This window comes from Eumetopias jubatus, unplaced genomic scaffold, assembly GCF_037043125.1.
Source record: "Eumetopias jubatus isolate StellerSeaLion01/CBP00866 unplaced genomic scaffold, mEumJub1_p1.0 scaffold_15, whole genome shotgun sequence".
In the NCBI taxonomy this organism is placed as follows: Eukaryota; Metazoa; Chordata; class Mammalia; order Carnivora; family Otariidae; genus Eumetopias; species Eumetopias jubatus.
In genome coordinates, this window is record NW_028274821.1 from 37,776,792 (window position 1) to 37,848,880 (window position 72,089).

Here is a 72,089-nt window from a genome sequence, read left to right on the forward strand (position 1 = left end):
TTGCTTAACTCTGCAATTTCCCAGGTACATGTATGATTTTCTTTGTTTTTGGACATCTCTGTTTTAACCAGTGGTCTTTCCAGGAACAGGGCGGTTCTCAAAGACTTGTGAAGCTGAAAAATAAGCATGCTGGGTGCAGTTTATTTGTTTTAATTCTTCAGTGTGTTCTCTGATGAACTTATCCTTAAGTAACAAAATGCCTCTGCTAAGTTTTCTACTTTCTGTCTTTTTGACAGTGACATGATTCTATGTAACAAGAATTTGTACTATTAAAACCAATTATTTTTGTCACCTCAGATTAAAATAAATCAAAATAGAAAACAACAAAAGTAGTTTAAACTGAAACCCTATACAAATCTAAGGAAATAGATTTGCTCCCGATCAACCCTCTACAAATCTAAGGAAACATATATTATCCTGATTGTGTTGTTCACATACTGCTCAGTTACTATCCATGCCAGCACTTATTAATGAGGAGAAAACATAGGGTCAAGAACATATTTTCCAGTTCCAGGAAAGCACACTTGATTTTAGATGCCTAAGTTTTCAGAGAAAAATCAATTCTACCAACAAATTATAAACCACTTGACTTTAATTATACTTAATGTTTTTTCCGGTACCATATTGATGGGATACTACTGTTGAAAAGTTGAAACAGTAATTTTGAGAAGAGATTAAATACATGACAATACAGAGTAAATGAATGAGGAATGTATTTTTTTCATGGGAAAATAATTTACTCCACCTAACATAGATTTTACATTTGAATATATGGGGATATTAGAAAAGTGCAAGACAACAAAACTACAACAAATAAGTTTTTATGATTTTACTAATGATTTTCTTTAAGATTATAATATTGAAAATATATAAAAATAAATGTAAATTTAGATAAAATACTTAGTATTGAACCACACAAACTATATTCTCAGAATGAAAACCAATGCTCATAACATTCTTTTATAAAGAAAACATAAATAGCATAGAATAATAAAATAGTAATGGCCATTTGATGTAAAAATTTCTAAATTTTTAAAGGATAGTAGATCTACCTATCAAACAAATAACATAGTTACAAACTATTTTAGAACTTCATACTGCATAACAGTTTTTTAGGTTTTTGCTAAGTCATCTCTTTTTCATCATTCACATTTCAGTTTAAGTATCTTATGCCCAGAAAGTCCTTTCCTAGTGACCCCTGACCCCATGCAGTGTTCATCTAAGGGCTCTAATTTACAGTATTTAAGCATTTGTTTATCCTCAGTACCCCCACACTTTAATAAAAGAAGTTTTGCATATCCTTTTCAACATTGTACTTCAAGTGCTTATTATCATCCCTGGCACACAGGAAATACTCCACAGTATTCACTGGAAGAATGAATAGGTGATGCTTGACTCACTTAGAAAACTCAAAGCCAGCTTTCATGGATGCTTGGTCTAATAGAGAGATTTATAGTAGTGTTATGGGAAGCTTAGAATAACAGCCTAAGAAGTGTGCTACAACTGGAAATAGTATTTATTCTTGTAGAAGCAAGATGATATTAGAAACTCTAAAACACTTTCTAGAAAGAGACTGAAATCTGTATATGAAAATGTCATTTATTTACTTGGGTGATAGTATCAGTTAAACCTTAATATATGAATGGCAGTATAGCCACGATACCACAAGAGGCTCTTCCTATGCCTACCACAGAAATTTGCATAATGTTTCCTTGGGCCTGCAGGGCTACACAATGATCAGAATGCACCTTGGCCAGACATATTGGAGGAAATTAAAGGAACATACATGGTCTCTTAAACTCAAAAATAATGTATTGACAGGGGAAGAAATGGGAAATTTAACTTGTTAATTCCTACTGTGATCTCAGCATCTCACCAGGGAATTAGTTTTCACACCATCTTGTGAAACAAAATTAAATCACTATTTTACAGATGAGGACACTGTAAGTCTTTCAGTAGTTTCCCCAAGGCTATAGTTAGAAAATTAAAAATTAGGCTATGAACCCAGGATTTTTAAGCTAGTCTATTCCGTTTCTACTACAGAGTGTTAAGAAATTTTCTTGAAAATTGAGAATTTAGAGTTACATTGGTTGATTCAGTGCTGAAGAAAGAAATTTCGGGTATTATCATCTTACCTAGCATCAAATAATTTTGTGCCAAATTAAAAAAAATAGTAAAATAGAAGTTTTAACACAGTACAAGTCTACCTTAATTTATGGCTTAAAAAGTATTTAACCTGGTGAGAAAACATTCTTGAGTATCAAGATAAACACGGACAGATTTGTAAATGACCATTGGCAACAGTGATGTGCAGAGGGTTGACAGCATCAGAAGCTACAGTGTAAGAGAAAGATACAAAGACTGCTTGAGGATGCATGTGTTACCAAAAGGTAGAGGCTTAAACCGGTAGGTGAGAGTGAGAAAAAGAGGGCAAGAGAGAGAAACATGTGCTTTTTTTCCTTTCAAAGGTTTTAGCTAACTTGGTTACATTTTCTCTGGCACAACTCCCTTATGGTCACAAATGCTATTTTTTGATATAAGTAAGAGTATGACTTGGGCTTTACTTAGGGAAGTACAAACTATTAAAGTGGACCTACAGTTAATTTGTCTCCAGAATTTTCTAATAGTGTGAAGAATACACTTTTGCCATGAAGAGCAAGTGTTTTCAGTGACATTTCAGTAAAACATCGACTGGAAGAGTAAACTAAGACAATGGTTCTCAATCCTTTTTAAATATACCATTTTTCAAACATAATTACTTTTTATCCTCAAATAGATGGATATTTTGATATACACGACATGTAACAATAGATATTCTTTACTGGTATTGTCAGTGTTGGGGATGTGAGGCCTGCACGTGCCCTTCACCTGACATTCTATACTTCCTAAAGTCCCATAAACATAAAGTGAAGACATCTGGTCTAATTCCATCTTCCAGTTTACACATGGTAAAGCCAAGGCCTAGAGAGATGTAACTCCTTGTCTAGGGTTACACAGGTGGTTAATGTATAACTGGAGTCCTGGTCTCATGCTTTCATTAACAATAGGCTACCTACGCTCACCTCCAGATTCCCTTGTCATGCCTTTCTCCTGCAGACCTAGTTTCCAATCCCATTCCCACCAAATGTAACAGTAACTCTGAAGTTCTGAGTTAGCTCAGTGCTTTGAGGACATGCAGAGGCCTTTATGTTAATCCTAACATCCCGGGCGCCTGGGTGGCTCAGTTGGTTAAGCGACTGCGTTTGGCTCAGGTCATGATCCTGGAGTCCCGGGATCGAGTCCCGCATCGGGCTCCCTGCTCAGCAGGGAGTCTGCTTCTCCCTCTGACCTTCTTCCCTCTCGTGCTCTCTATCTCTCATTCTCTCTCTCTCTCTAATAAATAAATGAATTCTTTAAAAAAAAATCCTAACATCCATAAATGTGTCATATTTATCACCCAACATGTTGAAACCCTGTCTGTGGTGAAGATCTAGAGAGGAGGGAGCACTGAGAGAAAGACACAAAAATGGCAAAGGAGTACAATAATCCCTAAGAGACAGAAAACAAATAGAGGGGCTCTGTACTTGAGAAAACTTCCATCCCATAACAGAGGGAGAGACAACCCAGGCAGAACCCAGCTTACTATCTGATTTGAGAAGGAACTAAGAACTTGGAAAGATAAAAGTGGCTAGTTTGTAGAGCAGAGTGTAAGAAAGCCATATTGAGAAGAAACTACAGAGATCTACAGAGATTCCCACTAGAGTATTCAACAGAATACGCATGAGTGCGCTCACAAAAAGTAGCTACTTGACAATGAGAAAGGGGTCACCTGAGGTGTTAAAAGGGAATGATATCTGTCACTTAGAGACAGGAACAGTGTCTGTTCTCACCAGACAGATTGGAAAACTCACAGTTCATGGAGCATGGGATAGAGTAAGCAGGGTTTTGCCTCAGAAATGGGGAACACAGGCATACCTAGTTTTATCATGCTTCACTTTATTGTGCTTCACAGATATTGCATCTTTTTTTTTCTTTTTTTTTTAAATTGAAGGTTTTTTAGCAATCCTGCATAGAACAAGTCTGTTACTACCATTTTTCCAATAGCATTTGCTCACTTTGTGTATTTCTATCACATTTTGGTAATTCTTACAATACTTTAAGTTTTTAATTATTATATGTATGTTGATCTGTAATCACTGATTATGACTCACTGAAAGCTCAGGCAATGGTTAACATTTTTTAGCAATAAAATATTTTTTAGTTAAGGTATATACATTGTTTTTTGACATAATGCTATTGCTCACTTAATAGACTACAGTATAGTGTAAACATAACTTTTATATACACTAGGAAACCACAAATTCATTTGATTCACATTAGGGTGATACTTGCTTTATCATGGTAGTTCAGAACCAAACCCACAATACCTCTGAAGTATGCAAGTACTTAGCCCTAGATTCAACACTACTCTGATACTTACTAAAAATTTTAAACACAAGACTTGAAAGATCAAACTTTTTTTCATGTAACTTAACTCTATCTCAGAGCAAATCTCAAAAGGAATTTATAAGGATACAAAAATTGCCACTCACTAAGGTAAAATTCACAGAGTGTGGACCTAATAAAAAATTTTCAGGTATGCACAGTAGCCAAGAAATATTACGTACATTGAAATGAAAAGTCAGTATCAACCCAGACTAAAGCAGATGTTTAAATTAACCATATAAAGACTTTAAAACAGTAAAAATAACTGTATTCAATATGTTAAAAAAAGTTTTTTACGTTAATTCAACATACAGTGTAATATTAGTTTTAGGTGTACAATACAGTGATTCAACACCTCCATACATCTCCCAGTGCTCATCATGACAAGTACATTCCGGAATCCCCATCACCTATTTAATCAATACCCCCACCCATATCCCTCCTGGTAACTATCAGTTTTTTCTCTATATTAAGAGTCTGTTTCTTGGTTTGCCTCTCCATCTCTATTTTTCCCTTTGCTTGTTTCTTAAATTTCACATTTGAGTGAAATAATATGGTATTTATCTTTCTCTGACTGACTTATTTCACTTAGCATAATACTCTAACTTCATCCATGTCACTGCAAATGGCAAAATGTCTTTCTTTTTTATGGCTGAGTACTGTTCCATTGTATGTATATACCACATCTTCATTATTCATTCATCAGCCAATGGACACTTGGGCTGTTTCCATGATTTTGCTTTGTAAATAATGCTGCTATAAACATAGGGGTGCATGTATCCTTTTGAATTAGTAGTTTTGTATTCTTTGGGTAAATACCTAGTAGAGCAATTGCAGATCAGAGGGTCATTCTATTTTTCACTTTCTGAGGAACCTGCATATTTTTTTCCAGAGTGGCTGCCCCAGTTTGCGTTCCCACCAACTGTGCAAGATGATTCCATTTCTCCACATTCTCACCAACACCTGGTGTCTCTTGTGTTTTTGATTTTAGCCACTCTGATAGGTGTGAGGTGATATCTCACTGTACTCTTAGTTTGCATTACCCTAATCATCAGTGATGTTGAGCATCTCTTCATGTGTCTATTGACCATATATATATTTTACTTGGAAAAATGTCTATTCATGTCTTCTGCCCATTTTTTAATTGGATTAATCATTTTATTTTATGAGTGGTGAGTTTTATAAGTTCTTTATATATTTTGGATATAACCCTTTATCAGATATGTCATTTACAAATATTTTCTCCCATTCAGTAGGTTGCCTTTTAGTTTTATTGATTGTTTCCTTCACTGTGCAAAAGCTTTTTATCTTGATGAAGTCCTAATAGTTTATTTTTGCTTTTGTTTCCCTTGCCTCAGGAGACATACCTAGAAAAAGTCACTATGGCCGATGTCAAATAGGTTATTACCTGTGTTCTTCTCTAGGATTTGTATGGTTTCAGGTCTCATATTATGGTCTTGACTCCATTTTGAGTTTATTTTTGTGTACGGTGTAAGAAAGAGGTTCAGTTTTATTCTTTTGCATGTTGCTATCCAGTTTTCCCAACACCATTTGTTGAAGAGACATTCTTTTTCCCAGTGAATATTCTTCCCTGCTTTGTTGAAGATTAATTGACCTTACAGTTGTGGGTTCATTTCTGGGTTTTCTATTCTGTTCCATTGGTCTATGTGTCTATTTTTGTGCCTCTACCATACAGTTTTGGTCACTACAGCTTGGTAATATAAAACTGAAGTGTGGAATTGTGATGCTTCCAGCTTTGCTTTTCTTCAAGATTTCATTGGCTGTTTGCGGTTGTTTGTGATTCCATACAAATTTTAAGATTGTTCTAGTTCTGTGATAATGATGTTGGTATTTTGATAGGGATTGCATTAAATATGTAGCTTGCTTTGGATAGTATAGGCATTTTAACAATATTTGTTCTTCCAATCCATGGGTATGGAAAGTTTTTCCATTTCTTTGTATCATCTTCAGTTTCTTTCATCAGGGTTTTATAGTTTTAAGAGTAGAGATCTCTTAACTCTGGTTACCTCTTTGGTTACCCCTAGGTATCTTGTTTGTGGTACAAATGCAAACAGGATTTATTCCTTAACTTCTCTTTCTGCTGCATCAATATTGGTGTATAGAAGTGCAACAGATTTCTGTACAATGATTTAGTATCCTGTGACTTTACTGAACTTGTGTGTCAGTTCTAGAAGTTTTTGGGTGGAGTCTTTAGGTTTTTCTAAATATAGTATCACATCATATGCAAGTAATGGAAGTTTGATTTTTCCATGCCAATTTAGATGCCTTTTATTTCTTTTCGTTGTCTGATTGCTGAGGCTAGGACTTCTAGTACTATGTTAAATAACAGTGGCATGAGTGGATATCCCCACCTTGTTCCTCAACATAGAGGAAAAGCTCTCAGTTTTTCCCCATTGAGGATGATATTAGCTATGGGATTTTCATAAATGGCCTTTTTTAAGTTGAGGTATGTTCCCTCTAAACCTACTTTATTGAAGGTTTCTATCATGAATGGGTGTTGTACTTTGTCAATATGCTTTTTCTGCATCTATTGAAAGGATCATATGGTTCTTTTTTTTATGCCACTTTATATATTTTGTCAAATTGCCTTTTAGAGAAATTCTAACAACTTAAACACTCTTGGTGGTGAAAGAACATGAAGGATCATATGGTTCTTATCCTTGTATTAATGTGATGTATCATATTGATTGTTTTGAAAATGTTGGATTACCCTCTTAACCCAGGAATGAATCCCACTTGATCATGGTGAATGATTTTTTTAAATGTATTGTTGGATTTGGTTTGCCAGTGTTTTATCTGAGGATTTTTGCATTTATGCTCATGAGGGATATTGGCCTGTAGTTCTTTTTTAGTGGTGTCTTTATCTGGTTTGGTATAAGGGTAAGATGGCCTCAAATAATGAATTTGAAAGTTTTCTTTCCTTTTCTATTATTTGGAATAGTTTGAGAATAGGCATTAACTCCTCTTTAAAGGTTTGGTAGAATTTGCCTGTGAAGTCATCTGGTCCTGGACTTTTGTTTGTTGGGGGTTTTTTGATTACTGATCCAATTTCTTGGCTCATTATAGATGTTCAAGTTTTTTTATTTCTTCCTATTTCAGTTTTGGTAATTTATATGTTTCTGAGAATTTATTTATTTTCTCCAGGTTGTCCAATTTGTGGGAATATAGGTTTTCAAAATATTCTCTCAATAATTGTATTTCTGTGGTGTTGGCTGTTATTTCTCCTTTCTCATTTGTGATTTATTAATTTGGGTCTTTCTGCTCTCTCTCTCTCTTCTTTTTTCTTTTCTTTTTTTTTTTCCGATAAGTCTGACTAGAGGCTTATGAAGTTTATTAATTTTTTTGAAGACACAATTCCTGATTTCATTGATCTGTTCATTTTTTTTTTAGTTTCTATATCATTTATTTCTGCCCTATTCTTTATTATTTCCTTTCTTCTGCTGGCATTAGGCTTCATTTTTTTGTTCTTTTCCTAACTCCTTTAGGTATAAAGTTAAGTTGTTTATTTGAGATTTTTCTTGCTTCTCAAGGTAGGCCAGTATTGCTATATATTTCCCTCTTAGGATCACTTTTCCTGCATCCCAGAACTTTTGGACCATTGTGTTTTCATTTTCATTAGTTTCCATGTATTTTTTTAAAGATTTTATTTGTTTATTTATTTGTGAGAAAGAGAGAAAGCGAGTGCACAAGCGGGGGAGTGGCAGGCAGAAGGAGAAGCAGCCTCGCTGTTGAGCAAGAAGCCCAATGTGAGACTCAGTCCCAGGACCCTGGGATCATGACCTGAGCCAAAGACAAACACTTTAACTGACTGAGCCACCCAGGCTTCCCTCCATGTATTTTTTTTTTAATTCCTTTGATTTTCTGGTTGACATATTTATTTGTTAGTAGCAAGTTGTTTAACTTCCACGTATTTGTGGTATTTCCAGATTTTTTCTTGTTGTTGACCTCTAGTTTCATAGCACTGTGGTTAGAAAGGGTGCATGCTATGATTTCAGTCTTTCTGTATTTGTCGAGGCTTGATTTGTAACCTAGTATGTGATCTGTTCTGGAGAATGTCCCATGTAGACTTGAAAAGAATGTGTATTCTGCTTTTTATGATGGAATGTTTGAATATATCTCTTTTTTTAAAATAATACAATATGTAATTTAATTTAATTTAATTTTTTCATTATATTAATCACCATACATCACATCATTAGTTTTTGATGTAGTGTTCCATGATTCATTGTTTGTATATAATACCCAGTGCTCCATGCAGAATATTCCCTCTTTAAAACCCATCACTAGGCTAACCCATCCTCCCACCCCCCTCCCCTCTAGAACCCTCAGTTTGTTTTTCAGTGTCCATCGTCTCTCATGGTTCATCTCCCCCTCCAATTTCCCCACCTTCATTCTTCCCCTCCTGCTATCTTTTTCTTCCCTTTTTTTTTTTTTAACATATAATATATTATTTGTTTCAGAGGTCCAGGTCTGTGATTCAACAGACCATCTGGTCAAATATGGCATGCAAAGCAATTGTTTCCTTGTTTATTTTCTGTGTAGATGATCTCTCCATTGATGTAAATGGGGTGCAAAGTCCTCTACTACTCTTGTATTATTATCAATTAGTTCCTTCTTGTTTGTTATTAATTGTCATATATTTGGGTGCTCCCATTTTGGGATCAAAAATATTTACAATTGTTATATCTTCTTGTTGGATTGTCCACTTTATTATATATTGCCCTTCTTATTCTCTTGTTACAATCTTTGTTTTAATGTCTATTTCATCCAATATAAGTATTGATACCCCGGGTTTATTTAATGATTTTATTTCATTTTATTTTTTTGGACCCCAGCTTTCACTGACATCCATTTGCATGATAAATATTTCTCCATCCCCTCACTCACAATCTGTAGGTGTCAGTAGATCCAAAATGAGTCTCTTGTAGGCAGCATATAGATTTTTTTTTAAGCCACTCTGTCACCCTATGTCTTTTGATTGGAGCATTTAGTCCATTTGCATTCAAAATAATTATTGATAGATATGTATTTATCGCTATTTTATTACTTGTGTTACCTTGTTTCTGGAAATATTCCCCAATCCTTTTTTGTCTTGGCCACTTTGGGTCCCATTTATTATTTCTTGCAGGGCTAGTTTAGTGGTCATGAACTCTAGGTTTTGTTTGTCTGGGAAACTCTTTATATCTCCTTCTCTTCTGAATGACAGCCTTGCTGGATAGAATATTCTTGTCTGCAGATTTTTCCCATTCAACACTTTGAATGTATCATGCCATTCCTTTCTGTCTTGACAAGTTTCTCTTGAGAAATCTCCTGCCAGCCTTCTGGATTTTCCTTTATAAGTTACTGTCTTCTGTTCTCTTTCTGTTTTTCATTTTTTTATCACTATATTTTGTAAATTTAATTACAATGTGTCTTGGTGTTGGCCTGTTTCTGTTGGTTTTAATGATACTTCACTGTGCCTCCTGGATCTGGATGTCTGTTTCTTTCCCCAGATTAAGGAATGTGCTCCTGTCTCTTGCCCTTCTCTGCGATCATGTTTCTTTCCCCTCTGTAGAACCTGGGATCTCTTTCTCTCCTAAAAAATTTCTTCATGCTTCCTACTTTCTTGAGTGTGGCCAGTTCTCTCCCTTTAGTTTTGAGTTTGTTCTGTCAGTCTTCAGATCTATTTCTGGCATATTTAGGATGATTTGATACTTATCTAGTTGTGTTCATGGGATGAACCAAGCCTAGGGCCCTCCTACTCTGCTGCCATCTTACTCTACTCTGAAAATGTTAAAAAAAAATTTAAGTAGATATTATAAAAAAGAAGGAATTCTCAGTTCCAAAAAATATTCAGGCATAAATTCTTCAAAGATTTGTTCTCTAATCCCATCTCTTCTCTTTCCTAGGATTCCAATTACACATAGATCATACCATCTGATATAGTCATACACCTCAGTGATGCCCTGTACATCCTCTTTAATATATTTTCACTCTGGGGATTCATTTTGGATACTTTCTATTATTATCTTATAAAGTTTACTAATTTTTCCCTGCAATACCTAGTTCATTATTAATCTCAAGTATACATATATATTTTTAGTTTTATTTCATTTTTTTAAATTTTTTTATTGTTATGTTAATCACCATACATTACATCATTAGTTCTTGATGTAGTGTTCCATGATTCATTGTTTGTGCATAACACCCAGTGCTCCACGCAGAATGTGCCCTCTTTAATACCCATCACCAGACTAACCCATCCCCCCACCCTCCTCCCCTCTAGAACTCTCAGTTTGTTTTTCAGAGTCCATCGTCTCTCACGGTTCGTCTCCCCCTCCGACTTACTCCCCTTCATTCTTCCCCTCCTGCTATCTCCTTCTTTTTCTTTTTTCTTAACATATGTTGCATTATTTGTTTCAGAAGTACAGATCTGTGATTCAACAGTCTTGCACAATTCACAGCACTAACCATAGCACATACCCTACTCAAAGTCTATCACCCAGCCACCCCATCCCTCCCACCCCTCACCACTCCAGCAACACTCAGTTTGTTTCCTGAGATTAAGAATTCCTCACCTCAGTGAGGTCATATGATACATGTCTTTCTCTGATTGACTTATTTCACTCAGGATAACACCCTCCAGTTCCAACCACGTCGTTGCAAATGGCAAGATCTCATTCCTTTTGATGGCTGCATAATATTCCATTGTGTACATATACCACATCTTCTTTATCCATTCATCTCTCGATGGACCTCTTGGCTCTTTCCAGAGTTTGGCTGTTGTGGACATTGCTGCTATAAACATCGGGGTGCAAGTACCCCTTCAGATCCCTACATTTGTATCTTTGGGGTAAATACCCAGTAGTGCAATTGCTGGATCATATGGTAGCTCTATTTTCAAATTTTTGAGGAACCTCCATACTGTTTTCCAGAGTGGTTGCACCAGCTTGCATTCCCACCAAGAGTGTAGGAGGGTTCCGCTTTCTCCGCGTCACTGACAACATCTCTCGTTTCCAGACATGTGAATTTTAGCCCTTCTGACTGGTGTGAGGTGGTAACTCATTGAGGTTTGATTTGGAAAAAAGTGGATGGTATTTTGATGGAGATTCTATTGAATGTGTAGATTGCTCTGGGTAGCATTGACATCTTCACAATATTTGTTCTTCCAATCCATGAGAATGGAACGTTTTTCCATTTCTTTGTGCCTTCTTCAATTTCTTTCATGAGTATTTAACAGTTTTCTTTTTTTTAAAAGATTTTATTTATTTATTTGAGAGAGAGAGAATGGTAGAGAGAGAGCACGAGAGGGAAGAGGGTCAGAGGGAGAAGCAGACTCCCTGCTGAGCAGGGAGCCCAATGCGGGACTCGATCCCGGGACTCCAGGATCATGACCTGAGCCGAAGGCAGTTGCTTAACCAACTGAGCCACCCAGGCGCCCTAACAGATTTCTGAGTACAGATCTTTTGCCTCTTTGGTTAGATTTATCCCTAGGTATCTTATGGTGTTGGGTGCAATTGTAAATGGGATCAACTCCTTAATTTCTCTCTCTTCTGTCTTGTTGTATGTGTATAGGAATGCCACTGATTCCTATGCATTGGTTTTTATCCTGCTACTTGACCGAGTTCCTGTACGAGTTCTAGCAGTTTTGGGGTGGAGTGTTTTGGGTTTTCCACATAAAGTATCATATTATTTGCAAACTGAGCGTTTGACTTCTTCTTTGCCGATATGGATGTCTTTGATTTCTTCTTGTTGTCTGATTGCTGTGGCTAGGACTTCTAATACTATGCTGAATAGCAGTGGTGATAGTGGACATCCCTGCCACATTCCTGGCCTCAGGGGGAAAGATCTCAGCTTTTCCCCATTGAGAATGATATTCGCAGTAGGTTTTTCATAGACGGCTTTTATGATATTGAGGTATGTACACTTTATCCTTATACTCTGAAGAGTTTTGCTGTACTATGTCAAATGCATTTTCTGCATCTATTGAGAGGATCACATGGTTCTCATTCCTTATTTTGTTAATGTATTGTATCACATTGATTGATTTGTGGATGTTGAACCAATCTTGCAGCCCAGGGATAAATCCCACTTGGTCGTGGTGAATAGTCCTTTTAATGTACTGTTGGATCCTATTGGCTAGTATTTTTCTGAGAATTATTGCATCCATGTTCATCAAGGATATTGGTCTGTAATTCTCCTGATTGATGGGGTCTTTGTTTGGGGATCAAGGTAATGGTGGCCTCATAAAACAAGTTGGGAAGTTTTCCCTCCATTTCTATTTTTTGGAACAGTTTCAGGAGAAAAGGTATTAATTCTTCTTTAAATCTTTGATAGAATTCCCCTGGGAAGCCATCTGGCCCTGGGCTTTTGTTTCTTGGGAGATTTTTGATGACTGCTTCAATTTCCTTAGTGGTTATACGTCTGTTCAGGTTTTCTATTTCTTCCTGGTTCACTTTTGGTAGTTGATACATCTCTAGGAATGCATCCATTTCTTCCAGGTTATCTAATTTGTTGGCATAGAGTTGCTCATAATATGTTCTTATAATTGTTTGTATTTCTTTGGTGTTGGTTGTGATCTCTCCTCTTTCATTCATGATTTTGTTGATTTGGGTCATTTCTCTTTTCTTTTTGATAAGTCTGGCCAGGGGTTTATCAATCTTGTTAATTCTTTCAAAGAACCAGCTCCTAGTTTCTTTGATCTGTTTTACTGTTCTTTTGGTTTGTATTTCATTGATTTCTGCTCTGATCTTTATTATTTCTCTTCTCCTGCTGGGTATAGACTTTATTTGCTGTTTTTTCTGTAGCTCCTTTAGGTGTAGGGTTAGGTTTTATATTTGAGACCTTTCTTGTTTTTTGAGAAAGCCTTGTATTGCTATATACTTCCCTCTTAGGACTGCATTCTCTGGATCCCAAAGATTTTGAACAGTTGTGTTTTCATTTTCTTTGGTTTCCATGATTTTTTTTTTATTTCTTCTTTAATTTCCTGGTTGACCCATTCATTCTTTAGTAGGATGCTCTTTAGCCTCCATGTATTTGAGTTCTTTCTGACTTTCCTCTTGTGATTGAGTTCTAGTTTCAAAACATTGTGGTCTGAAATATGAGGGAATAATCCCAATCATTTGGTACCAGTTGAGACCTGATTTGTGACCTAGGATGTGATCTATTCTGGAGAATATTCCATGGGCACTAGAGAAGAATGTGTATTCCGTTCCTTTGGGATGAAATGTTCTGAATATATCTGTGAAGTCCATTGGGTCCAGTGTGTCATTTAAAGTCTTTATTTCCTTGTTGATCTTTTGCTTAGATGATCTGTCTATTTCAGTTTGGTGGGTGTTAAAGTCCCCCAATATTATTGTATTGTTGTCAATGTGTTTCTTTGCTTTTGTTATTAATTGCCTTATATAATTGGCTGTTCCCAAGTTAGGGGCATAGATATTTACACCTGTTAGATCTTCTTGTTGGATAGCCCCTTTAAGTAGGATATAATGTCCTTCCTCATCTCTTATTACAGTCTTTAGTTTAAAATCTAATTTGTCTGATATAAGGATTGCCACCCCAGCTTTCTTTTGATGTCCATTAGCATGGTAAATTGTTTTCCACAATCTCACTTTCAATCATGTTGTATCTTTGGGTCTAAAATGAGTCTCTTGCAGACAGCATATTGATGGGTCTTGTTTTTAATCCAATCTGATAGCCTGTGTCTTTTGATTGGTGCATATAGCCCATTTACATTCAGGGTAACCATTGAAAGCTATGAATTTAGTGCCATTTTATTGCCTGTAAGGTGACTGTTACTGTATATTGTCTGTGTTCCTTTCTGGTCTATGATGCTCTTAGGCTCTCTCTTTGCTTAGAGGACCCCTTTCAATATTTCTTTTAGGGCTGGTTTCGTGTTTGCAAATTCCTTTAGTTTTTGTTTGTCCTGGAAGCTTTTTATCTCTCCTTCTATTTCCAATGACAGCCTAGCTGGATATAGTATTGTCGCCTGCATATTTTTCTCCTTTACTCCTCTGAATATATCATGCCAGTCCTTTCTGGCCTGATACATCTCTGTGGATAGGTCTGTTGCCAATCTAATGTTTCTACCATTGTAGTTTACAGATCTCTTCTGCTAAGCTGATTTCAGGATTTTCTGTCTCTGAGACTCGTAAGTTTTACTATTAGATGTTGGGGTGTTGACCTATTTTTATTGATTTGGAACGGTGTTCTCTGTGCTTCCTGGAATTTGATGCCTTTTTCCTTTCCTACATTAGGGAAGTTCCCTGTTATAATTTGCTCCGATACACCTTCTGCTCCTCTCTATCTTTCTTCTTCTTCTGGGATCCCAATTGTTCTAATGTTGTTTTTTCTTAGGGTATTGCTTATCCCACGAATTCTGCCCTCATGATCCAGTAGTTATCTCTTTTTTTCTCAGCTTCTTTATTTTCCATAATTTGGTCTTCTATATCGCTGATTCTCTCTTCTGCCTCATTTATCCTGGCAGTTAGTGCCCCTATTTTTGATTGCACCTCATTAATATCCTTTTTGATTTAGACTTGGGTATATTTAATTCTTTTATTTCTCCAGAAAGGGTTTCTCTAATAACTTCTATGTTTTTTTCAAGCCTGGGTATTATCTTTAAAATCATGGTTCTGAACTCTAGGTCCAACATCGTACTAATGTCCATATTGAGTAGGTCCCTGGCAGACAGAACTCTTGTTCTTTTTGTTGAGGTGATTTTTTTTATGTCTTGTCATTTTGTCCAGAGGAGAATAGATGAATAAGAGAACAGAATGCAAACAGGTTAACAATGACGCCAGAAAATATACTTTATACAAATCAGAAAAGCCCTGAAACCAGGGGAAAAGAAACGGAAAGAAAGATAAAGGAAAGAGAAAAAAAAAAGAAAAAGAAAAAGGTAAAAACAAACAAAAACAGAGCAAAACAAAAAAAACAGAATATGATCAAATATGATCAGGCTGGTGCATAGATCATTACCACACACTAGATTTTGGGTGTATTTTGGTTTGTTAGAAGAAATTGCCTCCCAAAATTTTAAAGAAAGAAAGACTTATATATGTACAAAATACGGGTTGATACAATGAAGGGTGGAATATGACTGTAAAGATGAAAATTATAAAAAATTTTATAAAAGGAATTGATAAGAAGTTATTTGAAAAAATAAAGAAGATTAAAAAAAAAGGAAAAGCAAGAAAGAAAAAAAAAGTGGGAGAGAAAGTGATCAGGCAGGAGACTAGAACAAAGCCATACACTAGAGATTTAGGGTATATTTTGATCTGTTAGAAGAAACTGTATCTCAAAATTTTAAAGAGAGAACATTTTATATATATATGCCAAAAAGAAGGGTAACTGCTATGAAGGTATAAAATGACTCTAATAATGAAAAATAAAAATGTTTTTTTAAAAAACGGATTGATAAGTTGGTGGTTGAAAGAGGGGAAAAGAAAAATTTAAAAAAATAGTTAAAAAATTTAACTTTGAAAGACTAAAGAATCATGGTAAAAAAGCCAGGAATTCTATGTGTAGTATTCCCCTAGCCCTGGAGTTCTGCAGTTCTCATTAATTGGTAAATTTGGGCTTGCCTGGCTGTTCTTGTTGATCTTCTGGGGGAGGGGCCCGTTGCTGTGCTTCCCAAATGTGTTTGAGGGAGGTGGAATTGCCCCGCCCTTGTAGGTCTGGGCTAAGTAATCTACTCGGTTTGCTCTTGGGAGCTTTTGTTCCCTGCAAGCTTTCTGTACAGCTTTGGAGGAGAGAGTGAAAATGGCAGCCTCCCAATCTCCACCCTGGAGGAGCCAAGTACTCAGGTCCCAGCTACCCAGTGTGCCCCCAGAGAAAAGCAATCACTCCTGTCTCCCCGGTTTCCGGCCACACTCTGCACTCACCCAGCCTGTGACTGAGCGCTTCTATCTCTGGCACCCGACTCGGTGTGGAGTCTCCAAACCCAGCAGATCTCTGTGGTTTGCTCCAGGATCTGCCGCTTGTTGCGTCCCTGCTGAAGGTGCAGTGGCCGACTGGGTTGCGGATCACAGTTTATGGCAACCCCTGAGCTGAGAGCCCACACCTCGGCTCTGTCTCTGCAGCTGGCTTCCCCACTCCAATACTCGGGAGCTCTGCCACATTCAGGCACCCCCGGCCTTTCTGTGACCCCGAGGGTCCTGAGACCACACTGTCCCACGAGGGTTCTGCCCCCCACTTAGCCACTGGAGCGACGTCCCTCAGCGGAGCCGACTTCAAAAATTTCCGATTTTGTGCTCTGCCTCTCTGTCACTTGCCAGAAGTGGCTGACGGAGGCCCCCTACCCCACCGTCTAGCCCCCCGAGTATCGCCTCAGATTCACTTCTTCACACGTCCTACCTTCCAGAAAGTGGTCACTTTTCTGTTCAGAGTTGTTGCTATTCTTTTCTTCAATCTCCTGTTGAGTTCATAGGTTCAGATTGGTTTGATCCCTATCCAGCTGAATTCCTTGGACCAGACGAAATCCAGGTCTCCTACTCCTCCGCTTTCTTGCTCCACCCCCCCATTTTATATTTTTTAATTAAAGATTTTAGTTATTTGCTTTTGATGTAAATCCCTATGGTTTTAGTTTGTGATAATGAATGTTACTTTCTAAAAAGGAAAAAAAAAACTTGATATTATTATAGCTCCCACATAATATAATTTAGAAAATATTAATATATTACTTCAGATACAACAAAAAATATTCATTTTTCATTCAATAGTCACATTTCTAAATTTATCTATAGCTATACACCATTTGTTATTAAAAATAAGGCTGACTGGGGCGCCTGGGTGGCTCAGTTGGTTAAGCGACTGCCTTCGGCTCAGGTCATGATCCTGGAGTCCTGGGATCGAGTCCCACATCGGGTTCCCTGCTCAGCGGGGAGTCTGCTTCTCCCTCTGGCCCTCTTCCCTCTCGTGCTCTCTCTCTCTCATTCTCTCTCTCTCAAATAAATAAATAAAATCTTTTAAAAAAAGAGAGAAAGACAAGTGGCAAAATAATTAAAAAAAAAATAAGGCTGACTAACTCCTTGCAATAAGTTGACTTTGAATTATTTGGTGTTAAATTTGAACTGAATTTGGGAAGGTGCCAGATGAAATAGGATGGCCATCTGCACCATATGGTCTTGGAAAGGTTGCTAGTATCTACGTACTAAGGAAGGAGTTCAGAAAGTTCCATCTCTTTTTGGAAGAATTAGCCTCTACTGCAAAAAAGTCAACATTGAAGTGTGTGTCTTAAGTAGTAGGACAAAAATCGGGCCCTAAGACATTTTAGAAAGACTTAACACCTAAGGCTAAGGGAATGATGATGTGTTTATGGCAACTAAGATTAAAGAAAATGTATAATTATCTCTTTGTGGCAAATCAGAGAAACAAAAAGGATAAATTTCCATAATAAGAGGTGTCAAACTAAGATAAGCAAAATAAATCATACATATCATATTATAGACAAAGATCATAGAAATGAATTGATATCAAAAGTTCTGGAATAGTTACTAGTTAAAAAACAAGAAGAATATAAAAAAAAAATGATTCAATGCTTGTCCCAAGTGTAATTATGTGAAGACTAGCAATTTGTTTTATTCTAATGTAGCATAAATAGGAAAATTTCACATATTGCTGAAAACAAAGGACATTGTGGCTTATGCCCAAGAGAATGTTTGTCTTTTTGTGTTGGCAATTAGAATGTAAAAATTCGAATAGTTTACTTTTCTTTTTGCCTTTGGCGATTTTAGGTTTGTTGCTTTGTTACTTATATGTGGTTTGGTCGCTATATAAAGAGAAATCACACTTAATGATACCTTAATTTTTTTTGCATGGATTTATTTATAGACTATACCTTATTGGTGTTAATTTCCTTTCCCCGGGACACTAAAATATACAAATGGCTTTGGTACAATACAGATAAAAGAAAACACACACTTGTTAACTGTCGCTCAATAATGTAAGAGACACTGTGTCAGAAACCAGTCTAGTGCAAGCAAATTCCCCCAGTATATGGACTACAAATCAACTATCCTTACACACCAAACAATGTAAAGTTAGCCACATAGGTTTCTCTTCCTCATGTCCCACGCCGTAGCCCCTCCCACACTTAATTATCTAGATTGATGAGGGTCCTTTTCTGTCATAAGAATTAAAAGGCAAATCAGGCCTAAAAACAAAATAATCTGAAAATGATCTAATATTTGAACCTTTAGCCTATCCTCCAGAATTTATCCATTGGGAATTATATGTGGCTAAGTGTTCTGATGAGGGAAAAATTAAAGTTTTAAGTTTCATTTATTTATTGAAAAATGCTCTGCTTTTGGATTGCCACCAACTTTTAACTATGTCTTACATATAGAGGTATAGACATTCAGCCAGCTTCTTTGGAGTGGGACCAATTATGAGCCCCTGTAAGTTAGGTCCATGTAAGACGAGGAATATACACTGTTTTATAAGAAGGGAAAGATGTTGCAGCATGCTTTCTGTGCCCTTTCAAAGACAGTCTTTTATCAAAACTCTTATCCAAACAGTTACTGGTATGTAACTTAGTGGAAAAAAATAGGGAGCTTCCTGGGAGAAAGGAGATTGACCAGATCCCTTTGGGGATTCATTACTATTAGAAGATTTCAAAAGTATGAAAATGATGTTAACTGAGGATGTTGGACAGTAAGAGACAGAAAGTGGCTGCAAACTTGAACAGTTATCTAGGCACCCAAATATATTTGAACTTTATATGGGTGAATTATGAGGAAATGGGTTCAAATGAATTACTGAAACTGTGTTCCTTTATTTAATTTATTTACTTTTATATTTGGAGGTCATAACTATGGGACCTAAATCTAACTACAGGGTACATTAAAGGTATATGTTATCCTAGCATAACCTGTAGAGTTGTTGAATCACTATGTTGTGTAGGGGCCAAAAGCAAGGCTGCCCCAAAATGTGCCACTTTAGCACACGGATTATTTTAAATAAAAGTTACTTAAGCGATATAGCTTATGTGGGAAAGACACTCAAACTTTGCTCTATCCACCTGAAAACAAGAAATAAAACTCCCATGTGAAATGTACCCTCCCTATACCAGTTGGTATAGAGGCATCCTTAGCACCAGATATGGGAAATTTAGAGCTGAGGAGGCTGTACAAAAAACCCTCATTACTTTTTACTAATTTACTACCCCAGCCCAAATTCTGTTTAGAATTCCTTATGAAGTGAAGCTTCCGAAGTTGTTTCCCATGCCCTGTCAATTATTCACAGAATTATTGTTTCTTTTTCTAAACAGTATAAAAACTGCATGCCTCGGTCATTTCTTTAAGTTTCAATTTCATAGCTGGGTCTCTGTGCACACATCATAAAACTTTTTTTTTTCCTCCTGTTAATCTGTCTCATGTAAATTTAATTCTTAGTCCACCTGGAAGATCTTGAGGCTACAGCAGAATTTTTCCTTCCCTTCAGTTGTATACCTGGAATTAAAATAACATTGTGTGTCAACTATACTTAAATAAAAAAAATAAAGCAAAATAAAATAAAAAATAAAGGCATTTGTGATCTAAACTAGATTTATGGTATAATGAAATTAGCTGACATGACAGTCTGAATAAAAATGGCATTGAAGATACCACACACACACGCACACACCATTCACAGTAATAGAATCTCCATTTCATTAAACCTGGCATAATTCTATATAAACTATCTTAATATGTAAGACCATATAAAAGCCAGGAATAAAACATCCTGTATAAACAATGAACCTAAAGAGTTATAACTATAATTCAAACTATTGCTACCATTTTCATCATATCTCTTTTATAAATTTATTATATCTATTTTTTAATTAATTAGTTTATTTATTTTAGTGTGCAATTTATTATATCTATTTTTTAATTAATTAATTTATTTATTTTAGTGTGCACATGCGAGAGAGAGTGCATGAGTTGGGGAAGGGACAGAGGGAGAGAATCTCCAAGTAGAACCCCCACCAAGTGCAAAGCCCATCACAAGGCTCTATCTCAGGACCCTGAGATCATGGCCTAAGCTGAAATCAAGAGTCAGAGGCTTGACCAACTGAGCAACCCAGGTGGCGTTCCTTTCATTTCTATTTTTTTTTCTAAAAATATTATTTATTTATTTGAGAGAAAGAGAGATTCAGAGGGAGAAGCAGACTCCTGGCTGAGCAGGGAGTCCCATATGGAGCGTGATCCCAGGACCTTGTGATCATGACCTGAGCCGAAGGCAGACACTTAACAGATGGAGCCACCCAGATGCCCTCTTGTCTCTATTTTTTAATGAACATTTATTTATATCTCAAAATATCTATGTCATCTATGAATGAAATCATCCAATAATAAAGTCCTTTTTGAAAATAGCTGGAATCACACATATTTCTTCTTATCCCAATCAAGTCACTAATTTGTCAGTCTGTATTAAAAGATGTAGAAAAAATAATGCAATTGTTTCTGACCTTCAAGGTAACCACTGAAAAATTTTACTTAGATGACCCTTAGCTTTAAACCTGAAAATATCGTCAAATAAGTTGATTGATAAAGACTACTTATATAATAGTAATCATCTCATATTCTGATACTGTACTGGAATAGTTGCATTAATTTAGATTTTGAGATATCTCTTTGTTATGAACTTAATTATCTTTGGAATTTATGTATGCTAAACATCTACTAACAGACTATAGGAACGACCATCACTTTGTTGGTAAATGCATTGGTTGTGTTTATTTTAAAAAATTGGTTTGGTTAGACAAAAATTATGTTCCTAAAATTTTTGCTAGCTTTTATAATTATTGGTAAGTCATTATCAATAGAAGAAAATAAAAACTAAAATTGACATTTCTGTACAGTCACTTCCATCCATTTTTTCCCTCAGACATAAAACAATATTTTTCTTTCTGTAACTATTCCTTTTGTACTACAATTAATAATAATATAACTATTATTTTTCTTTCTTTAAAAATGATATGCAGGTTATAAGTATCTCATAAAATATGTACTCATTTTTTTCCTGCAAAAACTCTGTAAGGGCAAAGTTTCACATTTTAAGAATACTAAATATATTATTGAGATTATGGTCTTACATATACATGTAAGATTTATTCATTTTATTTTATTGAAGACCTGTGACTCTTAAGGAGTCACAAAGTTCATTATATTCTAGAGGAAAATCCTTTGTATTATTTGATTTGTTTAACAATAATGCAATACACCTTGAGAAAATGGGTCCAGGCCTATTGATATATTTTTTTTATTAATAATATCTCTCAAGTCTTATTTCCACTCTTTCTACTCCACTATCAACTTGAACCAGGTTCTCATCTCCAACCTTAAATACTAATCTTTGCATTAGTTTTGTTTTTGTCTTCAGGCATCCTTCACTTTGCACTACAATGATTCTCTTAAACTCTGCTGTCTCAAATCTTTCCCTTGGCTAAAATTCTTTAGTTATCCTCCAACAGGTATAGACCTGATCTTATCAATACACTTACAGTGATATCCTAAGATGCTAGGCTGTGGGTTAAAGACACTTTGAATAATAACAAAGATTTTTTTTTTTAATTTTTCAATCTATGGCAGACAAATAAGTTCATAAAGTATAATACAAAGGAATATTAGGAAACAAATCAGAAAAACACATAATACAAGGTAATTTTGTATTTTCACACTCCACAGATAAGAATAGTTTCAACAAATTTCTATTAAAATTTATTTTTAAAAACACTCACAATGTCTGTACTTACCGTGTGACAGAATAGCAGCTAATAGTTTTCAGATTGTCTCTGATTGGCAGACCACATTTTGAGTAGCAATGTATTGGAAGACATGCAAAACCATAGCCATATCTCCTTGAATAATGATTATCAATGAAAAAATTTTTGGAAAACCATTATTAATTTTTAGACTTAAAAGTTCTTGCACATATGCATCTAAACTATATAATAAAAAATCTTTATAGTTTTTATTTGTATGCATATAATAAACTAGAAAGGCAGAATCTTCTTTTTAGTGAATAAATAGAAATGTTTTATTTTATTTACTAAGGAAACTAATATCACATACAGTGAGGTAAAATGTGCTGTGATGTAATCTCATTCCATTCCAAGGTACATACTGGTCCGTATAAGAAAAAAACTAGCCAGCTATAGGAGTAGGACAGTTAGTCAAAATGTGTCAGAAAAATGAACACATATAGAATCATAGAACCATGGACACCCATTGAGCAAAATATGTATGTGTTTCAGTCTCATTGTAAAAAATAAAGGTGAAGTCTGTGGATTCTTAAATCATGGTGTTCTGGCAGTTTAAATGGCAGAGACAGAGCTTTCTCCCTCATTACCTGATAAAATATCAGAAGTTCCCTCAGAGTCTAGGTTTGAGAAAAGAGACAAGGTATGGTTTTTAGAGGTCTATAACTACAGGGATCATTGTGGGAATTAGTGAGTTGGGGAGCACTCTGATTTCAACAAAAGAAAAAAGCTATATATGTAGGTAGAGTCTTACCCCACCTCTGAAAGACAGAGTGCCCAGTGAGCAAAGAACTTTCTCCTCAACAGCTTCCACAGTAAACCTGCCTTCTCATGCCAAGTCCAGAAAAGTAAAAAACCTCCTAGCTTCTTCCCCCCCCGTGGATTACTAACTTTTAAAATACTTCCAAAACCCAGATCCCTGGTAGCTAATTGCAGTTTGAACGCAACAAAACTTTTCATTATAACAACAGAAATAAACTAGCATGCTTCTAAGGCATATCACAGAGTACAGAGTCTCTGTAATACTAATATCCAGAATACAGTCCAAAGTAAGTCTATATATAGAAAATAAAAAAAATGTGATTAATTTTCAAAAGCAAATATTTGAGATGACATAGATGTTGGAGCTATCAGTCAGTAATCTTAAGGCAACAATTACAAGCAGGCTAAAAATGTATAATAAAACATGCTCATAATGAAAAAAAGTCAGAAAATCTTCACAGGACATATAAAATATGAACAAAAAAACAAAGTGGAAGATATTTAACTTGAGTGTTACAATATCTGAAATTAAAAACTCATTAGTTGTGCTAAAAAGCAGAATAGAAAAGGCAGAGGAAAGTATCAATTAACCTGGAGATAAATTAATTGAAATTATCCTTTGAAAAATATAGAGAAAAATAATTGTGAAAAAAATGGTCTAGGGGACTGTGGAGCAGTATCAAAAATTCTAATATTCAGGGGGGCAGAGCAAGATGGCGGAGGAGTAGGAGACCTGGATTTCGTCTGGTCTCAGGAATTCAGCCGAATAGGGATCAAACCATTCTGAACACCTACGAACTCAACAGGAGATCGAAGATAAGAATAGTAACAACACTCTGAACAGAAAAGGGACCACTTTCTGGAAGGTAGGACTTGCAAAGAAGTGAATCCGAGGTGATATTTGGGAGGATAGATGGCGGGGGAGGGGGCCTCCTTGGCTGCTTCTGGCAAGTGATAGAGCTGAGGAGCACAAAATCAGAACTTTAAGAACTCGGCTCTGCTGAGGGACGTTGCTCCAGTGGCTAAGCGGGGGGTGGAAACCTCGCGGGACAGTGTGGTCTCAGAACCCTCGGGGTCACAGAAAGACCAGGGGTGCCTGAGTGCAGCAGAGCTCCCAGGTATTAGAGCGGGGAAGCCAGCGGCAGAGATGGAGCCAAGCCGTGGGCTCTCAGCTAGGGGTTGCCATAAACTGTGATCCGCGGCCCCATCGGGCCACTGCTCCTCCAGCAAGGACCCAACAAGCAGCAGGGCTGGGGAGACTCCCCGTCCTACCCCAGGAGGAGCGGCGCAGAAGCGCACCGCAGGGATCTGCTGGGTTTGGAGACTCCACATGGGGTCGGGTGTCAGAGATAGAAACGCTCAGTCACAGGCTGGGTGAGCACGGAGTGTGGCCAGAGACCGGGGACAAGGGAGTGACTGCTTTTCTCTGGGGGCGCACTGAGGAGCGAGGACCCGAGTTCTCAGCTCCTCTGTGCAGACATTGGGAGGCCACCATTTTCACCCTGGTCCTCCACAGCTGTACCGAGAGCTTGCAGGGAACAAAAGCTCCTGAGAGCAAACCCGAGCAGCTTGCTTAGCCCGGACTCACAAGGGTGGGGCAATTCCGCCTCCCGCAAAGACATTTGGAAACCACGGCAACAGGCCCCTCCCCCAGAAGATCAGCACAAACAGCCAGCAAGCCAAGACCAAGTTACCAATCAAGGAGAACGGGAGAACTCCAGCGCTAGGGGAATACTGCACATAGAATTCATGGGTTTTTAAACATGATTCATTAGTTTTTCAAAGTTAATTTTTTTAACTGTTTTTTATTTTATTTTTTTCTTTTTCCCTTTTTCAACCAACATCTTATCAATCCCTTTTTTAAAAAAATATTTTTTATTTTTCATTTTAAGAGTCATTTTTTTATCCTTTCATAGTAGTTACCATTATTTTTGGCATATATATATAAGTTGTTCTCTCTTTAAAATTTTGAGATACACTTTCCTCTAACAGATCAAAATATACCCTAAATCACTAGTGTATGGCTTTGTTCTAGTCTCCTGCCTGATCACATTCTCTCCCTTTTTTTCTTTTTTTTTCTTAAATCTTCTTTCTTTTTTTCAAACTTCTTATCTGATCAGTTCCTTTTATAAAATCTTTTATGATTTTCATCTTTACAGTCATCTTCCATCCCTTCATTGTATCAAACCTTATTTTGTACATATATGTCTTTCTTCCTTTAAAATTTTAGCAGGCACTTTCTTCTAACAGACCAAAATATGCCAAAAATCTAGTGTGTGGTACTGATTTATGCACTAGCCAGATCATATTTGATCATATTCTGATTTTTTGTTTGGTTCTGTTTTTATTTGTTTTATCTTTATCTTTTTCCTATTTTTTTCTCTTTCTTTTTTCTTTCTTTCCCTTTCTTGTCCCCTGGTTTCAGGTCTTTTCTGGTTTGATTAGAGTATATTTGCTGGAGAAGTTGTTAACCTGTTGGCATTCTGTTCTCTCATTCATCTATTCTCCTCTGGACAAAATGACAAGATGAAAAAAATCACCTCAGCAAAAAGAACAAGAGGTAGTACCATCTGCCAGGGACCGACTTAATATGGACATTAGTATGATGATGGACATAGAGTTCAGATTCATGATTTAAAGATACTAGCTAGACTTGAAAAAAGCATGGAAGTTAGTAGAGACACCCTTTCTGGAGAAATAAAAGAATTAAATATACCCAAGTCTAAATCAAAAAGGCTATTAATGAGGTGCAATAAAAAATGGGGGCACTAACTGCTAGGAACAATGAGGCAGAAGAGAGAATCAGCGATATAGAAGACCAAATGATGTAAAACAAAGAGGCTGAGAAAAAGAGAGATAAACAACTACAGGATCACGAGGGCAGAATTCGAGAGATAAGCAATACGATAAGATGAAACAACATTAGAATAATTGGGATCTCTGAAGAAGAAGAAAGAGAGAAAGGGGCAGAAGGTATATTGGAGCAAATAATAGCAGAGAACTTCCCTAATGTAGGGAAGGAAAGAGGCCTCAAAATCCAAGAAGCACAGAGAACCCCTCTCAAAATCAATAAAAATAGGTTAACGCCCCGAAATCTAACAGTAAAACTTACGAGTCTCAGAGACAAAGAGAAAATCCTGAAAGTAGCTCGGGAGAAGAGATATGTAACCTACAATGGTAGAAACATTAGATTGGCAACAGACCTATCCACAGAGACCTGGCAGGTCAGAAAGGACTGGCATGATATCTTCAGAGCACTAAACGAGAAAAATATGCAGCCAGGAATACTATATCCAGCTAGGATCTCATTGAAAATAGAAGAGAAGATAAAAAGCTTCCAGGAAAAAGAAAAACTAAAGGAATTTGCAAACACGAAACCAGCCCTACAAGAAATATTGAAAGGGGTCCTCTAAGCAAAGAGAGAACCTAAAAGTAGCATAGATCAGAGAGGAACACAGACAATATACAGTACCAGTCACCTTACAAGCAATACAATGGCACTAAATTCATAGCTTTCAATAGTTACCCTGAATGTAAATGAGCTAAATGCCCCAATCAAAAGACACAGGCTATCAGATTGGATTAAAAAACAAGACCCATCAATATGCTGTCTGCAAGAGACTCATTTTAGACCCAAAGACACCCCCAGATTTAAGGTGAGGGGGTGGAAAACCATATACCATGCTAATGGAAACTAAGAGAAAGCTGGGGTGGCAATCCTTATATCAGACAAATTAGATTTTAAAACAAAGACTGTAATAAGAGATGAGGAAGGACACTATATCCTACTTAAAGGGTCTATCCAACAAGAAGATCTAACAGTTGTAAATATCTATGCCCAAAAAATGGGAGCAGCCAATTATATAAGGCATTTAATAACAAAAGCAAAGAAACACATTGACAATACCATAATAGTGAGGGACTTTAATACCCCCCAAACTGAAATGGACAGATCATCTAAGCAAAAGATCAACAAGGAAATAAAGACTTTAAATGAAACACTGGACCAAATGGACTTCACAGACATACTCAGAACACTCCATCCCAAAGCAACGGAATACAAATTCTTCTGTACTGCCCATGTAACATTCCCCAGAATTGATCATATCCTAGGTCACATATCAGGTCTCAACTGGTACCAAAAGATTGGGATTATTCCCTCATATTTTCAGACCACGATGCTTTGAAACTAGAACTCAATCACAAGAGGAAAGTCGGAAAGAACTCAAATACATGGAGGCTAAAGAGCATCCTACTAAAGAATGAATGAGACAACCAGGAAATTAAAGAATTTAAAAAAATCATGGAAACCAAACAAAATGAAAACACAACTGTTCAAAATTTTGGGATGCAGCAAAGGCAGGCCTGAGAGGAAAGTATATAGCAATACAAGCCTTTCTCACGAAACAAGAAAGGTGTCAAATACACAACCTAACCCTACACCTAAAGGAGCTAGAGAAAGAACAGCAAATAAAGCCTAAACCAAGCAGGAGAAGAGAAATAAAGATCAGAACAGAAATCAATGAAATAGAAACCAAAGGAACAGTAGAACAGATCAACAAAACTAGGAGCTGGTTCTTTAAAGGAATTAACAAGATTGGTAAACCCCTTGCCAGATGTATCAAAAAGAAAAGATAAATGACCCAAATCAACAAAATCATGAATGAAAGAGGAGAGATCACAACCAACACCAAAGAAATACAAACAATTCTAAGAACATATTATGAGCAACTCTATGCCAGCAAATTAGATAACCTGGAAGAAATGGGTGCAATCCTAGATGTGTATTAACTACCAAAATTGAACCAGGAAGAAATAGAAAACCTGAACAGACGTATAACCACTAAGGAAATTGAAGCAGTCATCAAAAATCTCCCAACAAACAAAAGCCCAGGGCCAGATGGCTTCCCAGGGGAATTCTACCAAACATTTCAAGAAGAATTAATACCTATTCTCCTGAAACTGTTCCAAAAAATAGAAATGGAAGGAAAACTTCCAAACTCATTTTATGAGGCCACCATTACCATGATCCCCAAACCAAAGACCCCATCAAAAAGGAGAATTACAGACAAATATCCTTGATGAACATGGATGCAAAAATTCTCACCAAAATACTAGCCAATAGGATCCAACAGTACATTAAAAGGATAATTCACCATGACCAAGTGGGATTTATCCCTGGGCTGCAAGGTTGGTTCAACATCCGCAAATCAATCAATGTGATACAATACATTAACAGAAGAAAAAACAAGAGTCATATGATCCTCTCAATAGATGCAGAAAAAGCATTTGACAAAGTACAGCATCCTTTCTTGATCAAAACTGTTCAGAGTATAGGGATAGAGGGTACATACCTCAATATCTTAAAAGCCATCTATGAAAAACCTCCAGCGAATATCATTCTCAATGGGGAAAAGCTGAGATCTTTTCCCCTAAGGTCAGGAACACAGCAGGGACATCCACTATCACCACTGCTGCTCAACATAGTATTAGAAGTCCTAGCCACAGTAATCAGACAACATAAAGCAATCAAAGGCATGCAAATCGGCAAGGAGGAAGTCAAACTCTCATTCTTTGCGGATGATATGATAATTTATGTGGAAAATCCAAAAGACTCCACCCCAAAACTGCTAGAACTCATACAGGAATTCAGTAAAGTGGTAGGATATAAAATCAATGCACAGAAATCAGTGGCATTCCTATACACCAACAACAAGACAGAAGAGAGACAAATCAAGGAGTCAATCCCATTTACAATTGCACCCCAAACCATAAGACACCTAGGAATAAATTTAACCAAAGAGGCAAAGGATCTTTACTCAGAAAACTATTAAATACTCATGAAAGAAATTGAAGAAGACACAAAGAAATGGAAAAACTTTCTATGCTCATGGATTGGAAGAACAAACATTGTGAAGATGTCAATGCTACCTAGAGCAATCTACACATTCAATGCAATCCCCATCAAAATACCATACATTTTTTTCAAAGAAATGGAGCAAATAATCCTAATATTTGTATGGAACCAGAAGAGACCCCGAATAGCCAGAGGAATATTGAAAAAGAAAAGCAAAGCTGGTGGCATCACAATTCCGGATTTCCAGCTCTATTACAAAGCTGTCATCATCAAGATAGTATGATACTGGCACAAAAACACACACATAGATCAATGGCACAGAATAGAGAGCCCAGAAATGGACCCTCAACTCTATGGTCAACTAATCTTTGACAAAGCAGGAAAGAATGTCCAGTGGAAAAAAAGACAGTCTCGTCAACAAATGGACTTGGGAATATTGGACAACCACATGCAGAAGAATGAAACTGGACCATTTCCTTACACCACACACAAAAATAGACTCCAAATGGTTGAAAGACCTAAATGTGAGACAGGAATCCATCAAAATCCTAAAGAAGAACACAGGCAGGAACCCCTTTGACCTCAGCTGAAGCAACTTCTTCTTAGAAACATCGCCAAAGGCAAGGGAAGTAAGGGCAAAAATGAACAAAGGGGAATTCATCAAGATAAAAAGCTTTTGCACTTCAAAAGAAACAATCCACAAAAGCAAAAGACAACCGACAGAATGGGACAAAATATTTACAAACGACATATCAGAAAAAGGGCTAGTATCCAAAATCTATAAAGAACTTATCAAACTCAACACCCAAAGAACAAATAATCTAATCAAGAAATGGGCAGAAGTCATGAACAGACATTTTTCCAAAGAAGACATCCAAATGGCCAACAGACACATGAAAAAGTGCTCAACATCGCTCGGCATCAGGGAAATCCAAACCAAAACCTCAATGAGATACCACCTCACACCAGTCAGAATGGCTAAAATTAACAAGTCAGGAAACAACAGATGTTGCCGTGGATGCGGAGAAGGGGGAACCCTCCTACACTGTTGGTGGGAATGCAAGCTGGTGCAACCACTCTGGAAAACAGTATGGAGGTTCCTCAAACAGTTGAAAATAGAGCTACCATATGATCCACAATTGCACTACTGGGTATTTACCACAAAGATACAAATGTAGGGACACGAAGGGGTACTTGCACCCCAATGTTTATAGCAGCAATGTCCACAACAGCCAAACCTTGGAAAGAGCCAAGATGTCCATTGACAGATGAATGGATAAAGAAGAAGTGGTATATATACACAATGGAATATTATACAGCCATAAAAAGGAATGAAATCTTGCCATTTGCAACGACGTGAATGGAACTGGAGGGTTTTATGCTGAGTGAAATAATTCAATCAGAGAAAGACATGTATCCTATGACCTCTCTGATATGAGGAATTCTTAATCTCAGGAAACAAACTGAGTGTTTCTGGAGTGTTGGGGGGTGGGAGGGTTTTGGTGGCTGGGTGGTAGACATTGGGGAGGGTATGTGCTTTGGTGAGCGCTGTGAATTGTACAAGACTGATGAATCACAGATTTGTACTTCTGAAACAACTAATGCAATATATGTTAAGAAAAAAAAAAGAAGAAAAGATAGCAGGAGGGGAAGAATGAAGGGGAGTAAGTCAGAGGGGGAGATGAACCATGATAGATGATGGACTCTGAAAAACAAACTGAGGGTTCTAGAGGGGAGGGGGTGTGGGGATGGGTTAGCCTGGTGATGGGTATTAAAGAGGGCCCATTCTGCGTGGAGGACTGGGTGTTATGCACAAAGAATGAATCATGGAACACTGCATCAAAAACTAATGATGTAATATATGGTGATTAGCATAACAACAAAAAATTTTTAAAAAACATTCTAATATTCATATAATAGGCTCTCAGGAGAGGAGTGAGAGAATAGGGCAGTAAAAGCATTTTAACAATCAATGACAAAATTTTCTGGAGTTTGTTGTAAGAAATAATCTTAGTGTTTCAATAAGCTCAGTGAAGTCAAAGCAAGATACACACGAGTAAGACCACACCTGTGCACGTCATAGATCAATTGATGAAATTCAGAGATGAAGATAAAATCTTCAAAGCAGTGAGAAGAAAAAGATACATTATATATAGGGGAATAGGAACATGGTTAGTCACTGGCTCCTCATCAGAGTTTAAAGAAGCTATAAAATTATGAATCAGCTTTAGAATGCTGCAAGGACCCCCATACAAATACTAAAACAAAGAAAAACTCTCCACCAAAAATTCTACATCCAACAGAAATATACTTCAAAAATTGAGAAAAGTAAAGACATATCTGAGGGAAGGAATGTAAGAAATGTTTCACCGCATATTGGCACTACAAGCACACTAAATTAATCATAACAATAACAGGAAATGAAGACTTCAAAGGATAAATCACTGAGGAGATTAAAAAGGCATTAGGTCATGAGAAGGCACACAATTTATAAAGAAAACACAATAGTTATAAAATTGTATGCTCCAAATAACAAAGCAGTAAAGGATTAAAAAAAAAAAAAAACAGCTTAAAACTGCAAGGAGACCTTCATAAAAATTCCAATTTTATTGGTAGACTTCTATAAGCCTCATTCATAATTAGACAGATATAATAGAAAAAAATGTGTCTAGAAAAATTAAAAACATTTTTAAGAATTATACACACACATAAAAAGATGTACATATTCTGTTAACTTTACATGCATATGTATGTTCAACTGGGAACATGAATTAGTGATTAAATAGAAAATTTAAATACTTAAGCTTGCAATCAAGGAAGATTCAAGTGAGTTGTGCCTGAATGATATTTACCCTGAAGCTCTCCACATTGAATCTGACTTTCAAAAAATGCTAGAAATGAAATTAAGAGCAATCAATTCAACACAAAATATAGCTTGTATTTAGATATTTATTTAAATATAGTTTATTATCGATTGAATGCAAATGAGCCTAAATTGACAGTCTGCCAGATAGGCCTTTCTGCCTTCGACATCATTCAGTCCCAGTATCGTATTTCCTTTAGTGATAACAAATTAAATGTACTGCTTCCTCCTGCACTGCAAGAAGTCTCTTACCTGGTGAGAGCATCATTTGGCATTAATTAAGTCTACCTACCTCACAAGAGATCTAGACATTCTAAAAAACCTTAGTTCACAGCTGTCATGTGGAATAAGCTGCAAGTCAAAACTGCCGCTTCCATTTAAAAATACCACTAACTTTAAACCTGTTCGGTTAGAATAAGCAGATAAGTAAGTCTGATTTTGTATAATGAAGATAAACAGGTACATTGTGAAAAACTAATGACTAATGGTTTCAAATGACGGGTAAAATAGAGAGAAGGAAGATTATAATTGACGGACATGAGTCTATTCTCAAAAAGCAAATGAAACTTGAAATAACCTAAACATAAAATTTCTTCAAGAGAAAAGTAAATGGATACGGTTTTGCTTACTTTCATTTTTAATTTTTTAAAGATTTTATTTATGTATGTATTTGAGAGAGAGAGAGAAACAGCATGAGAGGGGAGAGGGTCAGAGGGAGAAGCAGAGTCCCCATTGAGCAGGGAGCCTGATGTGGGACTCAATGCCAGGACTCCGGGATCATGACCTGAGCCAGAGGCAGTCGCTTAACCAACTGAGCCACCCAGGTATCCTCATTTTTAGTTTTTAACTTCATTTAAGGACTGTGTCATCATGTTGAATTTTGATATTCTATAAACACTGAGTATCATTGTGATATGTAGCTATTCACTTATATGTGTAACATGCAGCTACTGTACCTTATGTATAAAGTACTAGGAATATCAAAAGTAGCAAGATATTGTTCTGATTAAAAAGAGCCCAGTGTTTAACCAGTTGTTTTAAACTTGATTACTATTATAATCCCCTGGTAGAAAGGTGTATCCTGGTGGGAGGTTGTCTATAAAATACAGATGATCATGTTTCAACCTAGACTAATAAAACATCATTATCTGAAGGTAGAGACTGAGAATGCTATGATCTGAAATACTCCCAGATGGTTAAAATGGGAAAAAAGATTTGAGAAACATGCATATAGCCTATAAAAGTTACATAATTCAAAAGGAATTATGTCTTTCATACATAAAATAAATTTTAACTTAAAATATTTTCTAATTAAAGCTTAAGCTAAATATTTAGAAATTTCTAACAATATCTTTTATCTGATATTAATGCAGAACAGTCAATAAACTATAAGGTTAAAGAATGCATTACTTATATACCTGATAGTAAAAAGACAAAACAACTAAAATCATGTAATTTTGGAGGGGGACATGTGTTATGATGTTTTAAAATCTATTATTTGAAAAGAAGATTAAACTATCAACTTATTCTAGAATTTAAGAATATGCAAAGTCAAATATTAAAGTAAATACTAAAAGTTTTTTAAAAGTTAAATAGATCCAAATTGCTAGCAAGAAATAAAATGGCATGGGTAAGGGTAACCTTAATCATTTCATAATATCGTAATAAAAGTGAACAAAAGAAGGATAAAAAAAGAGAGATCATTCAGAAGTACACAATATATAGAAAGAAGTGCATATTATCAGTAACAGTGCCATATGTAAACAAATTAAACGTGCTGGATTAGAAATAAAAACCATAATGATCAGTCTGGATGAAAATGCAGAATTAAACTTTGTATAAGATAGGTACCAAAAAGTTCAAACACTGAGTGCTTGAAATTCAATGAATGGGGAAGAAAGCACCATACAATCTTAAGCAAAATAAAGCTATGTTAACTTGATACAAAACAGATTTAATACAAAATCTTCACATGGAATTCACTATAATGATGAAGAGTGCAATTACTCAGGAAGCAATAACAATTTTATACTTGTCTGCATGTAATAAGGGAAACTTGATATATACAAACTAGAAAATATTGATGGAAGTTCAAAGAGAAACCAACAAATCTTTATCTTATGAGAGCTGTCAAGACAAATATCCCAATTATGGATAGATAAGCTATATTTTAAAATGCACAATTAACAAGCACAACATATAGAATCCTACACTGAACAATTCCAGAATACACATTACTCTCAAGAACACTCTCAACATTTGAAAAAGTCGCAATACATATTAGATCCTGACACAAATACCAACAAATTTCAAATAACTGTGACACACAGGCAGCCTTCCCTATGCACAATGTTAAGTAAAAGAAGTAAGCAAAAGCCAGCTTAAACTCCCATATATTTAGAAATATAATTATCTAAAAAATTAAATTTTAAATCCTATTGAGAATGCAATGAAACTAAAAATGCCACATACAGAAACATGAAGCATACTCATAATGTACTATTTTAAAGAACAGTACTTGGAAAAGAGGCTGAAAACTGATGTTTTAAGCACACAGGTAAAAAAAAAATAGAAAAGGAATAACTGAATGAAAGCAAAGAGAATGGCATTTTGGCTATCACTTTCTCTTTCCCTCACTTATGTTTTGTATTGTCTTTCTCTAGTAAAATATAAGCCCCAGAAAGCTAAATATTTTTGTTTTTCTATTAGCTAATGAAACCCTGGTGCTTAGAACATTGCCTGGTACATATTAGGCATATGATTTGATTCCAACCTTGGTTCTAACAATTTATTATAATTTGATCTATCTCAGTTTTCTCATCTGTACTATTTTTTACATGTTGAGGTTTTATAAGAACTAAAAGAAAAACATACACACACACAAACCCATTTTACATATTGCCCAGCACATATTAAGCACTCGGCTAATATTAGCTATACTGTTATATGTTGTTTATTATACATAATGTATTATTTTATATATTATCATTTTAGCAATAATTAACAATAGTATTTGTGAAAGGGCATTAAAAAGCACATTTTAAGAGACTATTAATTTTTAGATATATTGTAAAATAATCTCAAGACACTACAAGACTCTTTATGGTAGTGTTTTCACTTGTTGCAGTATATTTAATTTTCTTAGTTTTGCTAAAGCAATCATTTTTTTCTGGTAGTGTTTGTGGGACTTTGGCATCTTTGGAGTCTCTCAAAGCATCCCCCAAAGAGTAACTCATTTCCAATGGTCAAGACCTTTGATTTGGGAAGGGCATACTTCCTTAATATCCCAAGAACCTCCTATTCAGAGCTCTGCTCTCTATGTTCATGACAGTGAGGTAGGTCCCAGGTTGTATCTAAACTGTATATATATATTTTTTTTTTCATTGACTTTCCACCTGCTGAGTTTTTACTGTCTCCTATCAAAGAAGACCATTCCATTAGGGATGATTTCAATGACTGTTTATATGTAAGAATTTCTTTCCCTCCCTCCCTCCGTCCATTCTTTCCTTCCTTCCTTCCTTCCTTTCTTCTTTTTTTTCTTTTTCTTTTTTTTTTTTTTTTTGGTAAAAATCTGAATTTCTGTCTGCCCCAAGATGATAATTTTTCATTTCTGGCAGACTAATTGTCAATTTAAAAAATTCCTGAGACTCTCCTAGTAATATAGACAGTGAGTTTCCTACTATCCTGAAATGATCATGCCATATGATGTGACCAAGTCATCAGCCTCCAAAACTCTTCCTTTGCAACCTATAGATAAGACAATTTTTTAAAAATGAACTCTTTGACCATTTCTAATCCTTGTCCTTAACTATCATAATAGTTAACTACCATAACTACCCTTCTTCTTATTTTACATGAATGTTATGGACAGTCCTTGGTGTTATTATTCAATTTCATGGAAATGAATAGAGGTGGGTAGACTGTCATGATATTTTCTTAATCAGTAGCAAAAGCCTTTATATATATATATCTTGTCTCAGGGTGATACAAGCTGAAGTTAAACTAATGAAAGTCTCTACTGACATGATTTTAGAGTCTTTCTCAGATGTGATGCTCCTTCAGGTTGTATACTAATTAATGCTCAACAAAAATACAATATCTCAGCAGTTTGGATGACCATTTATGAAATAATATTGCTTTATCTTTCATATATTTCTACTCATCTTTGTAAGAATCTAAACTGTGTTCCATTCCTTCCATTATTGGCAGAAGAAATTGCACTTGATTCTGTCTGGGAATTATCCAAATTCCAAAGAAATCATCACTCAAATTCTAAGAAAATTCAAATATATTCTTGTTTTTATACAACTGAAACAGTAAACTATCAGGCTAGATAAATTGTAAAAAGCCTCAAATCACCCATCAAAATGAACCAGAGGTGAAATCAGGTGAGAAGACAGAACACATTGCCCTCACTAATGATGCCAATTAACTACACACAGATTTATATACAATGATGGCAAGTATGTCTTTAAGTTAATTTATAATTTTTAAATGCTTATAAAAATTATCCTTTACCTCAGCAGAAACCTTTTCAGAAAAATCATCAGATTAAAGGATTTTTAAGTGCTCTATTGTTCTTCAAGAAAGTGACCATTACAAAGAAGTAATGTGGAGGCTAAAGCAATGTCCTAGTTTATTAACTAGGTTTATAACTAAGACCCAGCCATATCCCCATGTTACCCAAGAGTTAAATCTGTGAAGAAGTTTGCAGAGGCTGTAATGGGATGTTAACCAATGACTCTATCATTAGAAAATAATACTGTCAAATATTACTTGATGATAATCTCTGGTGATTTCAAGTTGGCACTTTATGTGGTGCTGGTGGTCTCACATGAAACCCTGAAAAACTTTTGTGTGGAATCACTTATCACACAAAAAGACAAATAACCAATATACTCTATCATCATTCTTAGCATCCTGTCACCAACACAAAGCATTGTAAAACTGTAAAGTCTGGACATAGAAAACTGAACACAGATCAGGGTGGCTTTGAATATTTCCATGAGGATTTTATAGAACTATACTCATGGACTAGATTTTTTATATATTCTGTCCATTATATTCTGGCTCTTCAAATGGATTAAAACTGTTCCTTGCAAGAAAGCCCTGACTTTGATAGTAACAACCAAAACAAAATTGCTTGATTTTGTGTTCTTGTCCTGAAGAACTTCAACCCATTTTTCCAAGGATTGTGTGCCCATTTTACTGGAAGCTTGATTTAAAATCTTATAAAAGCCTTGACATTTACTCAGAAACTTCTCTGTTAACATTATAGCAATCTTCTGAAACAGTAGAACAAATGGAATTCTGAATTAAGAAGAGAATTAAGAAGAGAAAACATTCAGAACTCTCAAATGTCCATGTCCAAAAAGTAGTGTCAATGGCTTTATGAACAATGAGATCAACTGCTTCTGTTTAATTTTTTCTTCCCTTTATGACATAGTAACAAGCCTCCCATGCATCTAGGAATATGACCTTTGACACTAGACCCTGCTCTGTTGCAGGCTGACATGGGAACACACAAGTGGTTTAAGAAATTTACATTTTTTTAAAGATTTATTTATTTTAGAGAGACAGAGAGAGCAGGGGAAGGGGGACAGAGAGAGGGAGAGAGAGAATCTCAAGCAGACTCTGTGCTGAACATGGAGCCTCATGTGGGGATGGATTCCATGACCCTGAGATCAGGACCTGAGCCAAAACCAAGAGTCAGATGCCTAATGGATTGTGCCACCCAGGTGTCCCTGAACTCTCCATTTATTTTTATTTATTTAATTTTATTTTATTATGTTATGTTAGTCATGATACAATACATCATTAGTTTTTCATGTAGTGTTCCATGATTCATTGTTTGCGTATAACACCCAGTGCTCCATGCAGTACATGCCCTCCTTAATACCCATCACCAAGCTAACCCATCCCCCCCACCCCCCTCCACTCTAATACCCTCAGTTTGAGTCTCAAAGTACATAGTCTCTCATGGTTCGTCTCCCCTTCAATTCCCCCCTCTTCATTTTTCTTGGAGTCCATAGTCTCTCATGGTTTGTCTCCCCCTCTGAATTCCCCCCCTTCATTTTTCCCTTCCTTCTCCTAATGTCCTCCATGCTATTTCTTATGTTCCACAAATAAGTGAAACCATATGATAATTGACTTTCTCTGCTTGACTTATTTCACTTAGCATAATCTCCTCCAGTCCCAACCATGTTGATGTAAAAGTTCAGTATTCATCCTTTCTGATGGCTGAGTAATATTCCATTGTATATATGGACCACATCTTCTTTATCCATTCATCTTTTGAAGGGCATCTCAGCTCTTTCCACAGTTTGGGTATTGCGGACATTGCTGCTATGAACATTGGGGTGCATATGGCCCTTCATTTCACTACATCTGTGTCTTTCGGGTAAACACCCAGTAGTGCAATTGCTGGGTCATAGGGTAACTCTATTTTTTAAAATTTTTTGAAGAACCTTCACACTGTTTTCCAAAGTGGCTATACCAACTTGCATTCCCACCAACAGTGTAAGAGGGTTCATCTTTCCCACAACCTCTTCAACAATTGTTGTTTCTTGCTTTGTCAATATTTGCCATTCTAAATGGTGTAAGGTGGTATCTCAGTGTGGTTTTGATTTGAATTTCCCTGATGGCTAATGATGATGAACATTTTTTTTCATGTGTCTGTTAGCCATTTGTATGTCTTCTTTGGAGAAGTGTCTGTTCATATCTTCTGCATATTTTTTTGACTTGATTATTTGTTTTTTGGGTGTTGAGTTTGAGAAGTTCTTTATAGATCTTGGATATCAGCCCTTTGTCTGTAGTGTCATTTGCAGATATCTTCTCCCATTCTGTGGGTTGCCTTTTTGTTTTGTTGACTATTTCCTTTGCTGTGAAGAAGCTTTTTATCTTGATGAAGTCCCAAAAGTTCATTTTTGCTTTTGTTTCACTTGCCTTTGGAGATGTATCTTGAAAGAATTTGCTGTGGCCAATGTCGAAGAGGTTACTGCCTATGTTCTCCCCTAGAATTTTGATGGATTCCTGTCTCACATTGAGGTCTTTCATCCATTTTGAGTTTATCTTTGTGTATTGTGTTAGAGAATGGTCAAATTTCATTCTTTTCTATATAACTGTCCAATTTTCCCAGCACCATTTATTGAGGAGACTGTCTTTTGTCCATTGCATATTTTTTTCCAGCTTTGTCAAAGATTATTTGACCATAGAGTTGAGGGTCCATATCTGGGCTCTCCATTCTGTTCCATTGGTCTGTGTGTCTGTTTTTGTGCCAGTACCATGCTGTCTTGGTGATCACTGCTTTGAATATAGCTTGAAATCAGGCAACGTGATGCCCCCAGCTTTGTTTTTCTTTTTCAACATTTCCTCGGTGATTCAGAGTCTTTTCTGATTCCATACAAATTTTAGGGTTGTTTGTTCCAGCACTTTGAAAAATGTCATTGGAATTTTGATCGGGATGGTGTTGAAGGTATAGATTGCTATGGGTGGCATAGACATTTTAACAATGTTTATTCTTCTGATCCATGAGCATGAATGTTTTTCCATCTCTTTGTGTCTTCTTCAATTTCTTTCATGAGTGTTCTGTAGTTCCTACAGTATAGATGCTTTACCTCTTTGCCTAGGTTCATTCTGAGGTATCTTATGGTTTTTGGTGCTATTTTAAATGGAATCCTTTCTTTAATTTCCCTTTCTACAGTTGCATTGTTAGTGTATAAGAAAACAACTGATTTCTGTGCATTGATTTTGTATCCTGCCACATTACTGAATTGTTGTATGAGTTCTAGTAATTTGGGGGTGGAGTCTGTTGGATTATCCACATAAAGTATCATGTCATCTGCGAGAGAGACTTTGACTTCTTCTTTGCCCATTTGAATACATTTTATTTCTTTTTGTTTTCTGATTGCTGTTGGTAGGACTTCCAGTACTATGCTGAACAGTAGTGGCAAGAGTGGGCATCCTTGACGTGTTCCTGATCTTAAGGGAAAGGCTCTCATCTTTTCCCCATTGAGGATGATATTTGCTGTGGGTTTTTCATAGATGGATTTTATGAACTTGAGGAATGTTCCCTCTATCCCTATACTCTGAAGAGTTTTAATCAAGAAAGGATACTGTATTTTGTCAAATGTTTTTTCTGCATCAATTGAGAGGACCGTATGGTTCTTCTCTCTCCTCTTATTAATGTGTTCTATCACATTGATTGATTTGTGAATGTTGAACCACACTTGCATGCTGGGGATAAATCCCACTTGGTCATGGTGGATGATCCTTTTAATGTATTGTTGGATCCTATTAGCTAGGATTTTGTTGAGGATTTTGGAATCCATATTCATCAGGGATATCGGTCTGAAATTCTCCTTTTAGATGGGGTCTTTGCCTGGTTTGGGGATTAAGGTAATGCTGGCCTCATAGAATGAGTTTGGAAGTTTTCCTTCTGTTTCTACTTTTTGAAACAGCTTCAGTAAAATAGGTATTATTTCTTCTTTGAATGTTTGGTAGAATTCCCCAGGGAATCCATCAGGCCCTGGACTCATATAGTTGTTGATAATAATTTCTAATAATTGTTTCTATTTCCTTGGTGTTAGTCATGATCTCTCCCCTTTAATTCATAATTTTATTAATTTGGGTCCTTTCTCTTTTCTTTTGGATAAGTTTTCGCAGGGGTTTGTCAATCTTATTAATTCTTTAAAGACCCAGCTTCTAGTTATATTGATCTGATCTACTCAGTTTCTAGTTTCTAATTCATTGATCTCTGCTCTAATCTTAATTATTTCAGTTCTTTTTTTCCTTTTGAAGTAACTCAACTATTTTTATTTCAGTTCTTTTTTTTATTTGATTTTATTATGTTGTGTTAGTCACCATACATTACATCATTAGTTTTTGATGTAGTGTTCCATGATTTATTGTTTGCATATAACACCCAGTACTCCATTCAATACATGCCCTTCTTAATACCCATCACTGGGCTAACCCATCCCCCCACCCCCTCCCCTCTAAAACCCTCAGTTTGAGTCTCAAAGTACATAGTCTCTCATGGTTCGTATCCCCTTCAATTTCCCCCCTCTTCATTTTTCCCTTCCTACTATTTTTTTAAACATATAATGTATTATTTGTTTCAGAGGTACAGGCCTGTGATTCATCAGTCTTAAACAATTCACAGTGTTCACCATAGTACATACCTTCCCCAGTGTCCATCACCCAGCCACCCCATCCCTCCCAATCCCCACCACTCCAGCAACCCTCAGGTTGTTTTCTGAGATTAAGAATTCCGCATATCAGTGAGATCATATGATAATTGTCTTTTTGTGATTGACTTATTTCACTTAGCTTAATAGTCTCTAGTTCCATCCACGTTGTTGCAAATGGCAAGATTTCATTTTTGATGGCTGTATAATATTCCATTCTCTCTGTGTGTGTGTGTGTGTGTGTGTGTGTGTGTGTGTGTGTGTGTGTATCACATCTTCTTTATTCATTCATTTGTTTATGGACATCTTGGCTCTTTCCATATTTTGGCTATTGTGGACATCTCAGCTATAAACATTAGGGTGTATATGGCCCTTCTTTTCACTACATCTTTGTCTTTGGGGTAAACACCCAGTAGTGCAATTGCTGGGTCATAGGGTAGCTCTATTTTCAACTTTTTGAGGAACCTCCATTACGTTTTCCAGAGTGGCTGTACCACCTATAGTCCCACCAACATTGTAGGAGGGTTCCCCTTTCTCTGCATCCTCGCCAACATCTGTTGTTTCCTGACTTGATAATTTTAGCCATTTTGACTGGTGTGAGGTGGTATCTCATTGAGGTTTTGATTTGGATTTCCCTGATGCTGAGTGATGTTGGGCACTTTTTCATGTGTCTCATACAGGAATTCAGTAAGTGGCAGGATAATAAATCAGTGCACAGAAAACAGTGGCATTCCTATACACCAATAAGACAGAAAAAAGAGAAATTAAGGAGTCAATCCCATTTAAAATTGCACCCAAAACCATAAGATACTTAGGAATAGCTCTAACCAAAGAGGCAAAGAATCTGTACTCAGAAAACTATAAAATACTCATGAAAGAAATTGAGGAAGACACAAAGAAATGGAAAAATATTCCATGCTCATGGATTGGAAGAACAAATATTGTGACGATGTCAATGTTACCTAGAGCAATCTACACATTCAATGCAATCCCTATCAAAATACCATCCACTTTTTTCAAAGAAATGGAACAAATAATCCTAAAATGTGTATGGAACCAGAAAAGACCCCGAATAGCCAGAGGAATATTGAAAAAGAAAAGCAAAGCTAGTGGCATCACAATTCTGGATTTCAAGCTCTATGACAAAGCTGTCATAATCAAGACAGTATGGTACTGGCACAAAAACAGACACATAGATCAATGGAACAGACTAGAGAGCCCAGAAATGGACCCTCAACTCTATGGTCAACTGATCTTTGAAAAAGCAGGAAAGAAGGTCCAAAGGAAAAAAAAACAGCCTCTTCAACAAATGGCGTTGAGAAAATTGGACAGCCAGATGCCAAAGAATGAAGCTGGACTATTTCCTTACACCACATACAAAAATAGACTCAAAATGGATGAAAGACCTAAATTTAAGACAGGAATCCATGAAAATCCTTGAGGAAAACACAGGCAGCAACCTCTTCAACCTCAACCACAGCAACTTCTTCCTAGAAAAGTTGCCAAAGGCAAGGGAAGCAAGGGCAAAAATGATCTACTGGGACTTCATCAAGATAAAAAGCTTTTGTACAGCAAAGGAAACAGTCAAGAAAACCAAAAGACAACTGACAGAATGGGAGAAGATATTTGCAAATGACATATCAGATAAAGGGCTAGTTCCAAAATCTCTAGAGAATTTACCAAACTCATCACCCAAAGGACGAATAATCCAATCAAGAAATGGGCAGAATACATGAGGAGACATTTTTCTAAAGAAAACATCCAAATGGCCAATTATTTCTCTTCTAATGCGTGGCTTAGACATCATTTGTTGATTTTTCTCCCGTTCTTTAAGGAGTAAAGTTAGTTGGTGAATTAGGGATTATTCTATTTTTTTTTTTTTTTTGAGTGAGGCTTGGATGGCTATGTATTTTCCCCTTAGGACCACCTTTGCAGTATTCCATAGGTTTTGGACCGATGTGTTTTCATTCTCATTGGTTTCCATGAATTGTTTAAGTTCTTCTTTGATTTCCTGGTTGTTCCAAACATTCTTGAGCAGAGTGGTCTTTAGCTTCCACCTGTTTGAATTTCTTCCAAATTTTTTCTTGTGTTTGAGTTCCAGTTTTAAAGCATTATGGTCTGAGAATATGCAAGGAATAATCTCAAACTTCTGGTATTGGTTGAGACCTGATTTGTGACCCAGTATATGGTCTATTCTGATGAAAGTTCCATGTGTGCTCGAGAAGAATGAGTATTCTGTTGTTTTAGGGTGGAATGTTCTGTATATATCTATGAGGTCCATCTGGTCCAGTGTTTCATTGAAAGCTTTTGTTTCCTTGTTGATTTTCTGCTTAGATGATTTGTCCATTGCTGAGAGTGGAGTATTGAGGTCTCCTACAATTAACATATTGTTATCAATATGACTCTTTATTTTGGATAAAAGTTGGCTTATGTAGTTGGCTGCTCCCATGTTGGGGGCATAGATATTTACAATTTTTAGATCTTCTTATGGGATAGACCCTTTAGGAATGATATAGTATCCTTCTGTGTCTCTAACTACAGTCTTTAGCTTAAAATTTAATTTGTCTGATATAAGAATTGCTACCCCAGCTTTCTTTTGAGGTCCATTGGCATGGAAGATGCATCTCCATTCCTTCACTTTCAGTCTGGTTGTATCTTTAGGTTCAAAATGAGTTTCTTGGAAACAGAATATGGATGGGTCCTGTCTTTTATCCAACCTGCAACCTTGTGCCATTTTATGGGAGCATTTAGGCCATTCACGTTGAAAGTGATTATTGAAAGAGATGAATTTATTGTCATCCTGTTGCCTGTGAAGTCCTTGTTTCTATAGATTGTCTCTGTAAATTTCTGTTCTATATCACTCTTGGGGTCTTTCTCCTTTTACAGACTCCCCTTAATATTTCTTGCAGGGCTGGCTTAGTGGTCACATATTCTTTCAGTTTCTGCTGGTCTTGGAAGCTCTGTATCTCTCCATCCATTCTAAATGACAGCCTTGCTCGATAAAGTATTCTTGGCTGCGTGTTCTTCCCATTTAGTACACTGAATATGTCTTGCCAGGCTTTTCTGGCTTGCCAGGTCTCTGTGGATAGGTCTGACGTTATTCTGATATTCTTCCTTCTGTACATAAGTAATCTCTTCTCCCTAACTGCCTGTAAGATGATTTCCTTGGTTCTAAGATTTGCAAGTTTTGCTATTACATGACAGGGTATTGGCCTGTTCTCCTTGATCTTGGGAGGGGTCCTCTCTGCCCCTAGGACATGAATGTTTGTTTCATTCCCCAGATTAGGGAAGTTCTCAGCTACAATTTGCTCAAATATATCTTCTAGTCCTCTCTTTCTCTCCACCCCCTCAGGGATCCCAATAATTCCGACATTGGAACATTTCATGGTGTCACTTATTTCCCTGATTCTGTTCTCATGGATTTTGAGTTGTTCTTCCCTGGTCTCCTCTTTTTCCTTCTTTTCTATCAGTTCGTCTTCTAGATCACTAATTTGTTCTTCTGCCTCGCTTACCCTAGCTGTTAGATTATCTAGATCAGATTGGATCTCATTGATAGCATTTTTAAGTTCTGCCAGTTCAGCTTTCATTTCTGCCCTTAGAGAATCTATGTTGTCTTTAATCAGTTTCCTCATTCTAGCTATTGTCTTCATAACTGCTATGCTGAAGTCCATTTCCGACATCTTGGTTTATCTGTATCCATTTGTAAATCTGTGGCAGATGTCACAGTCTCTGAGTTATTTATTTTATTCTTCCTTCTAGTCATTCTGTTGAGGGGTAGTTGAGGGAATGCACAGAGTCCAAATTATTGACCACAACCCAAGCAAGATGCACATTTTATAGGAACCTTAGAGTTGTCAGCCTCTTGTTCTCCCAGCCTGTCTTCTAGGTGTAGGGCCTGCTGTGGTGTTACTCAGGCAACCCTCTCTGGGAAGAGTTGCCCTGCCCCCTGTGGGGGGGTGGGCTCAGTGAAAACCGGTTTGGGGAGCTTTTGTTCTCTGGCAGCTTTCCCTGGCAGCTTTCTACGTCTCTTCTGAGAGTCAGAGCAGAAGAGACCATTTCCAACCCTCTGCCTCAGAGCAGAGAGATCACAGTCTGTTCTTCAGTGAGCTCTCCAGGCCACATTATCTCCATTTCTTTCTGTGCTGCTAGAAACTGCAGCATCCTGGGTTGTGTGCCCTCAGCAGGGCTCCCAGTCCTCACTTCCGGGTCAGGGCACAGGAGCACATCTCTGCCCTTGGTGCTTCTAAAACAGCCAGTCATCCCCAGTTCGCACGTGCGGCCCCGCCACTCCAGGCTTCAGTCCAGGGGCTGCCCTAAAGTCCTTTCCCTGCCACTACTGGTCTGTGAGTCTGTGCCCAGTCTCCAGTGTGGGAGGCTATGGCTCACTGGCAGTGTAGGATCCCAATGGCTCCCTCCCCCTTCCCTTTATCTTCTGATATCTGCCCACAGAACCACGGCTCCCCACTTTATATCTTGAAACCAACCACCTGGGATATTCTGTTTGTAGAGACCCAGATATATCTTCTTATATCTCAGGTTCATTTTGTGGGTTTTCAGAGTCATCTGGTAGATATCCAGCTTAATTCAGGGAACCAGTTGGAATCTGAAATCTCCATTCTATTACCAGTTAGTATAGGTAAATTTTCCTCAACATCCTTCTTAAAAACCTCTCTGTCATCTAAAATCTAGAGACTGTTTCTTCTGGAAGAATCATGAAGAGAAAGATTTTGAATGCCAACACAGGATATTATTAGGTATTATCAAGGAAGGCACAGCAATAAAATAATAAGGCAATGATCCTCACATGAATATTTTTCAAGTATTCATGAATACTGAAATACTGTTCTAGCTAGAGTTTTCAAACTTAAAGCATCAGATGATTTTTAGGACAAGGTAATTTCCTCTACAGAACTTTCAGATCAGGTCATTCCAGATCCAGGAGATCCCAGTATATGAAGTAGTTACTTTCTAAATAAAATGAAACAAAATGCAAAGCCACATATTATCAGGTTTGATTTGATGCTCATATTCTGTATTTTCTTGGCTGTCTAATGTAGCCCTATTTAGTTCTGAGAGTTTTAGTTTGGAAATAAGATCAAGAATCTTGGTTTTATTTCAGCACACTGTATCCTGACTTAAAAGTAAAGTACCCACTATGATCATAATCCTTCTCTTGATAATTTTCTGTATTACACTGCTTGTATATGTAATTCCTGGAGTCCCAGATGTTGTAATACATTTGCAGTCACATCACATTATTTTATAAATTACCATTAAACAAAAAGTTCAAGGAAATCTGACACAGAAATTAAGCCTCAACTGAACCGGAATATCCTACATAACATGTCAAGCAGAGGAACATCTGAGTTGAGCATGATGTCAAGCTTATGTTCTTAGTTTAGGCTGAAAGATGACCTAAAGAAAAGACTGAATACCAAAATAAAGATTTTATACATCACTGATGGATGTGTAAATTGTTATAAACACTTGATTAAACAATTTGGCATCATCTTTAAAGGCAGAATTTCCCCTAGCCTATGACTCAACAATTCTACTCCTAGAATATGAAAAAGTTACTCTGGCCAATATGGATCTGAAGATATAAAAAGAGAAAATAAACAACATCTTTCTTCATAATAGTACAAACCTGGAAAAATGTAAAGACCCATGGAAAGGAAAATGAAAAAAATAAGTTCTGATATAGTTATAAAATGGAGTCATATTTTATAGAAGGAAATGTGTTTGAAGGAATGGAAATAGCTTGTACAAAAGCTCTAAGATTAAATTTTACAAAATATAATAGGGAGAAAGAAATTTTTGAAAAATTCAAACTTGCTAAATATTTAAGTTATAAATATTTGTTTTCACATAAAAATGTATAGTTTGGCTCAAAATTGCATTTTGATTCTTCATATATTTTTAAACTTCCATATTTTATTGTTAAAAGACTGATGTCTCTAAGGTTAATCAGAGTAAATTAAACATCCTAGCCCTATATTTGCCTTAAATTAAACATTAAAATTGTAGCTGGGACAAATAAACTGTACTTCTACTAGAATGTGTGATAAAAGGGAAAATAATTATTCAGCATAGAAACCCTTTGAGGTGGCCATTACTATTAAGAATTTATTAATAAAACAAGAAGAAATAGCTTTATAATTAGTGTTTCTCTTTAGAAATACGCATTTTTTGAGATAAAAATGATCTCAACACATTGACAAAAGTGATAAGATGAAACATGAACTTTACAGCATTAACAATTCTCAGCTAAGAAGCATAAATAGCTCCTATTCAACATTCCTAATGGAAATTGTCAGTGATGCCCATTACTTTTGTGGAAATGGAATGAAAGAAAAAAAGCTGACAGCTAGGTTGATGGAAGAGAAAGCATTGTATTTTCAAATAATAACTGGCATAATAGAAATTCACAATAATGCTTTTGGAAAAGTACTCTCTCATTGATGTAATGTCTGTCAGATATGTCAGTCATGTGAAATGTTTAACTTGCCTAGGCAAGTAACGATGCTAAAAAAGAAAACAATTTATTTTGAATCTCCTCACAGAGGATTAAAGATCACATAGAAAAGCTATAAAAGCCTCCCCCCCGCCCCCGCCGCCTGTCTTAGGCAATTTGGTAAAATGTTTGAAAAGAAGGGAGCAAATCATTATACATTCTCAGCCACACCTTCTTTTCTGACTCTGTGTCAAATTAATGTTAACTAAGAGGACTCATTTGTTCTAATCTTTAGCTGGATATTATTTGAGAATTTGTCAGAACCCACTTGACTTTCTGCCCTAAGCTCCTTTGAGAATACATATAGTTTTCTATGGCAAATTTGTTATCACCAGTTGTTTTTCTGCACAGGGAAGATAACAAAGATCCTCTTCTAAAAAAGTTAGTTCAGTTTCAAGGTGATTGTTGCCAGCAGTTCTACTTACAGCTATTACTTTTCTTTGTTGGTGTGTCTTTTGGTATTACTATAAATTTGGCTAAATTCTGATTCCTTATCTCATTCCCTAGATGCTTACTTTTGCTGCCTGTTGGACCTAACATTCCCAAGGATGTCTATTCTTACTCCTTGCTCCAGTATCTTAATTATAACCTTTTATTTTATGTAACTCAAAAATTTGGATTTGTATACTAGCAGCATATACAATGATATATGCAGTATATATCATACATAGATATAATAAGTACTTAGTGGACAATATAGACTTCAAACCAAGCCTGTTGTTTTCCAATGTTCATTAATTTTTAGCTATCTATCCCCCAGTGTTACTCTTACATTTGCAAACAATGCTTTCTGGAATGTATACAAGGATACAGTGCTTTCTGGCATTATATTTTCAGCTGCCAGCCTCACACCAAAAACCACTAGGAAAAAACCTAGTCAAGAAAAGTTAAGTTGATTAAAACAGCTAATGCTTTACACAATCTTTAAACAATTTTAGTAGTGTCTATGAAGGTAGAGTCAGAGGGGTGTATCTATAGGTTTTAGGATATGGACTCAAGCAAGTTAAGGTGCATCTTTTCTGAAGGGGACCAGTTTAGCATATTATTGGATATTAATTGGACAAGTTTAATAACAGTAGTTTAGAATTCATGGACACAATAAGGAGAGATTCTTGAAGTTAGCCTTGATATGTGTTATCTGATAAGCAAGCTGTTTGCCCAAGTGAGCAAATTTTTGTCTGGGTAAATTGAATTACAAGATTTTTCAAAACCAAGTAATGAAATTATTTGTTGGTTTATAGTCTTATCTTCTTGAGAAATAATTTTGGAATAAATAGTCAACTGGGATGTTGAAAGATAGTTTCCATTCTTGGTTAAAATAATTAAGTTATGTAGATGTAAATAGTCTCAGTCATCAAAATACATCATGGCAAACACCCTATGCTTGCTGAACATAAACTTAAATTATGCATTTTGAATACAAATTTGAATATATTAGTGCACAAGAAGGTACATTGGGTTTCCTTGCTTATGAATGAGTATAGTGATTGGACAGGGTAAAATCCACTTAAATTCTGAGATTATCTACTCATGAAGATATAGATAAGTTTTGAGTTTGTAGTCTTGGGACTATAGCTAAAATAAACATATAGAGAACCATTATTAGTTTCAGGATGGTTTAAGTGAGGGAGCAGGCACTATCCAAGAAATAATGGTGAAGTACCTGAGGAGAGAGAAAGAATTATCTGTTTAGAAACCATAATGAAGACAGTGATACCTATTTTATATCTGAGACCAGTGGTATAAAGATTGTTGCAGAGAAAAATGATCACCAAGGAAATATGCAGATAAAGCTATGTTCCTGGACAAATCCAGATTAATATTGAGATAAAGACAAGTAGGGAATACATGGGTAGGGTGGTAAATTTTATGTATCATTTTGACTGGGCTAAGGAATGCCCAGATAGCTGGTAAAACATTATATCTGTTTGTGAGATCCATTAAAGGCCTGAATAGAGCAAAAAGGCTGAGAAAAGGCCAACTCACTCTTTGTGCTGAAGTTGAGACATCTATCTTCTTGTTCTTGGACATCAGTGTTCCTAGTTTTTGAGCCTTAGGACTTGGACCAGGACTTATTCTATTTTAACTCCCTGCTACCACCACCACTCACCACCATTCTCAGGTTTATTGACTTAGACTGAATTACACAACTGGCTTTCCTGGTTCTCCAGCTTGCAGATTTGCAGGTGGCAGATCATGGAACTTCTCAGCCTCTATAATCATGTAAGTCAATTCCTATAATAAATTTATTCTTACATGTATCTGTATATCTATACATACATCCTATTGGTTCTGTTTCTCTGGAGAACCCTAATATAAGAAATTACAGATATGAAGGAATTTATTGATAGTGGGCCATGATTTTAAAAGTGATGAATTGAAGAGTTTTGGGACTTGGGAAGAGATAGTGAAATTGGAATAAAGTAAGAATATATAGAGCCTTATAGGCATTTTAATGTAGAACATGAAAGCGAACCTGGGAATCTGAGGTTTATTTTCACCAAAATAAAGATCTGGTGTAAAGACCTTAGTGATCTTAAGGCAAGTAATAGTAGTGAGACTCTGAGTTTTGGAAAATTAAAATGCATATTAAACCCACTGATGGAAGAGACTAAGCCTAAGGAAGGGAGATCTTGAGAATTATGAATAGTTTTCACTCAAAATTTATAGTATATTATCCTGGTTTCTGGATAAATGCTAAATAATATGTATGTACTGTGGGTAATGATAAAATCTGTTGCTAAATTAAAATTAATTGCATTGAAAGATACTAAAATTCATTAAACATTTTTCCAATTCATTTACATTTAAAAATCATGGAATCCAGAAAGTAAATTAGTAAGCATCCTTTATTTTAGAAATAAATCCTAGTATCCTCAAGTAGATAGAAGAAATTTGCCCTTATTAAAAGCTTACCTACTGTCCAAATAGTTGGGGGCCCTATGGTCATTTTTAGATTTAAAATCTAAATTATTTCTTCAATATATCTACAATTATGGAATAGAAAACTCGGGATTAAAGCAAACATATATTAACTCCTAGCCCAATTTCTTTTCTTTTTTTTTTTTGAAGATTTTATTTACTTATTTGAGAGAGAGAGTGAGAGAGAGAGAGCACATGAGAGGGGGGAGGGTCAGAGGGAGAAGCAGACTCCCTGCTGAGCAGGGAGCCTGATGTGGAACTCGATCCTGGGACTCCAGGATCATGACCTGAGCTGAAGGCAGTGGCTTAACCAACTGAGCCACTCAGGGGCCCGCAATTTCTTTTCTGATTTCCAACATCTTCATATATTGAATACAGGGGTGTATCAAGCTTTCTTACCACATCATACATACAATGCAGTTAGAAATAATTTGAAGTGATTTAAAGGAAATAGACCTTTTATTTATTTATTTTTTAACTTTCAAACTTCTAGTTAGAACAGGTTCAGATATATCGCAGTAGTAAACAAACCCAGGTTCACTTATTGTTCATGTGACATGTGGATATTATCATTTAGTTTTAGCTCTTTTCCATATTTTCCTCTTTCAGGAAAGAGCCTAACATTATTTCCCCCATGTGAAACATCACTAGTCACTATATCAGGGGGAAAAAAAAAGCATAGTTCTTAAAATCTTCAATATTAAAGTGACACATACAGTTCTTATTCATTTGTTTTTTCAAGGCAAGTGTCATGGCTTCACTTAATTATATGTGTGTGCAAACCAACTTTATTCCTAGAAAAAAGCTGAAAGTAATGGTAAACATATGAGTGGCTACCAAAATCTGTCTTCTAGCCAACATATATTCAGCTCCTTCTTTCCAGAACGAAACACATCCCCTTTTCAAGGGGGAAATCCAAAAGTCCTATGTAGGTCGCTATATCCATACCCAAGAATAACACCTCTGAGAGTTCATAGAAGTTTCTGAATTGGGGTGCTGTGAAGTAGTCCTAAACTGGTCCTAGATTTCTAGATGTGAGTTTACTTGGTCTGGAGACCTGTATATTTAAAAAGGGGCAGGGGAGGGTTTAATTCCCATCCTTCAATATTCAATGGCAGAGGAAAAGAAGTAACTAAATGAATACCACCTCTTAGGGAAGAAAGGGAAAGAAAAAGGGGGAGACAAATATTGATCCTTGATTCTTGGTCAGTAGGAATTATGATATCTCTATGAGCAGAGATTTTGAGAAATTCCCTTCTTATCCTGGAAGTGATAATATTTAACAACATCTCTGTCGATTGCTTCTCATAGCTCTGGAATTGACACCTGGGAGATTTTTTTCCTTTACATTATCCTCAAGTAGATAGCGAGAAATTTACCCATATTAAAAGCTTACTTACTGTCCAACTAGTTGGGGACCCTATGGACATTTTTAGATTTAAAATAATGTTAAGTCCAGACTGATGCTTCATTTAGCTTTATATCTCTTTCAAAAATCGGATGAACTTATCTGATATCAAACAGCACCATGTGCCAATATCCACAATCAAAGTATCCTTTGAGTTATAATTCTCATATTTTCTTCCTTCCTTCCTATCTTCCTTCCTTCCTTCCCTCCTTCCTTCTTTCCCTTCCTTCCGTCTCTCCCTCATTTCTTTCTTTCTTTTCTTTTTTTCTTTCTTTCTTCTTTCTTTCTTTCTTTCTTTCTTTCTTTCTTTCTTTCTTTCTTTCTTTCTTCTTTCTTTCTTTCTTTCTTTCTTTCTTTCTTTCTTTCTTTCTTTCTTTCTTTCTTTCTTTCTTTCTTCTTTCTTCTTTCCTCTTTTCCCCATGTCTCATTCTGTTTCAAGGTAGCAATGAATGCCTTGAGCCCATCATGTGATGGTAGAAATCACAGCTCCCTAGTTAATTTTCTATGAGCCGTATTTACCATTTGCAATGATAACGTTTCACTTGCAACCCACCTTGATTGAATGTTTATTCTCCACTGCTTTAGTTTATTCACACGTTTTCACTACTAAAGTAGTGAGACCTTTGAGGACAACCTTGATAGATCTCTGTTTCTTTAAACTGTATTTCTTTAAAGATTTATTTATTTATTTTAGAGAGAGAGAGAAAGAGTGTGGGAGTACAGGGGTCAGGGACAGAGAGGGATGGGCAGAAGAAGAGGGAAGGGGAGTCTTAAGCAGTTTCCACACTGAGACTGGAGCCTGACTCAGGACTCAATCTCATAACCATGAGATCACAACCTGAGCTGAAACCAAGGGTCTGGCACTTAACCACCTGTGCCAAGCTGGTCCCCCCACTATAAACTCTTTTTTACTTATAATTTTACTATCTCAAAGTGAGAATCTGTTCTATTTCCCAAACCTAAAATTTCCAATATTAGATTTTTTTCGAATCCCTCTTTATTCCTGCTTTCAAATTGCCCAGTTATTTTATGAGTTCATCTCTTTCCTATACCTTACCAATGCCAGTCTCCAATCAACAGTGCACACATCTAATATTCTGTTGTCTGACTTCTCCCCCCAGGGTACATGTTTAATTAACAAAGCAACAGTATTACCAAAAAAATTTGCTACTGTCTAGCCTGCAAGGTGTCTTTCACACCCTGGATTCCAGTTTCCTTGCTGTCAGTCATCTAACCATTAATCCTATGCACTAGATCTCACGATTTTATTATGAAGACACTCAACCCCTGGCTTCAGTTTCTTGACCACTGAGGATAGTCTAATGTTGTAATTAAAAATAGCTTTACCATATGAATGCCTTAAAAAGAAGCTTCATTTTTCACTCATACAAGTCCATCATGTGTAACTAGAACTATGTTTTATGTGCTCTTCACTCACACATGCAGACTACTTATAAGAGAAGAGAGAAGGAATCTAAACAGTTAGTTACTTATGTACCTTAAAAAAACTTCTGTCTAGAAGCAATGTATGTTATTTGCACCCATATTTCATTAACCAAGTAAGTCACCTTATCACACTTAACTTCAGGGTTCTAGGCAGTGCAATCCTATCATGTGTCAAGATAATTAGTAGAAAGTATTTCTAACTACCACACAGGTCAAGGTAATCTGGTATTAGAATTTTACATAGTTAGATTAAGAGAGAATGGTGATACGGTATTTTGTTTATCCATCAACATTAAACATCAAGATTGTTTGATAAACTTTGATTCAACTTAGGTAAACAAAATGATCTAATTAGTGTTTCATATAATCAGGCAAAATTAATCACTGTTAAAATCAATGAGAACATTAAGTGGTAAATTGCAGTGCTACTCCCTTTTCTTACTTAGTGTCTGCTTCTGAGTTCTAAAATAGTCCATTCTGATTATAATGATCTAAAATATCCTTTAAATAATAAAATGCACTAAGAAACATCATCATTATCTCTGCATCTACAACTCCATAACTGGTTCTATAAGTCACCCCAATATTCTTTACTCACTGACATAACAATATCATAAGGAATGTTGCAATCATAAAGAATTGTGTTCTTTGTCTTAAGGGATTTATAGGACCACTCCATTCCTCATCTAAAGTTAAAAAGACCCTGAAATCCTAGGTGGTGGCATGCCATCTTTGCCCCAAGCTGTGTGCAAATTATAGGCCTTGCACATAAAATACTAAAAAAAAAAAAAAAAAAAAAAAGAATGAGAAATACTCTAGTCAGTCTTTATTTTTCCTATTGCCTATTGCCTATTGCCTATTTCCTATATTTCCTATTGCTAGGTGGAAGAAAGGGCTTTGGAAGAGTAAGAAATTTCTTTTCTCTCAGAGCCATGCTGTCTGTCCAACTTTGTCTCAAATCTTAGCCAAACTTGGAATCTATTTTCAGAGTACTGAATTCCTCTCTTTTGCTCTTTTTTTCTTTTTAAAGATTTTATTTATTTATTTATTTATTTATTTATTTATTTATTTATTTATTTATTTGTTGGGGGGGAGAGAGAGAGAAAGCAAAAGCAGGGGCAGAGGCAGAGGGAGAAGCAGACTCCCTGCCGAGCAGGGAACTCAAAGTGAGGCTTGATCTTAGAACCCCAAGATCATGACTTGAGCTGAAAGCAGATGCTTAACCATCTGAGCCACCCAGGCACCCTTTTTTGGTCTTTTCTTTTAAGGTATTATTTTAGGCTGGAAAATAAAAAGAATTAATATTAGTTGATCACTTAGTGTTATATTTTGGTAAAATCCTTTATATGTTATATTTCAGTTGACCTGCTATCATTATTTAAGGATTTATTTATTTATTTTAGAGAGAGAGAAAGAGGGAGAGCATAAGCAAGAGGGGCAGAGGGAGAGAGAATCGACTCTGCTGAGTGTGGAGCCCAATGTGGAGCCCAATGTGGGGCTCGATCTCATGACCCTGAAATCATGACCTGACCTAAATCCAAGAGTTGGAAGCTTAACCAACTGTACCACAGGCACTCCTAAAATGCTGTCATTTTTATAAACTCAGAAAATCTAATTTTTTTCTCAGGTGTCAGTGTTTGCACATAGTTGAAGCAGAATTGTCAGACCTGTGTCTTCAAGGCCACATGTCATCTGTGTTACACATCATCTCAAAGTACATAGAAGGTACTCAATACATGTTAATTCAAAGCACTGTTCTAGATCCAGTGCAGAGGCCAAAAAAAGGCTCGGCCTTTTTCTTACAGTGATTTATGATCTTATAAAGACTGGAAACAGAGAGATAATATTTGAGGTGGTCTTTGGGGAGTAAAGTTTTCATATCCTGAGCTGTGGAAGTTTGTATTACATGCTGAGAACAGCATGAGAAAAGTTGCAAAGAAAGGGCACCTGGGTGGCTCAGGCATTAAGCATCTGCCTTTGGTTCAGGTCATGGTCCCAGGGTCCTGGGATCGAGCCCTCCATCGGACTCCCTGCTCCACGGGAAGCCTGCTTCTCCTTTCCCACTCCCCCTGCTGTGTTCCCTCTCTTGCTCTCTCTCTGTCAAATAAATAAATAAAATCTTTTTTAGAAAAGTTGCAAAGGGGAGTGCACACTATCTCTATATGGCTGGTGCCTACAGTGAGAAGTAAGTCTGGTGAGGAAGCAGGCAGTGGATCATGGAAAGCCTTGAAAACCAGCTAGAAAATTTGAACTTTTACCCTGAACTTTACAATGAACTATTCTTGCCTTCTTACAAATAATATAGTTTGTTTCTAAAGACACTAAGTCCCTCACCCTTGCTTGAATGTTTGCCACAAAACAATGAATTCATCCTATTCTTCTCAATCATTTCTTGGGATGGCCCCTTAACACTGAACAAAACTACAAATACCATTCTCAGCAGCCTTATGAAATTGCAAAAATGTTTCTGGGAACACAACACGACTTTTGGTCTGAAGATTTCCTTTGGATCCTGATATTTTTGTGTGAATTCTACTCCTAATCATTAGCACAGTGTCCTCTCTACTGTCCTTGTTTACTCCAAACCCAATTCTGAAAAGAGAAATGGGATGATGTATTTGGTTTAAGCTAGACACTGACTGAGTGATGACATTTAAGCACACGGCGAGTTAGAACTAGTGCAGTATAAACAGCAATTATGGCTGAGGAGTAAGGAGGATGGGCAGTTATGCTTCTAGTGGGCTATTTTTCATGTCCATAACTGGACATAAATATAGGCAATTCAGAGCAGGAAGAAATATGACTAGAACTCAGCTTGGCTGACTTAGTTGCAAACAGAAAAAGGATCCTGAAAAGGGCTGGGAGTTGGTCCATTTTTGCCTCATTTGTTTCCAAGAGGAGTCTGTTTCTGCCTCATTGATTTCTACTCATTGAGTCATGCTCCCTTACTGGTTAAATATCAGTTCATCGCTTTCAACTTCATCCTTCTTAGTCAGCATCTCTCAAGTAAGCCACTGCATAGTAGCACCAAATTTCAGCTCCCAATCAAGTGCATCATGGCCCTATTTTTCCAGCTGTGTTCATTGACCATACTGATCTGAGCCATGAAGACTTCTTTCCTTGTCAGTCACTGTTACATCACATCAAGGACTTTGTCACCACCAGGAGCAGTGACACATTGGAAACAATGGGAAGAGTTGTCACCTATTTCACTAGCACATGAAGGTGAGACACAGAATACAGGAAAGAAAGTGGTTTTCCCCTGGCATCACTAAAAGTGCTCTTTCTTTTCCTACCCTCACAGACATAACTTCAATAGCTTCCAAAAAGAGAAATTATTGTGAGCTCCCCATGCTAACTGTTCAGGACCACCGTTTGAATTGACTGCACTGCTTACCTTAAAGCAAGAAATTGATCAGGACTTATCATCTCTTTTATCCCTGTTCATCTCAGGCCATCAGTTATCCAGAGCACATCCATATTCTCATAAACCTAATACCTTACTCCTTTCCTCCCTCCAAACTCTTTACACATGTGATTTTAAAAAGTCCTTTCTGACCTCAATTCCTTCTCTAGATATTTCCTTCATCTTCTCACTTTTGAAACTGGAGTTCTCTTGCTTCATGGCAAGCAATTTCCCTTGTAGACTTCCCTAGTGGAAGATGTTTTATCCCTTTTATTCCTTATAACTATATACCAGGTGTAGTGTAGATGTTTTCCTTTATTCCATCTAAAATGCAAACCACTTATCTTAGCTACTTCTCAAAACATCAACTTCTTTGAACTTCATGCCATCCAGCCACTAAAACAAGAACAAAAACAAAAACAAAAAAGCAAATTAGCCTTTCTTTAATTTGCCATTTACCAACACCTTAGGTATTTACATCATCCTTCTCAATTACCAAAGGGTATTTTGTGTTCTACCTCATCTTTTTCTTTTTCTCTACTTCTGCCAACATCCCAATGACCTCAGCCTCCTTATGGGGATCCACAAACATGCACTCCTCAGTTTCTTGAACTATTCACTTTGAATTATGTTTTTTTTTTTTCCATTTCATCTCCCTCTCTGTCATGATCACAACTTAGAATTGGTCGTATCTATTGTTTTTTTTTAATTATTTCCTGATTATATCTATTTCCCATTTCATTGCATAGAATAATAAAGAGCAAGAATTAATAAAAAATATTTTTACTGCTTTATAAAGACAATCTTAATGTAAAGATTCTTTTTTTTTTCTTTTAAGAGCATGGTGGTGGAAACTAAAATGATGACTAGTATAGTTTGATGCCACTGCTATGATTCATGGAATGATGTCAGCATGTCTCCTATTGTTTTTGTACCAACAGATCAAATGTCAATGCAGTAGAAGGCCAATAGCATCTGATAATTATTTTTAAATAATTTTTGACATTTCAAATCCCCTGAAAGTGTCCAAGTGTGCTCATGCTTCTGTGAACTAAACTGAGAATGATTGTTAAAGAATATTTGTTTAAAAGTAAATAAAAACTCATGTGAAGCATGAATTTTAAATTAAATACAGAGTTCTTGATGTTCTGAAATTTGTATAATGCTAGAGTGGACAAAAAGTAGTATTTTAAAGTGGATATTATAACAGAGCAAGAAATAGCATATCTTGAGTCTTAAGAATGGCTAAGAGCTTAGAAAATAGAAGAAAAGGAAGTCTAAAAGAAAGTTATACACTTAAGCATTGAAGTTTTTGGATATCATGTTTAAGAGAGAGTTATTTAAGGAACAGAGGATGATTAACTTTTAGTATAGAAGTGAAGATAGGGTAGAAATATTCAGCTATTAAATGTCTTGTATTATATAATTGGGAGATTTGGTGCTATGTTGTTCAGAGGGCAAAACCAAAGACTGAGTATGGATACAAGGAGACAGAATTAGCTTAAAGAAGATGTTTCTAATCATTATGCCAATCTTATAAATGATAACATTCTCACTGAAAATATTCATGTTTAAAATAAATTCTCATTTCTTCCAACATACTTCAGAGATAAGTGATACTTAGAAGGAAATTTGGCCTAGCACTCTGCGGCTTCTGAAGCTCATTCTCAAAGTAAGCGTTTACATTTTTTATGATTCACTGTGGTGCCCAAATGCACCATCTAAAGCCAAAATGCATTACAGCTTAGATATTCAACAAAATTATTTTTTCTAATACTACCCATATAAACTAACTTGCTTTTATTTAGGTTTGGCCTATTCTTACATCACACAAAAATTACCTGTTTCTCTAAGAACTCATCAAATAGTTTAAAATTCATAACATGTTCTTGTTTCACCCACGTTGGACTGGCAAATATAGAAGTTATTTAAAAGTAATTCCAATTGTGTGTGTCCAATAACTAGATTCTAAAAGGTATTTAAGAGATCAGTTTTCTTTTTTAAGTAAAAAAGATAGTTGATTAAGGACTTCTGCACTCAGAAGAAAGAGCAAGAGATTGTCATTTTTTAGAAGTTTGAGAGCCAGAGTAGCTAATGAAAGTTATTATCAGAGGACATTTTTTATTAGCTTCATTTCACTTTTGGGATCTATAATGCAGTTTATTTGGGAGCTCAGTGGTTTTTAGATATGTATATGCTGCCTCTGAACTTGAGTTTGGCTCCTCGTAGCCTAATTTAGCTCTTCGGTAAGCAATCATTCTGAAATATGCTGGAAAATCTAGATATTCAGATATAGAATCTAACATTTTCTTTCTTTTTTTAAAAAGATTTTATTTATTTATTCATGAGATACAGAGAGAGAGAGGCAGAGGGAGAAGCAGGCTCCCAAGGAGTAGGGGAGCCTGATGTGGGACTCGATCCCAGGACCCTGGGATCATGACCTGAGCCGAAGACAGACGCTTAACCATCTGAGCCACCCAGGTGCCCTAGAATCTAACATTTTCTAACCAATGGGGTTTCAGTGACACTCCTGATTCCTATTAGCTATAATGCATAGAGGGAACATACCTACGGCTCTTTAGTTCCTCTATTTAGCTTCCTAGAGCAATATATTTCATATAGAAACAAGAGTGATGGAAAGAAAAAGTTCACCACTGCATGCTGCATTTCCAAACTACCCAATATTATTTTTAAAGATTCCATTCATTTATCTGACAGAGAGACATAGCAAGAGAGGGAAAAAAGTAGGGGAAGTGGGAAAGGGTGAAACAGGCCTCCCGAGGAGCAGGTACCCAATGCGGGGCTCAATCCCACAACCCCAGGACCATGACCCAAGGCGAAGGCAGATGCTCCAAAACTGAGCCACCCAGGCACCCCGAAATTACCCAATATTTTTAACTTGAATTCTCTGATTCTGAAGAATAACAACCCAAAGAGAAAAAAAAAATGAATTGGCTATTCAACGCCAAAAATTTCTAAACCTTATACAATTTGGAATGTCTGTTGAATCTAATTGTTTAGACAAAATAAAATTTTTAATTGACTATAAAAATTGAATCATGGCTTTTCTATGCATGACTTTTTAAAAATTTAGACACATTTAATAATATACCTTTGCACATGTATATTATAGAAGCAATATATTATATTATAGAAGCAATATATCTACACTTAAAAATATTCCTAAAATTAAAAAAAAAAAACAACAAAACACTTCTTTCCTATTGACGTAAGTTCTTCTTTCTAGATTTCTTGCACATTCCCTGTCTCGGAAATTCTATGGGGGGATTTATTAATTTTCAAATGAGATACTATTTACATATTTTAAAAATCTTTTCCTTTTTACCATATTTTGAGATCCTTCCATGTGAACACATACTAATTTTCACTTTCTTTTTAAGAGTTTAATAGTATTCCATTATATACACTATATTATGTACACTAGAATTTACATGAGAAGTCCTGGTATTCTCCTCTGTTTTTGGTACATAAAAAACAAGTTATAATGAATATTACTGCCCATATACTTTTTGCACACATATTATATTTCATGACTTTTTAAAAGTGAACTTGCAGAGTTAAAAGGTGTATGAATGTAAAATTTTTGTAGCTATAGAAGATTCTTAAATTTAGTTTCAGTTGCTGTTTTCTATGACAAATTTAGTCGGACTTACTAACATATTTAGTAAATATAAATTTGTGAACTGAGAATCAGAACTCCAAAGTGTAGAACAATAGTCAAACAAAAGAGGATAGTTCTTAATAATATAAAATGATACTTTATGATCCATATTTGTTAAATAAAATGAAAATTATTTTGATGTTTAATTTAGAAAATGGGTTCAATGTAACTTACCAAAGAGGTCCAAATTGATAGATCCTATTTGTTAAAAACAAAATTTCATAATTTATTAATTCTATTTTTTATATTTATGAAACTGATATGGGTATTGTCTTTGGCCCCAAAGGCTATTGCTTAAAAAAATACCTAGTTGCACAATTATGGGGTTTTACGCCCTAGAATATAAGGAATTAAAAATTGTTGTCTTTCTACTAATAAGCCTAAGGGAAAATATTATATTTTCATAGAAGCTGAAAAAACTTTTCAACAAATTTCAATACCCATTTCTGGTTAACAACACATGAAGAACATATTTAAATGATAGTGTCTTTCTTTCCATGAAAAAGGACATATACTTTATATTAGACTAACATCTTTCTTTTTTTTAATTCTTTTTATTTTTCCAGTATATTTATTTTTTCTCTTTAAATTTTTTACTGTTATGTTAATTACCATACATTACAACATTAGTTTTTGATGTAGTGTCCCATGATTCATTGTTTGTGCATAACACCCAGTGCTCCATGCAGAACGTGCCCTCTTTAATACACATCACCAGGCTAACATATCCACCCACCCCCCTCCCCTCTAGAACCCTCAGTTTGTTTTTCAGAGTCCATTGTCTCTCATGGTTCATCTCCCCCTCCGATTTCCCCCCCTTCATTCTTCCCCTCCTGTTATCTTATTCTTTTTTATTCTTAACATATATTGCATTATTTGTTTCAGAGGTACAGATCTGTGATTCAACAGTCTTGCACAATTCACAGCGCTCACCATAGCACATACCCTCCCCAGTGCCTATCATTCAGCCACCCCATCCCTCCCACCCCCCAACACTCCAGCAACCCTCAGTTTATTTCCTGAGATTAAGAATTCCTCATATCAGTGAGGTCATAGGATACATGTCTTTCTCTGATTGACTTAGTTCACTCAGCATAACACCCTCCAGTTCCATCCACGTCATTGCAAATGGCAAGATCTCATTCTTTTTGATGGCTGCATAATATTCCATTGTGTATATATACTACTTCTTCTTTAGTCATTTATCTGTCAATGGAAATCTTGGCTCTTTCCACAGTTTCGCTATTGTGGACATTGCTGCTATAAATTTGAGGTGCACGTACCTCTTTGGATCCCCACATGTGTATCTTTGGGGTAAATACCTAGTAGTGCAACTGCTGGATCATATAGTAGCTCTATTTTCAACTTTTTGAGGAACCTCCATACTGTTTTGCAGAGTGGTTGCACCAGCTTGGATTCCCACCAACAATGTAGGAGGGTTCCCCTTTCTCCGCATCCCTGCCAATATTTGTCATTTCCTAACTTATTACTTTTAGCCATTCTGACTGGTGTGAGGTGATATTGAGGTTTTGATTTGGATTTGAGTTGAGGGTCCACTTCTGGGCTCTCTATTCTGTTCCATTGATCTATGTGTCTGTTTTTGTGCCAGTACCATACTGTCTTGATTATGACAGCTTTGTAATAGAGCTGGAAATCGGGAATTGTGATGCTGCCAGCTTTGCTTTTCTTTTTCAACATTCCTCTGGCTATTCGGGGTCTTTTCTGGTTCCATACAAATTTTAGGATTATTTGTTCCATTTGTTTGAAAAAAGTGGATGGTATTTTGACGGGGATTGCTTTGAATGTGTAGATTGCTCTAGGTAACATTGACATCTTCACAATGTTAGTTCTTCCAATCCATAAACATGGAACATTTTTCCATTTCTTTGTGTCTTCCTCAATTTCTTTCATGAGTATTTTATAGTTTTCTGAGTACAGATCCTTTGCCTCTTTGGTTAGATGTATTCCTAGGTATCTTATGGTTTTGGGTGCAATTGTAAATGGGATGGACTCCTTAATTTCTCTCTCTTCTGTCTTGTTGGTGTATAGGAATGCCACTGATTTCTGTGCATTGATTTTATATCCTGCCACTTGACTGAATACCTGTATAAGTTCTAGCAGTTTTGGGGTGGAGTCGTTTGGGTTTTCCACATCAAGTATCATATCATCTGCATAGAGGGAGAGTTTGACTTCCTCCTTGCTGATTTGGATGCCTTTGATTTCTTTTTATTGTCTGATTGCTGTGGCTAGGACTTCTAATAGCATTTTGAATAGCAGTGGGGATAGTGGACATCCCTGCCGCATTCCTGAACTTAGGGGGAAAGCTCTCGGATTTTCCCCATTGAGAATGCTATTCACTGTAGGATTTTCATAGAGGGCTTTTATGATATTGAGGTATGTAGCCTCTATCCCTATACTCTGAAGAGTTTTGATCAAGAAAGGATACTGTACTTTGTCAAATGCATTTTCTGCATCTATTGAGAGGATCATATCATTCTTGTTGTTTCTTTTGTTAATATATTGTATCACATTGATTGATTTGCAGATGTTGATTCAAACTTGCAGCCCAGGGATAAATCCCACTTGATCGTGGTGAATAATCCTTTTAATGTACTGTTGGATCCTATTGGCTAGCATTTTGGTGAGAATTTTTGCATCCATGTTCATCAAGGATATGAATTTTTTTTAATTCTTCTTTAATTTCCTGGTTGACCCATTCCTTCTTTAGTAGGATGGTCTTTAGCCTCCATGTATTTGAGTTCTTTCCAACATTCCTCTTGTGATTGAGTTCTAGTTTCAAAGCATTGTGATCTGAAAATATGCAGGGAATAATCCCAATCTTTTGGTATCGGTTGAGACCTGATTTGTGACGTAGGATGTGATCTATTCGGGAGAATGTTCCATATACCCTAGAGAAGAATGTGTATTCTGTTGCTTTGGGGTGGAATGTTCTGAATATGTTTGGGAAGTCCATTTGGTCCTGTGTGTCATTTAAAGTCTTTATTTCCTTGTTGATCTTTTGCTTAGATGATCTGTCCATTTCAGTGGGGGGGGGGATGTTAAAGTCCCCACTATAATGGTATTGTTGTCAATGTGTTTCCTTGCTTTTGTTGTTAAGTGGCTTATATAATTGGCTGCTCCCATGTTAGGGGCAAAGATATTTACAATTGTTAGATCTTCTTGTTGGATAGACGCTTTAAGTAGGATATAATGTCCTTCCTCATCTCTTATTACAGTCTTTGTTTTAAAATCCAATTTGTCTGATATAAGGATTGACACCCCAGCTTTCTTCTGGTATCCATTAGCATGGTAAATTGTTTTCCACCCCTTCACTTTCAATGTGGGGGTGTCTTTGGGTCTAAAATGAGTCTCTTGCAGACAGCATATTGATGGGTCTTGTTTTTTAATCCAATCTGATAGCCTGTGTCTTTTGATTGGGGCATTTAGCCCATTTACATTCATGGTAACTAGTGAAAGATATGAATTTAGTGCCATTGTATTGCCTGTAAGGTGACTGTTACTGCATATTGTCTATATTCCTTTCTGGTCTAGGCTGCTTTTAGGCTGTCTCTTTGCTTAGAGGACCCCTTTCAATATTTCCTGGAGGGCTGGTTTCGTGTTTGCAAATTCCTTTAGTTTTTGTTTGTCCTGGAAGGTTTTTATCTCTCCTTCTATTTTCAGTGACAGCCTAGCTGGATATAGTATTCTTGGCTGCATATTTTTGTCCTTTAGGGCTCTGAATATATCATTCCAGTCCTTTCTGGCCTGCCAAGTCTCTGTGGATAGGTCTGTTGCCAATCTAATGTTTTTAACATTATAGGTTACATATCTCTTCTCCGGAGCTGCCTTCAGGATTTTCTCTTTGTTTGTGAGACTGGTAAATTTTTCTATTAGATGGTGGGGTGTTGACCTATTTTTATTGATTTTGAGAGAGGTTTTCTGTGCCTCCTGGATTTTGATGTCCATTTCCTTCCTCACATTAGGGAAGTTCTCTGCTATTATTTGCTCCAATATACCTTCTGCCCCCTTCTCTCTTTCTTCTTCTGGGGTCCCAATTATTCTAATGTTTTTTTTGTTTTTTCGTATCGCTTATCTCTCGAATTCTACCCTCATGATCCAGTAGTTGTTTATCTCTCTGTTTCTCAGCTTCTTTATTTTCCATCATTTGGTCTTCTATATCGCTGATTCTCTCTTCTGCCTCATTGATCCTAGCAGTTAGTGCCCCATTTTTGATTGCACCTCATTAATAGCCTTTTTGATTTCGACTTGGTTAGATTTTAGTTCTTTTATTTCTCCAGAAGTGTTTCTCTAATAACTTCCATGCTTTTTTCAATTCCAGCTAGTATCTTTAAAGTCATGATTCTGAACTCTAGGTCTGACATCGCACTCATGTCCGTATTGAGTAGGTCCCAGCAGATGGTACTACCTCTTATTCTTTTTGTTGAGGAGATTTTTTTCATCCTGTCATTTTGTCCAGAGGAAATTAGATGAATGAGAGAACAAAATGCTAACAGGTTAACAATGTCCCCAGAAAATATACTCTAATCAAATCAGAAAAGACCTGAAACCAGGGCAAAAGAAAGGGAAAGAAAGAAAAAAGAAAGAGGAAAAAAAATAAGAAAAAGATAAAAACAAACAAAAACAGAACAAAACAAAACAAAAAAAACAGAACATGATCAAATATGATCAGGCTGGTGCATAGATCTGTGCCACACACTAGATTTTGGGTGTATTTTGGTCTGTTAGAAGAAAGTGCCTCCTAAAAATTTAAAGAAAGACTTACATATGTACAAAATAAGGGTTGGTATGATGAACTGATGCAATATGACTGTAAAGATGAAAATTATAAAAAAAAATTATAAAAATTATAAAATTTATAAAAATTTAATTTAAAAATTTAATTTAAAAATTTAATAAAAATTATAAAAATTATTAAAAAATTATAAAAAAATTTTAAAAAGGAATTGATAAGAATCTGTTAGAAAAAAAGAAGAGGATTGAATAAAAGGAAAGAAAGAAAGAAACAAAAAAGGGGGAGAGAATGTGATCAGACAGGAGACTAGAACAAAGCCATACACTAGAGATTTACAGTACATTTTGATATGTTAGAAGAAACTGTATCTCAAAATTTTAAAGAGAGAACAACTTATATATATATGCCAAAAATCAGGGTAATTACTATGATAGGATAGAATATGACTTTAAAAATGATATATAATTTAAAAAAAAAAGGGATTGATAAGATGTTGGTTGAAAAAGGGAAAAAGAAAAATTCAAAAAAAAATAAACAGTTAAAAAAAATTAACTTTGAAAGAGTAATGAATCATGGTTAAAAAGCCATGAATTCTATGTGCAGTATTCCCCTAGCGCTGGCGTTCTGCCGTTCTCCTTGATTGGTAAACTTGGTCTTGGCGGGCTGTTCGTGTTGATTTTCTGGGGGAGGGGCCTGTTGCCGTGGTTCCCAAATGTCTTTGCCGGAGGTGGAATTGCCCCTCCCTTGTGGGTCCAGACTAAGTAATCTGCTCGGCTTGCTCTCGGGAGCTTTTGTTCCCTGCAAGCTTTCCGGACAGTTTTGGAGGACGAAAGTGAAAATGGCGGGCTCACAATCTCTGCCCTGGAGGAGCCGAGAACTCGGGGCCCCACTCCTCAGTGCACCCCCAGAGAAAAGCAGTCAGTCACTCCCGTCTCCCTGGTCTCCAGCCGCACCGAGTGTTTCTCTCTGGCACCAGACTCGATGTGGAGTCTCCAAACCCAGAAGATCCCTGTGGTGCACTCCTGTGCTGCTCCTCCCGGGGGAGGAAGGGGAGTCTCCCCAGATCTGCCGCTTGTTGGGTCCTTGCTGGAGGAGCGGTGGCCCGACTGTCACCGATCACAGTTTATGGCAACCCTGAGCTGAGAGTCTGTGCCTTAGCTCTGTCTCTGCAGCCAGCTTCCCCACTCTGATACCTGGGAGCTCTGCTGCACTCAGGCACCCCCCGTCTTTCTGTGACCCCAAGGATCCTGAGACCACACCATCCCGCGAAGTTTCCACCCTCTGCTTAGCCACTGGAGCGACGTCCTTCAGCGAAGCCGACTTCTAAAAGTTCCGATTTTGTGCTCCACGGCTTTATCACTTGCCAGAAGCGGCCGACGGAGGCCCCCTCCCCCGCTGTCTATCCTCCCGAGTATCGCCTCAGATTCACTTCTCCGCACGTCCTACCTTCCAGTAAGGGGTCGCTTTTCTGTTCAGAGAGTTGTTGCTATTCTTTTCTTCAGTCTCCTGTTGAGTTCGTAGGTGTTCAGAATGGTTTGATCCCTATCCAGCTGAATTCCTGAGACCAGATGAAATCCAGGTCTCCTGCTCCTCTGCCATCTTGCTCTGCCCTGGACTAAAATCTTTCTTGATGAGGAAAACTGAAGTACTTCTACCATGAAAAAGAAAAGGGAGCTTGACCGCTGCATTCCTAACTAACAGGATATAGGGTCTCTTGGAGAAATGGATATTTCTACATGTAAGACAGGGATATTGCAAGAAAAACATGGTATATTTTGTGTATCAATAACCAAAAAAACTTTTAGAGACTAATTTGGGGCACAGATGTCAAATTGAAAGAGCTCTCTGATGAAATTAGCAAAAATTTAAAGCATTAAAAAAGCATATTACTCTAATTGATTGTAATACACTAAATATATAAATATATGTAAGTACATATTGATCTTCATAAAGATATAAACTAAAAATAAGTGATTCATGCAAATTCTTACTGAAGAAACATTAAGAAAAATAAGCTTATATAATACTTAAAAAGAGAGCATTGCAGTTTATCTTAATTGAGATTAGCTCTATGAGATTAGCTCTAGTCCTTTGTAAAGAACACTTATTAATAATGTGAACAAGATGAATTAAGAAAATTTTTATGATTTTAGCCCTCAAAGCAATAATTATGCAGGCCCATGTCATTACTGGATTAGGCATTATCCTAAATATTACTAATATCAGTGGTGAAAATGAACTTTTAGATCACACTGTCTCCAAAGAAATCAAGTGATCCAACTTAGCATGATTTGTAGTAGAACAATTTGACCGTAAATGAACTAGCCAATGAACTATTATGTCTTTTTGACAAAATATGTGTAACTTGGAACTGATCCCATTTTTAGACTTATGTTCACTTCAGAAAGAATACAGTATATGAAGGAACAAATTGAACAACACTACCAAGATAAAAGCAGACAAATCTAGACTTTAATATAGTCTGCAAAACTATCTTAATAGTTCCAAAAAAAACCCCCCCAAAAACAAACAAAAACCCAAATAGTGTAGAAATGTTTATATTACATTTAAAGAATCTAAAGAGATTTAAGAAACAAATGTAATGTGTTATTTTTGAGTAAATAGTGGTTCAACAAATTTGAATATGGACTACTTATAAATGATTCAATAAAATAAAAAAGGCAAAGGCAGATGGACAAATAAATAAGTATAGATAGTTTAGATGATGATGATATGTATATAGAGAGATAGATGTTAAAGGAAATGCAAAAAATATTAATTGATGAGTCTATATGATAATTTTATTATTTTAAGATTTTATTTTATTTATTTGAGAGAGAGAGAGAGCATGAGAGGGGAAAGGGTCAGAGGAAGAAGCAGATTCCCTGCCCAGTGGGGAGCCCGGTATGGGACTCGATCCCAGGACTCCAGAATCATGACCTGAGCCGAAGGCAGTTACTTAACAAACTGAGCCACCCAGTCGCCCAATAATTTTATTATTTTAACCTACTCTGTATTTTTGGAAACTTTAATAATAAAAAGATGAAAAATATAAATTTCAAAAAGGAGTTAATTCCTCAAATTTAATTTGGATAAGAGAAATAAGGGAAAAGTATGTAAACTTTGCTTTTAGTTACCAACAAATTTTGTGACTAATTCAAAAATAGCTGTTTGGATGAAAGTTCAAGTAAATACAATAAATATGGCCTCATTCATCATCACAATCCTATTTGTTCCTGATGCATAGAAGGTCCTCAATAAATAACCAAATTGAATGGAAATAACATAAGCACTTTCATAACTGGTCTTTGGCTTCAGTTTGGTCATATTTAATATGCTTGTGTTTTTTTAGCATGTTATATTTTTTTCAAAACTATTAATTGGAAATTTTAGATCAAACTTTAATATTTAAGAAAAAGTTACTTTGCAATACATTGATGTGAAAATACATTTGAACAACAGTTAAGTAATACATTGATATTTACAGAATGGGGACAGGAAATGAACCAGTGTAACTACTATCACTCATAGCATCTTATAAATTAGAAAATCTCAAAATGCAATTTAGTAGTTGTTATCAGATTTTCAGGAAAAATTTCTCAACTTCCTTGATAAAATAAATGCTTCATATTTTTGCTTCTCTAAAACTGTAATGTATTTTCAAGAAAATATTAAGTCTAATTGGCTGGCATTTTAGCAGAGTAGATCCAGTTTATAAATTGATCTACTTTGTCATGCCAAGATTTCTTGGAGAAGATCCAGCTTTTGTGTTGATCTTTGTGGTTCTTAGTAATTTTATTTTATTATGGTAAGAGTCCTTGGCCTCTCTTAAAACACATTTTAATATTGCCTAAGTGAGACTCTGACCCATAATTCAAAAAAAGTCTTTATGATTTTTTAAAATTAAACACATTAATAAGTTTTCTAAGTCTTTTGGTCTACATTCAGAATTTCTTTTATTCTTAAATGATTTTTCAATCTCCATTTATAGTTACAAAGAAAAATAAAGAACTTATTATGTTCCCTAATTCTCCATAATTGTTAAGTTTTTTATTTCAGAATCCGTTGGTTTTCTTGTTCCTGTCGTTTTCTTTGCTGTATTATTTTTATTATACTTTGCAGAGTAAAAATGTCTGCTTTGTGTTCATTAAAATTACACTAAATATGTATACTAACGATAAAATTAATTCCCTGCTTTCATTGCTCCTTCAAAGCAACTCCCTTCCCTCTCCATCTCACTCTTCTGTAAACACACAAATATATTAAGTATATTAATTGGAGCTCATTTTTCCCTTTCTAAAAGCTTTAGTTACTGTACTTCTGTTGTCCTGTAAGACATTTGTATCAGGTTTTTATTACCAATTGTCAAGCTAGTGAATCTCGTTGGAAGAACATTTCCCCACATCCTAATGCAGTTCTAAGATTTCCAAAACCCAGGAGAGGGAATGGCGTCAGCGCCAGAATGTTTCAGATGCAGCAGAGATCAAAGTAAGTTTGTCTTTTATATTCTGAAGACAAGGAGACAAGTTATCCACATGAAACTCTGGTCTTACATTCAGTTACTGACATTATCAGCATACTATGAAATAATAATATTGTATTAAAAAGCTGGTAGTTAAAAGGAAAAAATTGTTTTAAAAGCATCTTTCGAAGGGTAAATAAGTAAATTAAACATCCATTACAGGACTCTTCAACGTAACTTGTCTATACAGACAAGCTTTGAATCTTATCAAGAAGGAACTTTACATCTGGGTTTGGAGACAGACTTGGCATCTTCCCATGGCTGTTTGGTGTCCTGGTATTCCATAATAACAGTGCTGAAAGTTTCCATTAAGATCTGACTGGACAAATGCCATCACCTGAAGCTGCATTAAACCTGTATATGCCAAATTTTAAATCACTCTCTTCAACATATAAATCAGATTTTCATTAATTTTGGATCAATATCTATATATGCTCTCATTTCTAAACACTTATTTAGATATATATTGATGATCTTCCAACCTCCTTTTGAATCATATTTATAAGATCTGGATTTTTTAAATCTATTTTTTTAAGTAGTGACTCATTAAATTGTATTACTTCTTTGTTCTTTTATCCATTTGAGTAATATTTGTTGAACTTTATCAATAGCAATATTTTACTTCAGTTGTTTTCCTTACTTTTAAACAACACTTTCATAGGGAATGAGGTGTTATCAACAGTTGAAGTCTTGGAATCTTAAATGTTGATTTGCTCTTACAACTCAAGACATTGAGTTCACTGCTCTGAGCTTTAGTTTTCTATGACATATGGTGTGTGTGTTGGGAGATTGCTCTTACTTCATAAGATAAATTTGGAAAAAAGAAATATAACTAAGATCTTATCCTTTTGAAACTTTTTGTTTAGTTCTTTCCACATCACTTCAAACTTTAACTCTGATTTCTCTTAAATCTGTATCTCTGATCCTGATTCCACTTCTACACTCTGCATCTAAATTTTTATTTCCTTGTATTAAACATACTCATGTTCTTTCAGGAAAAGCAGCTTCTACCCAGTTTCACCTAATAGATAATATTTGTACTATTCCTCTAATTATCCAGAAGTGAGACTTGTGTGTCAGGTTGTATTCTTCCATCTTTCATGCCAATACTCCATTTGGTACAATATAAATTTCTTTTACATATCTCAAAATACTCTTCTTCTCTTTTTATTATGTGTTTATTTATCTTCTTTGCAAAGACACATTATGACTCTACAGAAAAATTTAAAAATCATTTTAAAGGCTCCTGAGTATTTACATTTAGGAAAAGTTGTTTGTTTGTGTGTTTGTTTTTGCTTGTTTCTTTGTTTATATAACATTTCTTAGATATTTTAACTGCTTTAGGAATTAAGCCATAAGATTCTCATTTTGTTTTTAATCTTGGTGGCATTTAGAAGTATGAGTATGATTGGAAATATTTTGGGCCTTGGTTTTGTTAAATGAGAAACATTTCAGTACTTTTTAATACTCTAGAGATAATGAACTTTATATTTCTTCAAAATATTTTTGTTTCTACTCTGAAATAAATTCTAACAAAACAGACAGTTTTATTATTGGAAAATGGTGGTGTGCACTGATTTAGACTTCACAGAAATTAGTTCATTTAAAATTTGCCACATATATCAGCAGGAGAGCTAGCCCTTACTTCAGATAAAGAGAACTTTCACAATATATATTTTTAAACAAATTATTATCATTATCAGGTATTCTGTGTTTCAGATATCAGTGAGAATATTAATTACTATGGAAAAGTAGTCTGTATTCCTGAACACTCATGTTCAGATATTTAAACCAAGATGAAGATTATTTACTTAAAAGTAACTTAGAATGGACCTCATTGTTATTCTCTAAGTAAGTTATTTTAAGAAAGACATTGGTTTAAAAAAAAAAGAAAGACATTGGTTTTAAAGTTATTTTAAATTTTTTTATTTTGAGCTATTAGTTTATTTTTCTTGGTAATCTAAAGTCACCTTTGAACAAATCCATTATACCTCACCACCTTAATCAGTATCTATAACCTATGTGAAAATTACCAGGTAAATGCACCAATTTTCTCCTACTCTTAGGTCTTGTGAATTCAGAAAATCATTTTTATTTCTTTAGAAAACGATTCTTTTAAGACACACATATTGGTATTAAATTATGGTAGTGAACAATGCTTCTGTTTCTATCAAAATGTCCTTTTAAGACAATGCGACCCTTAATTCTGAGTGTTACATCCATGATATTTTTGAAATATTTTCTTCCTTTTAAAAATTAATTGTATACCAAAACAACAAAGAAAGCAATGTTTTGAATACTCTAATATTGAAAATTAATTTCCTTAATAACATTCCAGGTTTTCCTGTAATATAGAAAAAAAATACTGACTAAACTTAGTCAAATTTTCTCAGAAGCCTATTATTACTTTTTTTTTTTTTTTTTTAAGTTTGCTCCATGCCTGGTGTAGAGCCCAACACGGGGCTTGGACTCACCAGTCTGAGATCAAGACCTGAGCCGAAATCAAGAGTTGGATGCTTAACCAACTGAGCCACCAGGGTGCCCCAGAAGTCTATA